Here is a 65,000-nt window from a genome sequence, read left to right as displayed (position 1 = left end):
GCCATTACTTAATTACACACACACACACGTCTGTAGCTGTCGCCTTCATTGACTTCACTAAGGCATTCGACCTAGTTGACCACAATTTAATCATCAACAAAGCTATCGACCTCGGATTTCAAAAAAGTCTTATACCATGGCTTGCAGACTTCCTCAGTAACCGACGCCAAGCTGTACACTTCCGAGGGGCTGTCTCCACCTTTCAGTCACTCACCTGTGGCGTGCCCCAGGGCACCAAGATGGGACCACGATGCTTCTTTATGCTTATCAATGATGCCATAAGAGAAACCCCTGCTCGCTGGATATATGTCGACGACTCCACCATTGGGATCAGCGTCAACAATTCTGCTCCTGACTATACCGCCCTTCAGGATATATTAAACAGTCTCCAAAATTGGGCCACCAACAACCACGTCACCATCAACCATACCAAGACCATGGTTATGCACATCAACCTCTCCTCCGACGTTGTCCCACCCCCTTCCATTACTTTAGGTCCCAACACACTCGAGGTTTTAGATTTCACTGAGCTCCTGAGCGTCACCATAGACAACAAACTAAATTAGAAACCACACGTCAGTGAAGTTGTCAAATCCTCTAGTTTCCGTCTCCACCTCCTCCACCGAGTCAAGTCCCTCGGAGTTCCTGCACCTGAGATCCTCAGTGTTTACTCAACATTCATACTTCCCAAGCTCACCTATGCCTCCCCTACCTGGTCTTCCTCCCTAAATGCCACACAACGTAAACACCCAGAAAAAGTGCAAAAGAGGGCACGCAAGATTATTCTCTCCCCTTCCTACTCCACATATCAAGAAGCGCTCAACACACTGACCCTCTCGGCTCTCACTGACCATCACCACGACCTCATCTGCAAATTTGGTGAGAAGCTTCTGCACCATCCTCGACACCGACTCCTACTACCACCTGAGATCCCTCGCCCGAGAATTCCTGTTTGACATCACAACCGCATCCAGCCCATACGAGCACGAACTGATCGCTATAAGAACAGCCCAGTCCCAACCATTGTAAAAATTATCAATAATTTGTAATTAATCAGTGTATTCACTACCAGTCAATCTTACGTTTTGCACCGTCACTATATTGAAATGCCCTGTAGTTTGAGATTCTCCCCACCTAGTTATTATATAACATATTTGTATCACTTCTGTTACTTGTATATTATTTGCAAATCAAGAGACCCATTCCCAATGATGTACTGTAACTGTATATTTTCAGCCTTCCGGCTGCCATGCTCTGTCAATAAACAGTTAATTATTATTATTATAATTTATTTACTACTACTGCTGTCACTAGGAATCGAGTACGACGATCATCCAGCTATTATACAATGGTAAGAGCTATTGAAGATGTGACATATGTTGGTGAGTTCTGAGGTGACTAAAGAGGCCGATACGGGACCGGCAGGGTTATTCACAGATGTTGCACATGTTGGGGGCTAAATCTAGTGCGGGAGAGGCGGCAGCATCTTTCCGGCGTTGGCGCTTTTGTGCCTCGTTTTGCAGTCGGGTTAACACGAAAGTATTGACACCTTCATGTATGGCACTTTTTCTTGTCTGTTTTAAGACTATCCTAAGACCATTTCAGTTGCCCCCCAGCGTAACATTTACTATTCGTTAGGTGACTGTAAAGTAGCTGCTTTGGCAGTCTACTGTCGTCCATGCGGGTAACATGGCCTGCCCAGTGTAGTTATTCATGGATAATGGTAGCCTCGATGCTCCTATAGTTGGTGTCAGCAAGAATACTGGCATTTGTTCTCTTGTACATTATGAGATGTACTTATTACTACCATGCTATTGTACTATTCCAGATGATACTAAATGTTACATAATACTTCCTTGAGATAAATGTATAGTATATATCAGATGCTTCAAAGAGAGCTCGGGTTCTCAACTGGCTCAGCCATGTTAATAATGTTATTATCATCCACTCTGTATCTGTATTTTTCTGGCTAAATAAAATGTTTCAATCAATCAATCAATCAATCAATCAATGTATTCCCAGTGAACTCGGAGGATGGCACGCAGACCACGTTGATGAAAGCTTTCAAGTGCCTTGATGTGCCTCCTGAATGTGACCCATGTCTCGCTGCCATATAGCAGGGTAGGGAGGACCACTGCTCGATATATGTGTAACTTTGTAGATAATTTCAGCTCCCTACAGCTGAAGACACGGTTTCGGAGTCTGCCAAAGGCTTGAGATGCACATCTGATCTGATGCTGAATCTCTTCATCGATTTCCGCCGAGATACCGAAAGTGGGTAACATTAGAGAGGGTAGTACCGTTAAGCTGGATTGGTGGTGGAGGTGTGTCTGAACCAGGGGCTGGTTGAAAGAGAATCTGAGAGTTACATACATGCACCTCAAGGCTGAAGTGTGCATACGCATCTGCATAGTTGTTCAGGATCTCCTGTACGTCGCGTTCAGTGTGAATAACAAGGGTGAGGTCGTCTGCATACTGAAGTTCAGTAATGGAAGCTGCCGACACCTTTGATCCTGCCTGGAGTCGTTTTATGTTGAAAAGACTGTTCATCCTGTACTCGATGTTCACCCCGCCGGCTAAATTGGCACTGGCACGAGTGAGGAAGACAGCCAGGAAAATGGAAAAGAGAGTTGATGCGAGCACACATTCTTGTTTAACCCCTTTTTGGATGGGGGAGAACTCAGACTGGGTGCCATTGTGCAGGACACTGCCGTTCATGCCATCATTGAGTTGCCTCACAATTTGCTGTGAATTTTGGTGGGCAGCCTAAACGGCTGAAGGTTCACTCGAGGGCTTCCCTGTTGACCGAGTCGAAGGCCTTGGTTATGTCGATGAAAGCCATTTACAGGTCACCACGTTGTTCTCTGCTCTTTTCCTGTACCTGGCGGGCAGCAAAATTCATGTCAGTGGTGCTACATAATGGTATAGAGCCACATTGAGATTCTGGGAGGATGCTATCCGCCTCAGGAAGAAGTCTGTTGAGAAGGACTCGGGCGATAATCTTGCCGGCTATGGGACAGCAGCGAGATCCTGCTATAGTTGCCACAGTCTGACCGGTCTACCTTGTTCTTTTAATACACTTTGTCACATAACAGTTCGAACAGTTCATCGAAATAAAGGACAGTTCACCTATGGCTTTGACGTTATATCTCATCCTTTGACATTCCCTTGTAATGAATTGACGCTGTAACAAAATAGTTTGACAGAGGAGATACTCACAAAATTATTGACGAAGCACTATGGATATTGACAATGAAAATAAAAGATTGGATAGTTTTACACATATATTTGACAATTAGCATAAGCTTTGAATGGCATATACAGTAGTGCATGTATATAAACGATATATACAGAAGCTCAATAATTAATTAATTCAGCAAAACCAAGGTCCCTTTACTTTACAAAGTTGCAGACGGGTCATTAGCAATGATGATTTCAATCCCAGATGTCCTCTCGTGCACTACACCTCCGTAAGTATGTCTAGGAGTGCTGGTAGTTTGCTGAACAAAGGGTAGCATCAATACTGGGGATTGCTGTCCTCATTACCTGTTGGAGAAGTCTCTCTCGATACATCCTATAGGTGACCCCATGTCGACGTGCAGCACGTGCATCGCAACGATCAGCTATGTTGTTCAGTTGTCGTTTCACAGTGGCCTTCAGTACTGAGAAGCAATTCTCAATAGGATTTAGGAAAGGTGAGTGTGGTGGAAGCTTCTTGATGACACTATCCTCAAATTCCTGTTCAATTCCTGCATAACATGGTGCATTATCCATTAAAACCACAGCAGCCTCAGGACCTATCACAGAATCCAGCGAGGTCATGAAGTTTTTGAATACTTCCTTGGTCACAGATGTTACATGAATTTCGTAATAGAATAGGCCTACCAGATTGGAGATAGCTGCTATCAATGTCATGTTACTGCCACGCTGTCCTGCAACGATCCTGTTGACGCGTTGTCCCCGTGGAGCCCGGCCGTAGGTCCTACACGTATACAGGTTGTAGCCGGTTTCATCTACGTACACACGAGGTTGATGAATGCCATCCTAATACATGTACTGAGCAAACGCTACACGAGCGGCTTTCACGTCCTCTGAATTGCGGTTAGCCAATACATTGTGTACCTGTTTCAGGGTTATAAGCTCGCCATCCAAAGCCCTAGAACCAGTCATGTTGCATACATGTGGCTTGCCTGGAAATGTTTGCCGGAGTGTATGGTTAAGTACTCTGATGGTGATCGTTGGTGTAGCCTCAACAAGCATCACCAAAAAGTCCTTCGACCTCGTCATCCAGCACAGGTGGTCGTCCTCCTCCATGTCGACCCCGTCTTTCTCCTGTCTCCACAAACTTGCGAATTATTTCATAAGCTGTGGTTTTTGGAATTCGTAGCTCGGCAGCAGTGTCCAGAAAATCCTCTCCAGCTTCATATCGAGTAATTATTCTATCACGATCTTCGTCTGACACCCGGCGATATCGTCTGCGAGGCATAGCAGGGTGCTTCCGAAGTGTGCCAGACCGACTATGTACTTTTCTCCTCAAGTGGGTGTCTCGGGACTGATATTGACCTACAGATAGCACACCAAGTCACCTCGTATTCTTTGTTTCACTAAATCTCCGGTACATACCACCGTTTCGATTGATGTTTCATGGTTTCGGGTGGTCAACCCCTCTGTGTAAAATGACCGTCCCCTGTGTAAAATGCACCAAGAGGTATGATAGTTGTTATGTTGTTTGTCAATTTATTATCTGTTTGTCAAAATCTTATGGTCTTATGGTCTGTTCACGTCTGTCAATTTCATAACCTTTGTCAATCATTTCTGTTAGCATGAACGAACAGTTATTTTAGAATGTCATTCGATATGTGTTCTGTCATTCGGTTATGAAATATGTCATATAGGTATATAACAATGTCTCAACGTATATAGGTGTATTAACGATAGGGGCGTTATTAAGAGATTGGGGGATTTCCTTCTTTCCCAAATATTCTCCAGGATAGAGTGGAGATGACTGGCAAGCAGAGGTCCTCCTGCTTTATACACCTCGGCTGGTATTCCATCAGGCCCTGAGGCTTTGTTAGTTTCATCTGTTTAATGGCAGTCGCTACCTCATCCAGGGATGGAGTATAGCTGATGTGGGTACCGCTCTGGATGCCGAGGGACCTGCAGGGTAGTCAGGACATCCACATCGGTGTTTCGGTTAAGCAGTGAATGGTAGTGCTTTTTCCAGCACTGAAGGATGGCGTCATCATCTTTAATTAGGGAGTTACGCATCTTGTACTAATCTTCAAATTTTGGTGTTTCACATGATTTTTTTTTAACCCAGTCGTTCTTTAGATTGCAAAGTTCACTCTGGGCTGCCGCTTTCTTCTTGCGGAAGTTATCAGCTTTTGTGCATTGATTGCCTGGTCATTTTCATCAAATTAGTCTTGGTGCATTCTTTCGAGCTGGCCAAGGGTCTCTGCAGGTTTTTGTCATGCAGTGCCGAGAATATCCCATTCGGCACTGGGATTTGGTTTGTTTGTTGTCGGGTTGCTTATGAGCCCATGTTCGAGCTGCTCTTTGAAAGCATGTGCTACCGCTGGATCTTCCAGAGGCTAACGGCCGTATTATGAAATAACATCTTCCTTTGAAGAGGATCCTCATGTAGAAAAACGTATTTCTAAACGCGAAGGACCTTTGTTAGTTTTATTGAACATTTATAGCCAATACGATTAATGTACAAAGAAACACGTATTGGTAATTTTTTAAATCTATTTTTTTTTTACATTATTGGTTTTACGGTCCATATTGTGACATTGCAAAAGCTGTGCTGCCTGTCAATTTGTCAATGCCAAACGCAAGCTGCTGGAGCCATCTCATCTTACTAACGCTGGTGCTAATCAGGTAAGCACATTTACGGTAATTTATTAAACTTTTTATCAGTTTTATAAGTGAGTTTCTGGCAAGCAAGCTGGTAAGGCACCACTGCCAGCAGAGACCAAGTCGTGTCATAGGTGCCACAGAGACTTTAAATTTTATTTTGTTTGTGTGCTTTCTCAAGGACTGAAACTGTGTCTATAATACACCATTCACAGAGACATAGTGTACACAGTGATAGTGCATAGTGTCATCAGTGCCCGCGGAAGAGGTTGTAAATAACTTAAAGTGAATACAAACTGACAAGCAAGCTGGAAAGGCACCACTGCCAGCTGAAACCAAGTCGTGTTACAAGTGCCACAGAGACTTTAAATTTTATTTTGTTTGTGTGCTTTCTCATGGACTGAAACTGTGCCTACAGTACACCATTCACAGGGAGATACAGTGTACACAGTGATAGCACAAAGGGATATAGTCGTCGATGAGAACAGTAAAAGAAAGTATAAATATAAAGTTTAAATATAAATATAAAGAAAGTTTAAATATAAAAAATAAATAAATAAAATCAACAAGCTTGGCTATCCTTAATGGAATTCTATTACCGTGTGGGGTTATGAGATATTGGTTCACACTCAGGATGGGATGGAGAAAGGAAACTCACAATGTGCTCACTGTATACATATTGTATTGGATGTACAATGCAGCTTGTTGCTGGGTAGGCAGCATGGCAACAAACATTGAGTAGAGAGAGCTGGTTGGTGAGGGTGCCCAGAGGAGGACACGCAGCTTGAGGGACGCCAAGGTCGCCGGCGGGAGCAGGAGTCGCCAGGCTGGCGAGGAGGAGGAAGGTGTTGCTTGCTGGTAGTGGTGAAAGGCTGGTCTGAGAAAAGAGGGGGAAGGAGGTTGTGGAGGCGATAAATGAGCTTCCTCGCAGCAGGTAGAGTCTCAGATGCGCCTTCAAGGGTGTGTCGTTATGGTTCGGAGCAGGGGCTGCATCAGCAGGAAGAGGTCATGATAGCAGCAGGGTGCATGATGGCGGTGTGGGTTCACGACAGCAGCAGGGTGCAGGACAGTAGCAGGGGGTACCTGAGAGATAAGAGGTGTGTGTGGTTCTGCAGGGAGCAGGGGCTGCATCAGGGCAGGAGGTGCTGGGCGGCGTCTGAGGGCCAGGACGGGGTTGTTGGGGTCGGTAGGACGTGGTGCTTGGGGTGCAGGAGAGAGGGCTGGCTGTCTGCCTTAGAGTAGCAGAGCTGTTCTAGGGTGTCTCCTTGGTGTTGATTGATGATTGTTGGAGCCGATGAGAGCTACCTCTGCATGGATAAGCCAATCTTCCATGTTGCTTGAAGACTGGGAGAGTGATCGGTTTCTCCTCCATCCTGTGTGAGTGCGAATCTCTGGGGGTCACCATTTGTGGGGTTATGAGATATTGGTTCACACTCAGGATGGGATGGAGAAAGGAAACTCCCAATGTGCTCACCTTATATGTTTGAACCACGCCATCTATTGTCATGGATCTACCTACCCAGCACCACGAGCAACATAACCCAGTGTAGACTAGTCTTAGTCACCACTCCAGGTTCCCTTCTCCATATCCTGGTTGTTGCGTCACCTCCTCCAACTCTTCCTCATCACCGGATGAGTGTGAGTGTGATTCACTCTGAGGTAACCACACTAGGATCAGCCTGTCTGGAAACCGGCACAGTGAAGCTACTTACCATCTTCTTCAATACTCAGCCTTACTTTCGTGAGCACCTCAGCACGCGTCACTTGAGTATTTTATTACCTCCACCTCACTTGCTTCAGATTGTTGTATGTTGTATAAATATGTATATATACTGTTAACAATGTTTGCGTATGTTTAGGTTAAAGTATGGTTAAAGATGAATTGCAGATGGTGAATATTTTGTTGTGAATTTATGATACTTTATTATACACAACAAAAACTCGCATCCTTGTCTACTACTTATAGTCCGATTGTCTGTTTATTTAAGTTTTTTTTTATTTGTTTTGCCTGTTGGGATCTTGTTGATCTTTAACTTATTCTAAATCCTCAACTCGCAATACATATTGTATTGATGTACAATGCAGCTTGTTGCTGGGTGAGCATGGTAACAAATGTTGAGTAGAGAGAGCTGGTTGGTGGGGGTGCCCAGAGAAGACACGCAGCTTGAGGGGGCAAAGGTCCCGGCTTGGGGAGCAGGAGTCGCCAGGCTGGCGGAGGAGGAAGGTTGTTGCTGCTGGTGGCGGTGAGTGGAAAGAGGCTGGTCACAGCGGTGTCAGGTTTTATAAGGCGGGGCTAGGCGTGGGTGAATGAGTTGACCCCTGCTCCGGACAGGCGGCACTTAAGGCGTAGGCTGGGGAATTCGAGGAAGGTTCGGCTACTTAGCGTAAACTGGGCTTGTAGGGGAGAATCCACTACAATCGCCCCAAAGAAAGTTTTTATTTTATTTTTCTGTTTCTAAGGACTTGGTGGGTGTATAAAATCAGTGTTATATAGGAAAATGCAGTGTACACAGAGATAGCACATAAATGAACAAACACCAGTGAACTGAAAGGAAAACAGAAGAGCAACTTAAAGGCAACAGGGCGGGTTTAAGCCAGAGCAGAAGGCATCTGTTATTCTTTATTTTTCCTCTTTATTTTTTAAATAGGTGAATACACGTTCTACAACAACAACAACGCAACAACCGCAAGTATGATAAATTATATTCTGCAGGGACGTCGGATATGGGAGGATACAGCCTGACCTTACAGCGTTTAGTATGTTGCAAACTGCCTGTAAAGCATGAAGGCTGTTTGTGGTATTGCTCTGACTGTGTAGTCAAGGTGAATGAGGCGATTGCAAGCCATAGGGAACGAGTTTCTAGGGACGAAAATAGATGAAGGAGCCTTGCTGGTTGCCAAATTAGGAACAAGTTGGGAAGACCTGCTAAAACTGAGGAAGTAGGCCACAGAATGGAGGTGTATAAGAGGAGTTATGCTGACGTAGCTAGCAGGGCCACGGGAGGAGGCGGAGAGTAATGCAGGATCATAACAGGCTCTACAGCAGCTAGGGACTCTAAAGAAGTGTGTCGGGCAAAATTAAAATTAACCGATCAATGTTAGGGGAGAGGAGGAACAACGTGAACATCAACAGCGCAGGAACAATGTAATAGTTTTTGGAGTCCCTGAGAGCCAGGCGGAGGAAACCGAGAGTAAGATAACACACGATAAGATGCAGTTTAAGAATATTTGTACAGAAGTTTTGAAGATGCCATCATCCCCTCAGGATGTGAGGAGGCTGGCAGGCAAGCCTCTCAGGATCACACTAGTGAGTGAGGAGAGTGAAGAGAGGTTATGCAAAAAATCTTAGCAAGGAGCAAAGCATTTGGAGTGTACTCATTCACCAGATCGCACGGTAATGCAGAGGAAACAGCACAGAAGCCTTGAGGGTTCTGGCCAGAAGAGGGAGGAGTCGAGGAGGAGCGGGGATGGGTGTGCTATGGGTTGTGTTCAGGGAGAGAGTGGGAAGTGGGGTGTGCTGACACAGGGCCGGGGACAGCAGCTCCGCCTATCAGCCGGGAGGATGCCCCCACCTCCTGGGAGGTGGCACCAGCTCCGCCAAGGCCGGGAGGAGGCGGTAGTGCCGGGTGTAAACAATGACATTTCTTAACCACACCCTGCAAATACAGTGTACTAGCAAATGCTGCAGCTTCTTGAGAATGGGGGAGGGGTTTACTACTAGGGCAGACATGTTATCGAGAACAATTTCGGCGTGAATCATGTACACGGCTAATACTGATGCCTTTGATAAGAGAGAGGAGTTTGAAACACAACTGAAGGAAAGCACTAACCAGATATTAGAGTTAGAGAACTGTTATTCATGAACAGGAGAATCAACCCAGAGGAATGAGTTCAGTGTTGCTGGATATGACTCATTTACAAACCTTTCAAGAAACCTGCAGAGGGGTGTGGTATTCATGCTAGGCAAGACCTAGAGCCAGCCAGGCGGTAGGGTACAGGAGAGGATGTTTTTGAAGAGTCTAAGTGGTGTAAAATTAAATTAAAGGGGAGGGATTCTTGATTTATCATTGTAGTGGTGTATCTACAGATCTCCAAACTGTGGCCCACTAAATCAAAGGAATTTAAGAGCCTTAATAGACACGCGCGCTGCTCAACTTAGCCACCTCCTTATCATGGGAGACTTAACTATGGCAACATCGACTGGAGAAATGAGTTCACACCAAATGACTTGAATAACCCTGTTACTCTTTTTTTTGTGGAAACTGAAAGATACTTTGTTTCAACATACAGAGACCCAACACATTACAGAGGGAAGCAGACTCAGCCACTAGACCTCATCATAACAAACGAGGAGTGTGGTAATAAACTAAACACCTTGCCCCAGTTGGCACCCAGTTACCATATTACAGGAAGCCATTCAGATTTAACTGTTACCTAGTTCAAGATAAGGCCAGGCCAAGGTGCAAATATCACAAGGAAATACAACGGGCTGGAGAAAAAGATGAGGGTATCCACTGGCCTGACCTTATTAAGGCACAAGAACGCAGACACTACGCTGACTATCATAACTAGTAAAGTGACCCATTTGGACGATAAATATATACCCAAGACCAAACCCAGTGCTCTAGGAACACGAGGGGGATCCCTACACCTGAACCATGGGCGTGTTGACAAAGATAAGAAGAAACTCAGAAATTCAAGACATGGGTTATCAAACTATGAGCAGGACAGGAGGATGTATAAAGAGCCAGAAACCGCTAAAGGTAGAGTGTAGAAGGGCTGGGAAAGGAGTTCCAGGAGGCGGCTGGAAGGCAAGCTGAGTCGTCAAACCCAGCAAGATGCATCGGCTATGCAAAGTCAAATTAAAAAAAGCGAGTAGGGAGCATGACCTGAGGCTTGGAAGACGGTAGTTATGCAGATTCTGACCAGATAAAAGCCGAGGCATAATTGCAGCTTTTCCTCGGTGTTCACAAGAGAGAATGCCATTAACTCCTTTCCCATGCTTGAGGACAGATCGTTCGACATGTTAATTGACCCACATTGGGTTCACAGAAGAGTATAGAAATAAACTGTCAAAGCTAAAGGTCCATTAGAATCCCAGTGCTAAGAGAGAGTTGTGCAACGAGCTTGTCGGTAGCCCCCTGAAGATCCTGTTTTGTAAATCTTTCTGGATGCTGTCCTCAGTGAATGGAGTGGCTGGTGAGTCCCATTCTTCAAGAAGGGCGATCGTCACCCATGAACAACTGTAGACCTGTGAGTTGACCACATATAATAACGGTTTTGCTGTGCCGGGCTTCCTGCTTAACACACCATTGCTCAAGGTATTGGATATTTGGACCCATATTCTGGGAACGGGTGGTAATATCGACAATATTTACCCAGATTTTGCCGGAGGCTTTTCGACATTAAATTCACGAAAGGCCAGTAAATCAAAATCCGGAAGGGCACGGAATTCAGGAAAATGTCCTAGCTGCGGAAGACTTTTACATGACCGAAGCAGTGTGCGGGTGATGATGGGCACAAAAATCATCATCTGTGGCCCGTCACAAGCGGGCAAATTCACAGGGCAGTGTATTGGCCCGCTGTTGTTTGGTTGTTTAAATGACATGCCTGGACATTGTAGGCCAATTCCTCCATACAATTATTTGTCGATGACGCCAAGTTATTTTGGGAAATCAAGAACCAGCGCGGACGAAGAGCGGCAATAATCAGGCTCCAGGAATATCGAGAAATGGCTGCTGAGATTCAATGTCACGAAGTGTAAGAGGAGCACCTGGGGCGATCAACGGTAAGGAGGCGTATCATATGTCCCAACGGATGAAGAAAACTGCACCCACTGAGACTGAATGTGCAGTTGACCCAGGTGTGTATGCTGACACGAGTTGAAGTTCTCGGCCATTAAGTAGAAGAAGGCAAATCAGGCAAATAGATTATTGGATACTACAGTCTTATAAGAAGGTCATTGAGATACCTAGGACTGGTCCAACTGTGAACGATCTTTCAAGAGGAAGTGCCTCATCTGGAGTACTCGTCACCTGGGCCTGGTCCCCCGGAGATGCTAGGACCGTCAGTTGGTTGAAAATGTTCAAAGGAGGGCCACCAGACTGGTGCCTGCACTTCAAGCCACCTCAACTACCCTGAGAGATTGAGCGCCTGAACTTACCTTAGCTTATACATACTACAGACGGGCAAGGGCTAATTTAATTGAGGTGTGTATACATCTCAGGGGCACTACTCAGTCGAAAGGTCTTACTTGGAGTTGGAAAGGGCTCACCCCACAAGGGGTCACAGCTCAAGATTGAAGAAGCCAGAGGTCCAGAAAAACTGTGAGGGCAAACTTTTTTGGAGTGAGAGTTGTGAATTTCTGGAACAATCGATCTCAGAAAGTGTTGGTGACGGCATCGAGTGTGAGCTCTTGAAGACTGTAGACTTGACCAACACTGAGCAGTTCAGGGCATTCAGGAGCCGGTGCATGCCCAGTACTTGCCAACAGTGTGTAACAGAGACGGACTGACCGCCTGCTGGCTAACGAGTTTATCAGAAGAGGATAAAAGTAAAAAGTAAAAATATTTTTTTAATGCAGCATTGCACTTCAGGCATTTATGTAGGGTCGTCATTCTCCCATTAAAGAACGCAAGATACCACAACGCTCTGTACGAAAATTGGGTTGATATTATTTCTGATAAAGGACGCCCATTGACCTTCACGGATGGACCAGTTTGGATTCACCTGACATTGGTTACCCGGTATATTTGGACTTATTAAAATATGAAATTTATGCTACAAAGTATTTATACTAAGGAAATAATGGTAAATTTTTCTTGTCACAACGTTCACTTTAAGCATGTTAAAAATATACTTTTCTAGTGTATTTGTGTGTGTTGAGACCGAATATGACCTTCCTTTTTGGCGGAAATTGGCCGGGTTTTTTTTTGCAATTTTTTTTCGTTTGACGTTTTCCGAGAAAAAAAAGTGGCTAAGCGACTAAAAAATACACAAAAAAAACACAAGAAAAACAATAGCCAAACCTAACCTAACCTAACTTAACTGACTCACCATATGATGGAATCACCTATTTCTTACCTTATTGGCCTGGTTTTTGTTCGTCATTGCATTCTGGGATTCTTACACAACGCCACACATGTTGGCCTTTGCGAGATATTTACATTCAGTCTTGCTCTTAGTACACTTTACTGAGGTTGGAAGAACACCATGCGATCGAAAAAATGCTATAGTTTCTACGTTTTTTTTTTCCAAAAACTCGCAACCAGCTCCATATATTTTAAGTGACATCCATCGCAGACTTCCATGGTCGGAACTGAACTTAAATTTCAAAATATGAGAGACCCAAAATAAAACTCGATTTTGATTGGGCCAAATATACTCTGAATTAAACCCAAAACCATTTTAATTAGTTCCAAAAGCAAAAAGGCTTTTGATTGGCAGCGTGACGTGTACAGCAACGCATGCATGCGCAGGATGATATATGAAGGAGACGCAGACAATAATGGCGGATGTTAATGGAAGAAAATAGAAAATATTTTGGAAAAGCTATCTCCGTTATTATACATTTCCGCCGGTAATGTAATAGATGAAAATTATCTTATAATTAGACGTCTTATTCGAATATGATAATAGATTAGTGGTAGGAATGAACGGTGTGTAAAGAAAATAATACCAAAATAATTATTTTGGTAGTGCTGCACTGTTATTAATTGCCCTCATTACGAAAATTGGGTTGATATTAATTCTGATAAAGGACGTCATTCACCATCCCTGAGGAAGCTGTTCTCACCACTCTTCAAATAAACCATTTACGACTTTTTTAGTTTAATTTGATTTCAATACATTTCTACACATAAATTAGTTGAATTAGTTATCTTAAAGGCTTACCTTTTATGATGGTTAGGCGAATTTGGAGGATATAAATGGCGATGAGACAAGGTGTGTTCTGACCTCACTAGGGGAAAGGTCACGGCAGCTTAGCTCCGCTCCCGGGGATAATTACCAGATATGGCTAGTGCTACTTATAAACGGGGTTATGTCCATCTGTGGACCGAGTTACAGAATACCAAGGAAAAAACCCTGAAATTAGAGCAAGAAATCTTGAAATTAAAGGAAGAGATATCAAAGATGAAGGAAGAAACGAGACAGGGAAAGCCGGTGAATGACGAATGGAAGGTTGTGAGGAGAGGGACTACCAAGCTGGTGGTCAAGAAATACACCAAAGATACAAAAACGACAACAACAGCTAAGTGTACCAACTCGTTCAGTCCCTTGATAGACGAAATGGACGTTAGTACAGTCAGGGACAGGGCTGACAAGGAAGGTATAAAAACTTTAATTGTTGGTGACTCACAGGTAAGGTATTTGGACAGAGCCTTTTGTGGTAAAAATAAAAATAGGATGAGGGTGTGTTTGCCAGGGGCTGGGGTGGGGGATATAGTTGACAGGATGGACAATATCTTGTCTGGTAATGGGAACAAACCCATTATCTGCCTCAGTGCAGGAGGCAATGATATTGGCCGGTGTAGGAGTGAAGAGCTTCTTGATAAGTTCAAGACAGCGATAGATCGTATTAGAACTAAGGGAGGGATCCCTATCATATGTGGTGTCCTGCCTAGAAGGAGAGTTAGCAATGAAAGGTTGTCAAGGGCAATTGGTGTCAACGGCCGTCTTGACGGATATTGCAAGTCAATATCAGTCCCATTCATTGACCACTGGGACAACTTCTACGGCAGAAGGGACCTTTATGCTAGGGATGGGGTGCACCTGTCTCGGGAGGGGGTGGCAACCCTGGCTGGGTCTCTAGAGGGGGCAGTTCAAAAGATATCGAAGTCTTTAAACTGCTAGGGGAACATGAGGGCATGGGGGTGGAGGAGACTGCAGTGGGAGCGGGTAAACAAAGTGAAAGATTACAGGGAAATAGTGTTAGGAATGACGACAAAACTAAAGCAGACAGGGAGTTTAAACCTAAACGAGGTAAAGGGAGGACTCAGAACACAACTAACTTAAATGTCTACTACGGGAACAGTAGAAGTATGAGAAACAAAATGGATGATATTAGGGCCTTAGTATGTACTGAAAAAATCGACATAATAGCATTCACTGAAACATGGATCAACCTAGACACACGTGAGTTACCGGTCGAATACCAAATTGAGGGTTACAAATTGTTCCATACCGATAGGCAGACCAGGAAAGGAGGCGGAGCAGAATCTATGTCAGGGATAATCTGAAGTGTGAAATCAATAAGGAAATAAAAACTGAGCGGAATACAGAAACAATTTGGATAGAGTTATTCGACGGTAGGGAAAAATTAATCACAGGAGTAATATATAGACCCCCCAATCTTGATAGAGTCAATGAGAGACTTATCTGGGATGAAATGCGCAGGGCTTCCATACTCACCGAAGTCTGTATAGTAGGCGACTTTAACCTTGGCCAAATAGATTGGACTGACCTTACGGGTAACTCAGAATCAGAGGATTTTCTCGAAACGATCCAGGACTGTTTCCTAAGTCAACATATAACCGAACCTACCCGGAGTAGTAATATACTCGATTTAGTTCTGTCGAACAGAGAAAACCTCATTAGCAATGTCGAGGTAGGGAACAAACTTGCAAACAGCGATCACAAAGAAATTAGATTCCAGTTAGATTTTCATGGCAGACGTAAGGAAAATTCCACTAAAGTACCAGATTTCAGAAAGGCAAACTTTGGCAGTTTAAAGAGGCAGCTGAGAGAAGGGGTGTCGCGCTTGGGCATGAACCTGACAGATGACATCGACCTGATAACGAGATCTGAGATAGCCGAGTTCCACAACAATTTAAATAATGAGCTACTTAATGCACAAAGGCAGAACATACCATACAAAATACTCAGATCAGACAACAATGACCCTAATTGGATAAATAATTATTTAAAGAACATTATTGGCCAAAGGAAGGCTATAGGTAGAAGGATAAATCATGGCGAAATTTACCTCCAGGATTATTATAAGGTATTGGTGAGTAGGGTTAAAACCGAGATAAGGAAAGCCAAGAGGAATAATGAGGTAAGGATAGCAAGGGAGGCGAAGACAAACCCCAAAGGATTCTATCAAATGTATCAAACTAAAACACGAGAAAAGATTGGACCAATTCGGTCAGATACCGGCGAGCTCACTGACAACGACGGAGAAATGAGCAATAATTTGAATAAATATTTTTCAACGGTTTTCATCACCGAAAATGTAAACATGATACCCGAGGCACCGACTCTATTCAGAGATAGTGAAGAAAACAAATTAAGCGAGATAGTAGTGACTAGTAGGGATGTTAGTAAGCAAATAGACAAACTAAAGCCTAATAAGTCACCTGGTCCCGATGAGATATTTGCCAGAGTATTAAAGGAATGTAAGGAAGAGCTTAGTATGCCCTTAGCAAAGTTGTTTAACATGTCCTTAAATACAGGTGTAGTACCAGAATCCTGGAAGATAGCGAATGTAATACCGATTTTCAAGAAGGGGGATAGATCACTATCCTCTAACTACCGCCCAATCAGCCAAACATCAATAGTAGGCAAATTACTTGAATCAATCATTTCAAACTCTATTTGAAACCACCTGGAGAAGCACAAGTTGATCAATGATTCCCAACATGGCTTCACAAGTGGGCATTCATGTCTAACTAATCTATTAACATTCTTTTCATCATTTTTCGAATCGGTGGACGAAGGGCACAATTATGATGTGGTATATTTCGACTTAAGCAAAGCCTTCGGCAGAGTCCCCCACATGGCATCAAAGGTAATATCCTTAAATGGATTAGGGTGTGGTTACAGGACAGGAAACAGCGAGTGAGCATTAACGGCACTAAGTCCCATTGGAGCAACGTCACTAGTGGAGTTCCCCAGGGCTCAGTACTTGGACCATTATTATTTATTATATACATAAACGACATAGATATCGGCATCGACAGCAACATAAGTAAATTTGCTGATGACACTAAAATAGGACGTGTTATTAAATCTGACGAGGACTCGCAAAACTGCAGGAAGATCTAAACAAATTTTTCGAATGGTCTGAAAAATGGCAGATGAAATTGAACGTGGACAAATGTAAAGTACTCAGTATAGGAGATGTAAACAGGGAAACCAGATACCAGATGAACAACGATGCCATAGAGAAATCCGACTGCGAGAGAGATTTAGGAGTAATGATAAGTAGGAACCTTAAGCCAAGTAAACAATGAGTTTTTGCTCGTAACAAGGCTAATAAAGTACTTGGGTTCATACAAAGGAGTGTTAGTTACAAGACTAGTGAGGTCATCCTAAAACTGTATCTTGCGCTTGTGAGACCACACCTGGATTACGCAGTTCAGTTCTGGCCTCCGTATTACAGAATGGATATAGAATCCTTGGAAAGAATTCAGAGGAGAATGACAAGACTAATCCCGGGCATTAGGAACCTTGAGTATAGAGACAGGTTAAAGCATCTTAATTTGCACTCCCTCGAGAGACGTAGAGCGAGGGGCGACCTGATAGAGGTGTATAAATGGAAGTCAGGGCTAAACAAAGGGGACATTACAAAAGTACTCAAACTATCCAACCAGGAGCGAACTCGTAACAATGGTTTTAAATTAGACAAATTTAGATTTAGGCGCGAAATAGGTAAACACTGGTTTGGAAACAGAGTAGTGGATGAATGGAACACGTTACCAAATATCATCATTAACTCGAATACGCTGAATAGCTTCAAACATTGGTTGGATGCTTATATGAGCGTTAGGGGTTGGGTGTAAACGGGACTGCCCAGTATGGGCCAATAGGCCCGCTGCAGTTTCCTCCATTCTTATGTTCTCATGTTAAGTAGAGGCTGGCGGCATTTTTCGTACACAAACATGGACCGCTTTTAAAAAGAACAATACAATTCTGCATGTGCTGCTCTATATGAAGTATATCGTATAAAAAATATTATTCCTTTGCAGATTTATACATTTTATGTACATCCAAATCAATTTTCTTTCTTTTGGTTTCAAAAATAGTTCCCTCGTATCGTACATATTTTTTTTTAGCCAAAAACGCTTCTTGCATAACAACCATGGGAGTACTACAGGATAGTATACACCACGGCTGATCTTCCAATTGGTCCGTAGACTAACACACGCCAAAGGAGCTGGCGCCTGATTTGCAGGAAACGGACTTCCCAGTTTAATCTTGTCGAATTAACGTCATCGTCCAACCCGGCTACCGACCCACGGTAGCCGATGAGTATTCAGCTCAACACACTGGAGATACGATGAGGGAGATGTAGTATCTTGCGTTATTTAATGGGAGAACGACGAGTCACATGGTCAGTCTAGCTGGGGCATTTATTGTCTGCTGTTGGTTACAACGTGCCTAACACATTTCGTGTTTACACAAGCCTAAACACTTTCTGACTTTGGTAAGAAGTAACATAATATATAATGTATATATAATCAATAACGGTAGCATATAAACATACATATATATAACAGGAGAGTCATGAGTACGTGAATATTTAACTTCAACTATACAAACATACGTCTGGCAACGGTCTAGGCGACACTTACGTTATATTAATCCTTTCACTGGGTAAATGACAATTTCACTGTTACAACATGAACACTGATATTCACAAAATTGACTAAGTTAAACTGAATTAATATGGCGGCGTGGAACACTGGTTAACATACCTGGAGATACGATCAGGGAGAGTTACGAATGCGTGATTCTCCCTCGTGTAGGGGTATATACGTGCGTCCGCGGGGCAACTCGGGCCCCCACATTCATACCAAAACGGTTGATCTCACTTACAACAGACCTTCCCTACCATTTTGGATTGCTGTATACTTAATTATGAACTTCAGTGTTCCTGATCAGGGTAATTTCCTATGTCTATTCATATAATCTAATCAGAGACTGAGCTTGCCAGGAAAAAGTGGAAATACACACGTTGATAACATTAGTTCTCCCAACATCAGCGAATTTCTAGACAAGGACCCTCTATGGGTATAGGTTGAGATCTTGGAGATAAGAAGTTTGACATGTTCCTTCAGGAGATTGATGGCTTTCTTGAATAGACAACTGACACTAACTAAACTACAAACATCAGATTCTCTGATGTTTGGGCATCAAAATGATCTAAATTCAGTAGTACTCAGAAATGCCTGGCTCTAACCAGGGACAATATCCTTGGACGCTATTCGTACTGGCAGATTCGACACTCACTCACTTAACAAGTGTTACGAACACCAAAGACAGTTAAAGCTTTCAACACCACTCACAAAGGATCTTGTATGCTTTAACTGTAATCAGACATATCTAAGTTGACTCAAATCAATGGTGTTCTCTCTCACCTTCAGATTTACTTTATAGAGAAGTTGGTTTCAGGAAGTCAGAGAAAGTGGGATAACGGAGGAGTGAGGCGTCTTGAAGCGATGAGAAAACGGACTCCTCAGATGGAGGACTCAAACGAAAGCAGAGTTACATGTTTTGTGGGCTATTGAGAGTAATATGAATCGTCTGATTTTGGCGTTAACTGACGTGTATGACCGTGGTCATTACAGTGGGTGTCCCGGAGCATTATCCAAAATCAGCAAAATCTTGAATGGAATCCGTTGTTGCAGACGATACTCCTTGGCTCGTGGAATGAAACAAGTCATGAACCAATCCTCAAACAGTGCTAAGGTCATCCAGGCTTTCTTATTACTGCGATAAAACACTGGCAGTGTGTGCTTGCTGACATGTTTAAAAGCCCTAGGGTTCTCTGAATGATAGATCATGAAGGGCTTTAGCTTGAAACCAGCAACATTTCCCCCCAACAGAAGTGTAATTCTGTCCTTGAATGCCTTGAATCCTGGCATTGTTTTCGCCTCTTTGTGGATGTATGTCCGCTCAGGCATGCGCTTCCACAATAATCCAGTCTCATCCACATTGAATATTTGCTCAGGCAAATAATTCCCTTCCACAATCACTTCATCTAACTCCTCCTTAAAAGCTTCGGCAGCACCAACATCGGCACTAGCTACCTGTCCACTCACCTTAACATTGTGTAGACTGTAGCGTTTTTTAAATCTATTAAACCACCCATGACTTCCTGTAAAGGTTTGATCACAGTTATCTCCCGCCTGCTCCTTCAGGCTTTGGAACAGGCTTCTTGCTTTAGCCTGTATGGTTAGAAGGCTTTAGGGTACACGCTTCTGTATCTGGTCTTCTATCCATATCACCAATAATTTTTCCATATCGTGAATAGGACCTTGTCTTTTCTCTGAAATTATAGTTCCCTTTATAGGTGTGTTACGCCGTCTCTTAATTTACTTTAATATCCAGTGTCTAGGCGTAACCAAACAAAAAAAAGTGAAGTAAATCAAAAGGGAATAAAAGTAAATAAAGTAAACCTTTAAGAATTTAATTAAATTAAATACTGACACAACCTCGTAGGCTGTCACAACTAATTGATTCACTATCGAAACTTTTAAGACACAAATGATACTAAACATCGAAACATCAAAAGAACTGCTTAAATATATAGAATAAAAATAAAGCACTGGATTACGTTAACACTGCATAAACAAATAAAATAACTAACACTGAAATTAACTATCGTGAAACAACACTGAATTACTTAAATGTAACTAAGCAAACACTGATGGACACATAAGAGACATGAATTGGTACTCACATAGATATACCACATTGGTGGCGACAGGAACAACACAGAAATAAAATAAAGTATAAGTAACAGGTGACGGGTGTCACTCAAAAGAACAGGAACTGAATGACAAGAGGACTGGACTGAACTCCGTCTGCTGGTGGGGTACTATATATAGGGTCGGCTCCCGCCAGTGCGACACGCTGGTGAAACATGGGTCGTTTAACGATGCAGATGGTCGTTATCAAAACAAAGAATGCTTGTTACAATACTAACTGAAGAAATAAGATGGGCTTGAACAAATAATAACAGTTAAACCCTTAACATCACAGGGTAAGGTGACTAGATTATATAATAGTAAATATAACACATCATTACAGGAATAATATGGAACAACATGGAAGCATGTTATAAAAAATAATAGAAAAATACAACACGGTTGTAACACTTCTCCCCATAAAATAAAATTTTTGCTTGCACAAATTTTGATATGACATAAGTGTTCATTCTGTGGGCTTAGATAACAGATCAGCCAGCACATTGTCTGAACCTTTAACATGTGTAACATGTAAATTATAGTTCTGAAGGAACAAACTCCAACGAATTAATCTCTGGTTTTTTAACTTGAATGTTTTGAGAAACTGCAATAGTTTGTGATCTGTATAAATTACAATAGGCCTACTTGGTAATAAATAATAACTGAAATGTTGCAAAGCTAGGATAATTGACAGCAATTCTTTTTCCACTGTTGCATAGCGGGTTTGAGCTGGATTGAATTTTTTACTATAAAATGCCACTGGGTGGTCTACACTGTCATCATCCTCTTGCAACAGGGCAGAACCTGCAGCAAGATCACTAGCATCACAGGCTAGCTTGAAAGGCTTAGAAAAATTAGGGGCTCTCAAAATAGGGTATGAGCATAATACATTTTTCAAGTTTTGAAAAGAATCCTGACACCTTGAAGTCCAACAAAAAGTATTACCCTTCTTCAACAAATCAGTAAGGGGTTGTGCCAACTCGGCAAAATTACAAATATATCTCCGGTAATAACCCACACAACCCAAAAATCTGCGGACTTGTCGTTTGTTACATGGAACAGGCATCTGAGAAATAGTGTCACACCTTGCTGTGGGAGGAGCAAGTTTCCCCAACCCAATTACATGTCCCAGATACAAAAATTGAGCACAAACAAATTCTGACTTAGCAAAGTTTATAACAAGTCCTACATTTTCTAACTCAGTGAAGAGAGCGTCTAGCTGACATAAATCGTCTGACCAAGTGTCAGAAAAAATTACAACATCATCTAAATATACTAAACAACCAGGCAAATTGGCCGTGACTTGTGACATCAGCCTTTGTAAGGTAGCAGGGGCATTGCAAAGCCTGAAAGGCATAACATTAAATTTATAGGTCTTACCTAATGTCACAAAACTGGAGATGTCTTTAGCACGACGGGTCAATGGTACTTGCCAAAACCCTCGAAGGCAATCAATCTTAGAGAGGAACTTGGCGTTAGCGATTGCTTCGATGCAGTCGTTGACTCTTGGTAGAGGGAAGCTGTCCTTGCTGGTGACGGCATAGACCTTGCGCAAATCGATGCAGAATCGAAGGGTGCCGTCCTTCTTCGGTACTAGAGTGACTGGTGAGCACCACTCGCTGGTCGCTGGTTCAATGATGCCCATGGACTCCATGTTGGCCAACTCGTGCTTCACTTCCTCCACCTGGCTCGGATGGATACAGTAGGGAGCCTGCTTGATAGGCTTAGCAGAACCAACATCAATATCATGCACCACGGCAGTGGTACAGCCAGGCCTGTCTTGGAAGACAAGAGGATGTTGTTGGATGGCGGCCAGCACGTCAGCTCTCTGGTGTCCCGGTAGATGCTGTAGCTTCTCCCGCAACTCCATGGAGTTGGACTGCCAAACCCTGACTGATGACAAGGCGAGTGGACTTGCCTCTTCTTTTTCCTCTTCTTTCTCACCGTCTACCAAGAAAGTGTCAACGGCACACACGGGAACTGGATCATCAGCAACAGATGGGGATGCTGGGCGTGTGTGGTACAGCTTAATGGTGTTGACGTGACATAAGCGCTGTAGTCGGCGCCTGTCAGGGGTAGAGATAATATAATTTGTGGGGCTTACCTTCTTCACCACTCTATATGGCCCACTGAACTTCGCAGAAAGAGAATGAGAGCTTGATCTCCTATCTGGAACTCTCTGTGTCTGGCACGCTTGTCATACCATGTGTTGGTCTTGGACTGCGACTGCTGTAAGTGGTCTGCAGCAAGGCTCCAACATCTTAGAAGCTTCTCTCTAATATCTCCTACTAAACTTAATACGCTAATGCTCTCTTCACTACTACCTAACAATCTATCTCTAACTATGTGCAAAGGACCTCTTACTTGATGAGCGAAAACAAGCTCTTAAGGGGTGAAACCTGTAGTTTCATTCGGGGCATCCCGAAGAACAAACAAAATATAAAGTAAATCTATATCCCAAGAAGACTCATACTGCAAAGCATTCTTGCGCAAAATAGTTTTTAAGGTTTGGTGTGAACGTTCTACTGCACCCTGAGTCTGGGGGTGGTATGGAGAAGATACACAATGAACTATTCCCAACTCTGTTAGGGCTTCCTTGAAAACTTTTCCTACAAAATATGAAGCACCGTCCGTTTGAACAAGGTACGGCAACCCAAAGTGACTAAACAGGTCAAGCAAACATTTAACAAGGGCCTTAGCAGTAACTTTCCTAAGAGGTAAAGCATGCAAGTACCTAGTGGAGGTATCAATGACTGTAAATAAATATTCAAACCCACTAGAAGTTTTAGGCAGAGGGCCTACAATGTCACACTGTACTGTTGTAAAGGGCTCAGGTACGTGAGGTACTCTTACAAGTGGAAAAGGTGGAATTGCCTGTTTGGCTTTGCCTACCTTTTGACAAAAATGACAGTACTTACAATATTTAGTGACATCTCTCCTCATACCTGGCCAATAGAACTTTCTGGCCAGCCTGTTGAACGTCTTTCGGACACCTTGATGTCCAGAAAAGCGACCGTCATGGGCCAGAGCTAGAACATGTTGTCTGTAAGTGTGTGGGAGAACTATTTGAGTGACAGACGCCCAGTCCGCGTCTTCCTCTGACATAGTCGGTGGGAGCCAGCGGCGGCACAAAACACCGTCTTGACTGAAATATCTCGTGGTAAGGCCTGAATCATTGGCAGAATCGGACACCTGGTCAAACAAGAGCCGTAATGAATCGTCTTGCTCTTGCGCAGCTATTAAAGCAACTCTCACGGTTACAGCACTAACTGCGAAAGAAATGTCTTGGGAAGCAATTGGGTTCGCAAAACGTCCTTCTAAGGAAAGTGAATCATCTACATCAGTAGTTACATTATGATCATTAGTCATTGACATAGAACGAGTCACAGCACACAAAGGGAAAACACCGGGCATATCATCTTCAAGTTGTTGCAGCTCTGCGGTAGACTCTGGTCTTTCCTGCAGCACAGGAGGTGGGGTTACGTTCCCCAATTAACCTCCCGCCAAATCGTTACAGAGTATGAGGTCCACTCCAGCAAGAGGCAGATCGTGCATGCAGGTTACATTAGCTATCCCTGAAAAACAAGAAGACTTGACACGTAATAAAACCAAAGGAGCTACACCTTGACCCCAAAGAGATCCCAAAACGACGTATTTGTCAGTCTTCCTCGCCGCAACAACACCCTCTTTGATGAGAGTTTGGAGACAACCCGAGTCTCTCAAAATAGTGACTGGTGTTTCGACACCATCAACTTCTACCGTGCCTTGTGACAAAAAGGGACGAAAGGTACCAACGTCTGGGTCCTTCGCAAAACTCTTCTGGAAAAGATCAAAGTCTCGTGAGGCGAGAACCGAAACTGCACTCTCTCGTGCTTCACCTTTTGTGGAAAGCAACCCTATTGGCATGCTGTCAGCCTTACTCAAAGCAGCCATCACTACGACCGGTGACGTATTAGTCTCTTCAGTAACAATCATAGCTGGTATGCCCGTATTTGGCTGCAGCCTTGTCCAACAAAACTCTGCCTTATGACCTGGCTTTCCACAGAAACTACAAGTGTATGTAGAAAATTTGGACGCCCCTTTAGGTGGCGAACGCATCCAGCTCCTCCTGTCACGCACAAAATTACCATTGTTAGGACTGTATTCCCTTGTCTCGCTCTGTGGAGAGAGGAATTAAAAGTCATTTGAACCTGTGGGGGCATAACATCATTGTTAGTCCTACCATGCCTCAAAACATATCCATCAGCATGCTTAGCAACCTCTTCGATAGTACTAAATTCCCTATCTAACAAGTATAAGGTAACCTCTTCGTCAATGGTTCTCAAAAATTCCTCTGTGAGCATTAACTCAATGAGGGAGTCAAACTCACTCACTTCCTTGGAGTGTAACCACTTTGAGAATACCTCTCTTTTACTCCTAGCCTTACCTGCAAACGCTTGTTAAAGCAAAATGGGCCAAAACTCTATAGGCCACTTTAAAGTGGTAGCAAGTCTCTCGAAAGCAATGAAAAACTCATCAACTGTTTCCTCTGAAAACGTGGGCATTAGCCTAGCAGCATGTGCTGGATCAAAATGAGAAAAACTAGATTTGGGGGTGAGGCCATCGGTGTTAGAAGGGTTACTCTGACCGAGCTGTATACGCAGTCGCAAGTTTTCTGAATCTGCTTCTTTCGCTTTAGCTCAGCTTCTTTCGCTTTAGCTTCAGCTTCTTTTGCTTTAGCTTCAGCTTCTTTCGCTTCAGCTTCCGCCTGATGTATTCCAACTTCTTTCAATTTTATTTGGGACTCGAGAAGGCGTAATTTATCATTTACTGAACGTGACTCAGCTACGTTAACTTGACTAGCTTCACTTAGGTCTTCTCTTAAGCCAACATCAACACTATATCCAAACAGCTGACTTCTTACCGCGTTAAACAACTTTACTTTACTAGCGCTGCTAGAAATTACCACACCATAATACTCGCAAATTAATCTTAACTCATGTGCATTTAACATTGAAACTTCCTCAATGGAGGGATTACTTGATGCAAATTCAGCCACATCATCTTGGTTAATGATAACCATGATGGCTAGTTAAGAAAATATAACAAAATAAACACAAAAAGAATATCACAAGTGTCAAAAGGTCGTTAGTGAATCCTGGCAAGGTCGCCAAAACTGTTAAGCCGTCTCTTAATTTACTTTAATATCCAGGTTCTAGGCGTAACCAAAAAAAAAAGTGAAGTAAATAAAAAGGGAATAAAAATAAATGAAGTAAACCCTTAAGAATTTAATTAAATTAAATACTGACACAATAAAAAGCCTCGTAGGCTGTCACAACTAATTGATTCACTATCGAAACTTTTAAGACACAAATGATACTAAACTTCGAAACATCAAAAGAACTGCCTAAATATATAGAATAAAAATAAAGCACTGGATTATGTTAACACTGCATAAACAAATAAAATAACTAACACTGAAATTAACTATCGTGAAACAACACTGAATTACTCAAGTGTAACTAAACAAACACTGATGGACACAAGAGACATGAATAGGTACTCACATAGATATACCACATTGGTGACGACAGGAACAACACAGAAATAAAATAAAGTATAAGTAACAGGTGACGGGTGTCATTCAAAAGAACGTGAACTGAATGACAAGAGGACTGGACTGAACTCCGGCTGCTGGTGGGGTACTATATATAGGGTCGGCTCCCGCCAGTGAGACACGCGGGTGAAACATGGGTCATTTAACGATGCAGATGGTCGTTAGAGAAACAAAGAATGCCCGTTACAATACTAAATGAAGAAATAAGATGGCTTGAACAAATAATAACAGTTAAAACCTTAACAGCACAGGGTAAGGTGACTAGATTATATAATAGTAAATATAACACATCATTACAGGAATAATATGGAACAACATGGAAACATGTTATAAAAAATAATAGAAAAATACGACACAATAATCCAGTCTCATCCACATTAAATATTTGCTCAGGTAAATAATTCCCTTCCACAATCACTTCATCTAACTCCTCCTTAAAAGCTTCGGCAGCACCAACATCGGCTCTAGCTGCCTCTCCACTCACCTTAACATTGTGTAGACTGTAGCATTTTTTAAATCTATCAAACCACCCATGACTTCCTGTAAAGGTTTGATCACATTCATCTCCCGCCTGCTCCTTCAGGCTTTGGAACAGGCTTCTTGCTTTAGCCTATATGGTTAGAAGGCTTAAGGGTACACGCTTCTGTATCTGGTCTTCTATCCATATCACCAATAATTTTTCCATATCGTGAATAGGACCTTGTCTTTTCTTTGAAATTATAGTTCCCTTTATAGGTGTTGTTCCTTTCACTTCATCACGAATACGTTCCTTGTCCTTCAGAATAGTGGATATGGTCGGGTGTGAGAAACCTAGGTCACTTGAGATTGTTGTTACAGTTTTCCATTCTCATGCTGAGTTATTACTGCATCTTCATTTTCATCTCAACAGTAATTGCCTGTCTCCTTTTCTTTGGAGCACCACCAGCACTCTCACTTTTATGCTTTCTAGTCATTATAAAGTCAATTAAATACAATAATAACGAAAGTTCACAGCGCGATTAGTATAGGATACGATAGCCAAACACCAACTAAGCTCTCCACTGAGTGAGTGTACCCACGCGGCGACGAGAGCCTGCCACGCTCTCGCCCGGGACAGAAACGTTTCGGTATAGAAAATGCGCGTGTCATTTGAAAATATTTTTGGACACATCTGCAGTGGTCGTATGTCCCGACGGTCATAAGGTCAGAGCAGGTCGTAAGTACCAATGGATGTAAGTCCAAGCAGTCGTAAGTCGGGGACTACCTGTACATAATTTGTAATAAAAGTTTAAAGTCCTTTTATAATAGCCGAGATAAGTATATTTCTCTAGAAACAGGACTGCCATTTGCAATGACATCACTAGTTTCAAACTCATCGCAGCAGTTGGAGGTGATAGAAACCATGGCCTCTTCAGACCCCCAAATTCAACGTTCAGATAAGTTTTAAGGGTGTTTTTTTTATGGTTTAAGTCATGGATATTTTGTAAGTGAAGAAATGTGCTGTGAAGAGCAGCTTCAAACATAGATTGGATGGCTATATGAGCGATTGGGGTTGGTGTAAATGGGACTGACCAGTATGGGCCAATAGGCCCACTGCAGTTACCTCCATTCTTATGTTCTTTTGGACATAAAAAACTCCCATGTTCACATCAGCTTAGCTGTCATGTACTCTTACCTGGTAGACTCTTTTTTTTCCAGTGCATATACAGGGTATATCAGTACTAGATGGAGATACGAGTAAATTTAGAAGTAGTGACATTGTCTGGACTTTGTTTTGAGAATGTCTGACTAATAAACCACTGGGATATATCATCATTTTTATTAATTAATGGGTAAAATTTTACGATAACTACTATAAGTATTTTGATGTTTAGATTCGAGATAGGCTATATTAGGTAAATTTTAAGTTTGGTCATCCCTGTACTTAGACATGCAGACTATGTTTTTTTCTGATGGCTTGCGATGTGTTGTGGATGATTTAGACCTTCATTTCTATCGGAAATCACTAGTTTTGAGTTACTACCCCCCCCCTTACCGAAGTATGTTAAGCTAACCTTATAACTCATCATACCCTAAACTAACCTAACATATGATCTGTATTTTCTTATGCGATCGAAAAATGTTTTGTGACAGGAATCCTGTAGAGATAATGTGTCTTATTGTTTAAAGTACTTAATCCCATAGTTAGAATCTTAAGGTTCCCCAGATGACCAAAACCAAAATAATATCAATGTTGTTTGGAATGTTTATACTATGAAATTTGTAGTAGGGGCAGCTAATATCTATTGAATTAGTTTATGTGTATAGTGACATTTAATTATTCAAACGAGTACTGTATTACTGTGTTAAACAATAAAGCACTAATTATCTAATGATATTTATTTACAGAGCCGATCAGCCGAGAAGGTTGGACAACTACAGCTGGCTGCTTGCCGCTGGGAAGCTTGTAGTGGATTACTCCCCTACAAACGCTGTTTGTCGCTGGCTAGCCAACCCCGCGAATTCCCCAGTGTATGCCTCGTGGTCTAGGTCAGCAACCAGCGCTGCATTACATGACTGAGGTCAACTATTAAGCCACGCCTACCCCCGCTATGTAAGACCTGACCTAATGGTGACCTACCTCATTCTACTGACCGCCACCAGCAAGCAACATCAATCAACACCTCCTCCTCCACTCCTACCTGGCGGCCCTCGCTCCAGCCGGCGACCATGGGGACCCACACCTCGTGGTGACCACTCTTTCTACTCACAGCCCCCAGCAAGCAACACCTTATCCTCCACTCCTGCCTGGCGGCCCTCGCTCCAGCCGGCGACCATGGCGACCCACACCTCGTGGTGACCACTCTTTCTACCTACAGCCAGTCTTCAAGCAACACCTCCTCCTCCACTCCTGCCTGGTGGCCCTCGCTCCAGCCGGTGACCATGGCGACCCACACCTCGTGGTGACCACTCTTTCTACCTACAGCCAGTCTTCAAGCAACACCTCCTCCTTCACTCCTGCCTGGCGGCCCTCGCTCCAGCCGGTGACCATGGCGACCCACACCTCGTGGTGACCGGTGACCACTCTTACTATCCACAGCCACCAGCAAGCAACACCTCCTCCTCTTCCTGCCTGGCGGTCCTCGCTCCCGCCGGCGACCATGGCGACCCACAAGCTGGTTCTCCTCTGAGCACCCTCACCAACCAGCTCTCTCTACTCAACGTTTGTAACCATGCTGCCACTTCCAACACACCCGTCCTGCCTCAGACGCCGCCCCTGGCCCAGCAGTACCCCCTGCCACTGTCCTGGACCTTCCTCCTGACACGGACCCTCGTCTGCTCCTGTCTGGCAGCCCCTGCTCCCGACGCGGCCCATGCGCCTGAGTGCGGCCCCACACACCCTTTTTTTTCCCTCAGGTACTCCCTGCTACTGTCCTGCACCCTGATGCTGTCATAGACCCTCCTCCTGACGCAGCCCCTGCTCCTGACCCAGACCCAGACACCCGAGCAGGCGCATCTGAGGACTCTGTACCTGCCACGAGGGAAGCACAACATTCATCACCTCCACAACCCTCCTTCTCCCTCTCTCCTCCCACAGATCTCGTGTATCTAGACAAAGTTGTCTCCACTAGCGGCCGGCTCATCCACGCTCTCGCCGTTATGTCTCACATGTGGCATACAACCCAGCCGACAACAAGTCTCCTGCACCGCCCGTTCTGCCTCAGAAGTGGGATGCAACCCTGCAGACAACAAGTCTCCTACACCGCTTGGAGGGAAGGGGGGAGTATTGTAGTGGATTCCTCCCCTACAAACGCTGTTTGTCGCTGGCTAGCCAACCCTGCGAATTCCCCAGTGTATGACTCGTGGTCTAGGTCAGCAACCAGCGCCGCATTACATGACTGAGGTCAACTATTAAGCCACGCCTACCTCCGCTATATAAGACCTGACCTCGTGGTGACCTACCTCATTCTACTTACCGCCACCAGCAAGCAACATCAATCAACACCTCCACCTCCACTCCTGCCTGGCGGCCCTCGCTCCAGCCGGCGACCATGGCGACCCACACCTCGTGGTGACCACTCTTTCTACTCACAGCCACCAGCAACACCTCCTCCTCCACTCCTGCCTGGCGGCCCTCGCTCCAGCCGGCGACCATGGCGACCTACACCTCGTGGTCACCACTCTTTCTACTCCACAGCCACCAGCAAGCAACACCTCCTCCTCCTCCTGCCTGGCGGCCCTCGCTCCAGCCAGCGACCATGGCGACCCACACCTCGTGGTGACCCTCTACCTACAGCCAGTCTTCCAAGCACCTCCTCCTCCCTCCTGCCTAGTGGCCCCTCCTCCAGCCGACGACCATGGCGACCCACACCTCGTGGTGACCACTCTTACTACCCACAGCCACCAGCAACCACCTCCTCCTCTTCCTGCCTGGCGGCCCTCGCTCCAGCCGCGACCATGGCGACCCACACCTCGTGGTGACCACTCTTTCTACCTACAGCCAGTCTTCAAGCAACACCTCCTCCTCCACTCCTGCCTAGTGGCCCTCGCTCCCGCCGGCGACCATGGCGACCCACACCTCGTGGTGACCACTCTTACTACCCACAGCCACCAGCAAGCAACACCTCCTCCTCCTGCCTGGCAGTCCTCGCTCCAGCCGGCGACCATAGCGACCCACAAGCTGGTCCTCCTCTGAGCACCCTCACCAACCAGCTCTCTCTATACAACGCTTGTAACCATGCTGCCTTCCCAGCACCAAGCTGCATTGTACATCCAATACAACATGTATACAGAGAGCACATTGTGAGTTTCCTTTCTCCATCCCATCCTGAGTGTGAACCAAATATCACATAACTCCACAAATGGTGACCCCCAGGAGATTCGCACTCACACAGGATGGAGGAGAAACATCTGATGTAAATCTACAATTGGTGACCCCTGGAGCCGTTAACACCACACTCCTTTCTGCTGCTTTACTCCTGGAGCTGAGAAGATCGTCCTGACTGCTGCCAGCCTAGGCCAACTGCTTTACCTGCACCACGTGCTACCCCATTCCTCCACGACGACACCACCCGCACCACGTGCTACCCCACTACGACACCATCTCACGACTGTGTAACACACTTCCACAAGAATGGACAGACGGATCTCTCTACCGACTTTCAACCACAACATTGAGGACTGGTTAGATCATGTGGAAGTAATCCTCATCGGCTCACAAGCTACTGACGAGCAAAAGTACGGCGCCCTGCTCTCTTCCTTGCCCACGGAAGTCGCCATGCATGTATCACGGACTATTTTCAACCCTCCAGAGAACAACAAATTCGCCACCCTGCGGGACGCCTTAAAAACGCATTACCGATGGACCCGCCCCAGTCTCCTGCAGAACCTATCTTCTATCTCCCTTGGAAACTCAACTCCGGGGCTTCTCTGGGAGGAGATGTGTAGGCTGAACTCCCGGCACACAGACAGACTTCCCGACCCTATCCTGCGCCAGCTTCACGCACAAAAGCTCCCCACACAAGTACGTATCATCCTGTCCGCAAAAGATTACTCAACGACACCTGAACTCTACGCAACCGCGGCAGACAGAATATTCAACGAGTGCGCGGCTACGTGCCTGGCTGCCGCGGACAACCCAACGACCACAACAGTACTTTCCTCCGAACTTGTAAACCGGATCAACACCCCTCAGCCGAGCAATACCTCACATCAGGGACCTGTTGCTAACTTTGAACCGCAGGATGGACACCATTGAACAGTTCTGCTCCTGCATGCCTGCTGCTGGACCTGTTCCTAACTCATGCACCACGTCCTACCGACCCCAACACACCCGTCCTGCCTCAGACGCCGCCCCCAGCACAGTGTATCTACCCCCTGTTGGTACCATCAACGTTTTGGTGCTAATGCTAGATGCTGTGAGGCCCCCTGCAACCACACGGCGAAGCGACATCGGCGGAGACGGGTAAGCGCCATAACTTCCGCCACTATCAAGCAGTACATCACACGCCTTACTTCTGACCTTGACCACCTTACTCCTGCTGCCCGTCATGACCTACTACAAACACTACGTCAGGCGGTTTCTGCATTCAAGGCTACTGCCCCACGCCAGCCTTCCCACCACCCTGAACACATTCATCCCGCACCTCCTCCACCAGCTCGCCCACAACATTTCTGGGCACCCTCTTTTCTTCCTCAGGTACCCACTGCGCCTGTCTTGCACCCTCCTGCTGTCATGGACCCTCTTCCCGACGTTTGAAGAGTTTGTCAGAGGAGATCGACGTCTGCAAGGCGCACAGCCGGGAATGTGAGGAAGCCTGGATCAAGCACGGGATCTTGACAGGTGTCAGGCACGAAGAGTTGATGCAGCGACTCATCCCCCTGGACGCTTCCTCCACAGTGGTAGTGACTGAATGTCGGTCATACGAGGCCACCAAGTCCGCCACCTCTGCCTTACGGGCCCCACCTGCTGTGAGAGCTATCTCACAATACAAGAAGGATAAGAAGGCGGCCAACAACGCGAAGGCTGCCGCACGTTCTTCCACGCCTCCGCCTAGTGCTTCCTGTGGCAGCTGTGGAAAGCAGCACGGCCACAAGACATGCCCGGCCGCCGACGCACTGTGTCGTGGATGTGACCGTAAGGGCCACTGGTCTAACACAGACAGGTGCCCTGCACGAGGCCACAAGTGTCAGGCCTGCGGTCGCTATGGACACTACGACAAGTGCTGCCGCCAACCCAAGCCCAAAAGCCCGAGACGAGGAGGAAAGCAGCGCACTTCCCTCGGGGTGGTTCGCACGCAGCCCCCTCCAGATGGCCCACGCAGCCCCAAGCAGCAGCGGAGTCACATCAGGAGGGTGGACTCGACCACACGCCCCAGGGCTACCCCTTCCCCCACCATCCGCGTCGCCGTCACACACGGTGATGTGTCAGGTCACATCGAGGTGATACCGGACACCGGCGCTGATACTACGGTGATTGGGTTGAAGCACCTCCAGAAACTGGGCCTCACCAAACGCGGGCTGGGACCACCGCCGCAGCTGCAGTACTACAATGCGGACGGTTCCCAGATGCCGGACGCTGTGGGCTCCTTTCAAGCCGAGATCACCTACGGCGACAGGTCGTGTCACGGATGGATCGACGTGCAGCCTACTCTCGCTACACCCTTGTTGTCGTGGGAGCACTGCAAGGAGTTAGGCGTGGTGCCTAGAGACTTTCCCGAGCAGATCCCAGCTGCTCGTTACACCGCCAGCAGGGTGCGTGAGTCGACGAGAGACACTCCTGGCGCTGCCGCACGGAGCTGCCCAGAACCCGCGTCCACTCCCACCCACACAGGAAGCTCCCCTGCCCAGATCCTGTATGGCCACCCTCTCCGCTCTTGCGTTCCTGTACACGCCAAGGCCTTTGCGAAGGACTGGCAGACCAGAGCCGAGAGCTGCGACCGCCGTGCCACTACACGTGCCCAGGACGCCAAGGCTCGGTATGATGACCGTGCCCGCCCTCTTCAGCCAGTGGAGATTGGTGCCCTTGTCCGCGTCCAGGACCCGACGACGACACGTTGGGACAAGGTGGGCATAGTGATTGGCGTCGGCCAGTCGCGGGACTACAAGGTCAGGATGCCGAGCGGCCGTGTCTGGTGGAGGAACCGCAGCTTCCTCCGGCCAGTCCCACCCCCTGCTGCTGGCCCCCTGACCGAGGACGAGTCACCTACACCTCACGAGGATCCGCCCCACAGTGCATATAAGCTACTGTGCCGAGTAGCAACCCTGTATATAAGCTACTGTGCCGAGTAGCATTTATATATATCATCACGTGGCAACACTGCACGTTAAGTGGCAACATTGCCCCGAGGCTGCCATATGGCAAGGCAGCCTCAGTCTGACTGTGTGAGCCGTGCATGGCACACGCGAGTCACCACTTGTATTTCTCTCATTCATAATAAACGGACTTCAGTGTTACACAGTGTTTCCCTACCCATCACTGCATTCTTCAGGGAACACTAGCAACCACCAATCATTATCTTATATTTTGATAGACTTACATGATTTACATAACTGACGTCACTAGACGAGAGTGACTTCTAGACAAGCCTCACAGCAAACTTGAATTTGGTTGGGAAAAAGTTCATATGATCTCTGCATATTTTGTCACAGCTCAATGGGAAGGCTGACATTGCTTCCTTTCAGTCAGGTGACTGATCCGAGGTTGTGTCACTGACAATGCACATCTCATGTCCGGGTCCACATCAAGCCGGTTCCAGCTTTTACCCTTTATATGTAGAAGGGTGGAGAAACCAGATTTGCATAAATAGGTAGTTGAAAAAGGCAAGAGGACTCGAAGTGCAATCTCGCTAACTTTTGGATATGACTGATACATTGAGCACCAGAATGCAGTCAGAGATCTTTGGCAGCAGAATCATTCTTGGGATCAAGAAATTCGTCCTGAACATCATTGGAAATGGAAGCAATATCAAGAGTGCCAGAAAAAGGATTCCTCACCAATTTCCCACCTTCCTCCTCGAATTCTGGGAAATATTTTTTGAGCTCACTTTCCAAGGATTTCAGGTGCTGAGTGATTTCAGTTTTGAGTGATGGGTCAAGCAGATGATCTTCATTTTCATCAAAAACAGTTGAAAGATTCTCAAACATGGCAACATTTCCTGCATTGACTTCCCTTTGCCAATTCTGGAGCTTGGCAAGAAATGCACGAAGACAATCCATGAGGTGAAACACATTTCTGTCCTTGCCCTGCAGCTTGAGATTCTGCTGTTTAGCTGCTCAAATATATCTGCTAAATATGCAAGACGTGGCTCCCACAACACCTCATTGAAGTGACTTAATAGATCATCTTTCCCTTGCACTTCCAGGAGCAACTTAAGCTCTCCCCGGAGTTCAAATACTCGATTCACAACATTGCCCTTGGAAAGCCAGCGCACTTTGGAGTAAAAGAGGAGGGCTTCATGCTCTGAATCCATCTCTCTACAAAGGTTCTGGAAAAAGCGAGAGTTCAGATCTAAAGCTTTCACAAAGTTGACACATTTGACCACTGCCTCCAGGATCTTACAAAGTTCATCAGGGAGGGTTTTCGACGCCAGTGCAAAACGATGGATCATACAGTGGATCCCCTTGGCATTCGGAGCTACTTCCTTGACATGCTTCTGGAACCCCGATTTCGATCCCAGCATCGCCAGAGCCCCACCCGTACAGACTCCACAACAATTTTCCCAGCTGATTCAGTTAGCTGCGAAGAAAGAAAACAGCTTTTCCATCACATCTACAGCTGTTGTGGTGGTCTCAAGCTGTGTACAGAACAGATATTCCTCCTTGATGTCACACAAGAAAACATACCTAACAAACACGAGTAGCTGTGCACAAGAACTCACGTCCGTTGACTCATCCAGCTGTATTGCAAACATACCAGTTGGAGATAATTTGATCCCCTGCATCACTTTTTCCTTTATGTCATCTGACATTTCATTAATTCTCCGTTTCACTGTATCGTTTGACAAGGAAATTTGTTGAATTTTACGTTCACTTGCCTCTCCAAGAACCCGTTTGACCATTTTTAAAGCACATGGCTTAATTAAAGTTTCACCATTTGTATGGGGCTTCTATTGCTTTGCTATTACGAGGGAAACCTCGTATGATGCCTCAACTACACTTACGGTCTGTTGCTGGAAAGCACCACTCTCGTCCAGTTTCTGTTTTCCCAAACTCCGTTCATGGCGCCTGAAGAAATCGGTGTCTCTCTCTGTATACTGTGGATGGATCGTCATCAGATGATGCTTCAGCTTACTAGGCCTCATAGAATCGTTCCCCAGCACTTTGAAGCACAGCACACACTGAGGTTTCTCAATGCCATCAGCGAGGATTGATGTAAATCCGTAGTTAATGTATCCATCGATGTACTTCCGCTTCTTCGCAACACTAGTAGCCATCACAAATCTAGAGAAAATAAAGAAGACAGAATGTCAGAACAGACAAACAGACAAGTGATAAAGACTAAAGAATGATAAAGAAGGACAGATAAATAGGACAAGAGTTAGTTTGGCAACACACATACACATTCACATACATACCACGCCCATGCACTCACACATAAAGCACACATAGAGTCATACACAAACATGCACACAGGTAAACATTCACACTCAAGCTAGCAAGCTGAAGTATACTGCCTATAAGCAAGAACACGCCTCCTTTGACATGCACTGCCCAACTTGGAAGAATGAGAAGAATAGGGAGTCATACCAATTTAGCACTAAAAATGGTAGGATTATATAAGTAAAGAATGAGTATGAACAACAATGGCACCAATAAATAAGAAAATAATTAATAAAGGAAGTGTACAAATATTTCACCCACGAAAAGCAGCGACCACATGAATTATGAAACAAAATAAGTATCACCAATTACGGAGTATATTATGCTTGAGTCAAGCTCAAACACAATATATGGTTCAGAGATAATACACTCCACTGTTTTCGTGATGGTATCCCAGGCCAGACTGAGATCATTCGGTCCTATCACCACTTGCAAAGGGATGACACACGGACACGTACTGAACAAGTCAGTTCAGCAGCTCGGTCCAGCACCTGTCACACAGACAGGGACTGGACCTGTGAAATCTTAAATAATCCGTAAAAAAAAAAAAAAATTAGCACCAGAGTATGTAAATATTAAAATTGTATTTTCGTTATGGTTAAACAAAATGACAGAAAAAAATAATGAAAATTCTCTTCTGCCAAGTCAAAATAAGTAATGCAAGTTTTGTTTAATTCAGATTCCCAACATTATTTGGAAACGTACAATTTATAACAGCGAGCTGTGGCTCCCCTAAATTCATGCCATGGCTCCCTTATTACAATTTATAACGGCAGGCAAGTGGCTCCCCTAAATTCATGCCATGGCTCCCTTGATGGCCATGGCCCCCAGGTTGAGAACCACTGTACTAAGCAGTTAAGGGATCATCGAAGCACACCTTTAAGAATTACAAGGAAACTAGAATCATCAAATATATACACAAGGATCACAGAACCTTGGCACACACAAAGTGTAGTGGCGCTGTGTTTAGTGATGAGTGGTATGTGTTGGCGCTATGTTTGGTGGTGTAGTAATAATGTGTGTGTTTGGTGATAGTGGTAATAATAGTGGCTATGTATGTTTGGTAGTGATGGTAGTGTAGTAATAATGGTGGCTGTGTTTGGTGGTGGTGAGTGTAATAATGGGGCTGTGTTTGGTGATGGTGGTAATAATGGTGGCTATGTTTGGTGGTGGTGGAATGGTGGCGTTTGGTTTGTGGCTGTGTTTTGGTGGTAGGTGCTATGTTTGGTGGTGGTGGTGGTAATAATGGTGGCTGTGTTTGGTGGTGGTGGTGGTTATAATGGCTGGCTGTGTTTGGTGGTGGTGGTGTGTATGGGTGGCTGTGTTTGGTGGTGGTGGTGGTAATATGGTGGCTGTGTGTTTGGTGGTGGTGGTGGTGATGGTGGCTGTGTTTGGTGGTGGTGGTGTGGTATGTGTGGCTGTGTTTGGTGGTGGTGGTGGTATGGTGGCTGTGTTGGGTGGTGTTGGTGGTGGTAATGGTGGCTGTGTTTTGGTGGTGGTGCAGGAGTGGTGGCTGTGTGTGGTGGTGGTGATGGTGTGGTGGATATGTTTGGTGGTGGTAATGGTGGCTGTTTGGTTGTGGTGGGTGGTGGCTGTGTGTGGTGGTGGTGTATGGTGGCTGTGTTTGGTGGTTTGGTGGTGGTAATGGTGGCTGTGTTTGGTGGTGGTGGTTTGTAATGGTGTGGCTGTGTGTTGGTGGTGGTGTATGGTGGCTGTGTTTGGTGAGTGGTGGTATGGTGGCTGTGTGTTTGGTGTGAGTGGTGGCTGTGTTGGTGTGGTGATTGTAATGGTGGCTGTGTGTTTGGTGGTGTGTGTGGCTGTGTTTGGTGGTGGTGGTGGCTGTGTTGGTGGTGGTGATTGTGGTGGCTGTGTTTGGTGGTGGTGATTATGTGTGGTGGCTGTGTTTGGTGGTGGTGGTAATGGTGGCTGTGTTGGTGGTGGTGTATGTGGTGGGGTTTAGTTGGTGGTGATTGTAATGGGTGGCTGTGTGTGTTTGGTGGTATGTGGTGGCTGTGTTTAGTGTGGTAGTAATGGTGGCTGTGTTGGTGGTAGTGGTAATGGTGGCTGTGTTTGGTGGTGGTGGTAATGGTGGCTGGTGGTGGTGGTGGTGTAATGGTGGCTGTGTTTGGTGGTGGGAGAATGGTGGCTGTGTTTGGTGGTGGTGGTGTGGTGTGGCTGTGTTTGGTGGTGGTGGTGGCTGTGTGTTTGGTGGTGGTGTGGTGGTAATGGTGGCTGTGTGTTTGGTGGTGGTGGTGTGTGGTGGCTGTGTTGTGGTGGTGGTAGTAATGGTGGCTGTGTTTGGTGGTGGTGGTAGTGTGGTGGCTGTGTTTGGTGGTGGTGGTGGTGGTGTGTGTGGGCTGTGTTTGGTGGTGGTGGTGGTAATGGTGGCTGTGTTTGTGGTGGTGGTGGTGAGGTAATGGTGTGTTTGTGGTGGTGGTGTGGTGGTGGTGGTGGTGGTGTGTGGTGGCGTGTGTTTGGTGGTGGTGTGGTGTAATGGTGGCTTTTTTTGGTGGTGGTGGTGGTGGTGGTGGTGTGTGGTGGCTGTGTTTGGTGGTGGTGGTAATGGTGGCTGTGTTTGTGGTGTGTGGTGTGGTGTGTGGTGGCTGTGTGTGTTTGGTGGTGGTGGTGGTAATGGTGGCTGTGTTTGGTGGTGGTGGTGGTGGTGGCTGTGTGTGTTTGGTGTGGTGGTGGTGGTAATGGTGGCTGTGTGTGTTTGGTGGTGGTGGTGTGTGGTGTGGCTGTGTTTGGTGGTGTGGTGGTGGTAATGGTGGCTGTGTTTGGTGGTGGTGAAGTGGCTGGAGTTTGGTGGTGGTGGTGAGTGGTGGCTGTGTTTGGTGGTGGTGTGATAATGGTGACTGTGTGTTTGGTGGTGGTGTGTGTGGTGGCTGTGTTTGGTGGTGGTGGTAGTAATGGGCTGTGTTTGGTGTGGTGGTGTGGTGGTGTGTGTGGTGGCTGTGTTTGGTGGTGGTGGTAGTAATGGTGTGGCTGTGTTTGGTGGGTGTGGGTGGTGGAGGTGGCTGTGTTTGTGGTGGTGGTGGTGGTGGTGTGTGGTGGCTGTGTGTTTGATGGTGGTGGTGGTAGTGGTGGCTGTGTTTGGTGGTGAGTGGTAGTAATGTGGCTGTGTTTGGTGGTGGTGGTGGTGGTGGTAGTGTGTGGTGGCTGTGTTTGGTGTGGCTGTGTTTGGTGGTGTGGTGGTGGTGGTGTGTGTGGTGGTGTGTGGTGGTGTGGTGGCTGTGTTTGGTGGTGGTGTGGTGGTGGTGGGGTGTGGTGGTGTGGTGACTGTGTTTGGTGGTGGTGGTGTGGTGGTGGTAATGGTGGCTGTGTTTGGTGGTGGTGATGGTGTGGTGGCTGTGTTTGTGGTGGTGGTGTGGTGGTGTGTGGTGGCTGTGTTTGGTGGGGTGGTGTGGTGTGTGGTGGCTGTGTTTGGTGGTGGTGGTGGTGGTGGTGGTAATGGTGGGTGGTGGTGTGGTGGCTGTGTTTGGTGGTGGTGTGGTAATGGTGATATGTTTGTGGTGGTGGTGGTGGTGTGGTGGGTGGTGTGGTGGCTGTGTTTGGTGGTGTGGTGTATGTGGTGTGGCTGTGTTTGGTGGTGGTGGTGGGTAGTGGTGGCTGTGTTTGGTGGTGGGTGGTAGTGTGGTGGCTGTGTTTTGGTGTGGTGGTGGTGGTGGTGTGGTGGTGGTGTGGGGTGGTGGTGTGGTGGCTGTGTTTGGTGGTGGTGGTAGTGGTGTGGCTGTGTGTTTGGTGGTGGTGGTGGTGGTGGTGGTGTGGTGGCTGTGTTTGGTGTTGGTGATAATGGTGGCTGTGTTTGGTGGGGTGGTGGTGGTGGTGTGTGGTGGCTGTGTTTGGTGGTGTGTGGTAGTAATGGTGGCTGTGTTTGGTGGTAGTGGTGGTGGTGGTGGTATGGTGGCTGTGTTTCGTGGTGTTGGTAGTAATGGTGGCTGTGTTTGGTGGGTGGTGGTGGTGTTGTGTAATGGTGGCTGTGTTTCATAGTGGTGGTGAGTAATGGTGGCTGTGTTTGGTGGTGGTGTGTAGTAATGGTGGCTGTGTTTGGTGGTGGTGGTGAGGTGGTAATGGTGGCTGTGTTTGGTGGTGGTGAGTAATGGTGGCTGTGTTTGGTGGTGAGTGTGAGTAGTAATGGTGGCTGTGTTTGAGTGTGGTGGTGTGGTGATAATGGTGGCTGTGTTTGGTGGTGGTGTGGTGGTAATGGTGGCTGTGTTTGGTGGTGGGTGATGGTAATGGGTGGCTGTGTTTGGTGGTGGTGGTGGTAAGGTGGCTGTGTTTGGTGGTGGTGGTGGTGGACGGGTGGCTGTGTTTGGTGGCGATGGTGGTAATGGTGCTGTGTTGTTGGGAGGTAGGGGTGTCTAAGATGGTGTGTTTGGGTAAGGGTGCCTAAGATGATGTGTGGGGAGGAGTGCTAGGTGGTGTGCGGGGATGTGCAGGTGCCTAAGATGTGTCGTCCTGGGAGGTGGGGGTGCCTAGATGGTGTGTGGGGGGAGGTGGGGGTGCTTAAGATGGGTGTGGGGAGGTGGGGTACCTGGATGGTGTGTGGGGAGGTGGGGGTTCCTAAGGTGTGTGGATGGGTGGGGTGGCTAAGATGGTGTGTGTGGTGGGTAGGTGCCTATTATGGTAGTATGGGGAGGTGGGGGTGCCTAAGATGTAGTACCAGGAGAGTGGGGTACCTAAGATGGTATTGTGGGAAGTGGGGTTGCCTAAGATGTGTGTGGGGAGGTGGGGGTGCCTATTACATGTAGTACAGGGAGGTGGGGGTGCCTAAGTTGTAGTACAGGGGAGGTGGGAGTGCCTAAGATGGTGTGTGTGAAGGGAGGTGGGTGTACCTAGATGGTGTGTGGGAGGTGGGGGTGCCTAAGATGGTGTGGGGGGAGGTGGGGTGCCTAAGATGTCGTACTTGGAGGTAGGGGTGTGAGAATTCGGGTTCCTCTCTGTCTCTACCACCCTCATCACACTACTTCTCTTAGTCTTATTCGTACTCAGTTCCGTCACCTATTCTGTTAGATAGAATGGACATTCTTTAGTAGCATGGACATTCTTTTTAATAACATAGTCCTTCTTTTGGTAGCATGGTCGAGGTTAGGCTCATGGGTATGGTAATTCTGGTATCACATCACTTGGATGGAAATAAGGTAAAAATACTGTGGGAGAAAGGAATGCACCTAAAGTACTCCTAAAAGCAGTTTATTAATATGCAATCAATGGGGAAAAGATATTTGTATTAATCCTTATAACTGCCAGGCTCACCTCACGGGAAACTGTGCAAACTCAGTTCCTTCTTTTTACTCTTACTCACAACACTACAATTGTTACATTACATGGCACTCATTGTAATTATTTTCACATATACGTTAATACTGACACTAGCACATACAGGGTCACTACCCAGCATGGGATAATTATTTCCATCTAATTATCCCTAACATACATATCACAACCCTCACCAACACATACACTTCCAGGAGTAACCCAGGGTGAAACACTGGGGCTCATGACTATTATTGTGTGGTGTAGCCAGACACACCTGGCAGGTCGAGGTCACAGCGCAAGCCGTGGGGCACATTAATCAGGCGCATCAGTGCCATCGGTGCTGGTATCACTACATCAAGGCCGTTGTTGAATGGTAGAGCGATTCAAGAATCACAATGAGATCTAGAGACAAACAGGAAGCGAACGTCAGGGACATGACAACACAAACAAACTCTCTTGTCTAGACGACAGACGTATTTACGTTATATTACTTCTACACTGGGTGAATGACAATTCAACTGTTAAATCATAATACTGGTGAACACTGATATTCACTACAATTGACTGAATCAAACTGAATGGCTGGGAACACAGAACATACCTGGAGACAAACAGGAGAGCAGACGTCAGGGGACGCTTTCTGGCTCGTCTTGAGGTTTATATACCCTGAGTTGCCAGTGATAGCTACTCACGCAATGACAATAATAACAAACAAACACTGTTACTCATTCCAAAGATGACCCTCAGTTGACAAAGGTCACAGCGAATTACTCAGTTGGTTACAGACTAATTCAAGATTAGGCTTCCCAGGAGAAAGTGGAATAACGCGCGTGACAACTGTCTTGACAAAGCGGGACTCTGGGAGGGAACCAAGTGTAGCGTGTATAGGGAAAAAACACGTCTTCTCAGGGTCTCTAACTCACTCATGTTTTGGGCGTGAGTAGTAAGAATCATTAGTTAAATAGATCAGCAGTCAACGTATGACAGCAGGGGTGCCTTAGCAGCAGGTTGAGGTGCCTAAGATGGTGTGTGTGGGAGGTGGGGTTCCTCAAGATGGGTGGCAGGAGGTGGGATTCCGTCATCCTGGGAGGTGCAGGTGCCTAAGATCTTCCTGGGGTAGGGTCTCTAGATGGTGTGTGGGTAGGTGGTTGCCTAAGATGGTGTGTGAGAGGTGGGGTGCCTAAGATGTAGTACCGGGGAGGTGGGGTGCTAGATGGTGTGGGGTTGCTAAGATGGTGTGGGGAGGTTGGGGTGCCTAAGATGTAGTACAGGGAGGTGGGGGTGCCTAAGATGGTGTGTGGCAGTGGGTGCCTGAGGTGTGTGGGGAGGTGGGGTGCCTAAGATGGTGTGCAGGGAGGTGGGTGCCTTATGGTGTGCGAGGAGGTGGGGGTGCCTAAGATGGTGTGTGGGGAGGTGGGGTGCCTAAGGTGGTGTGTTTTGGAGTGGTTCCCAAATAGGGTGTGTGGGGAGGTGGGGGTGCCTAAGTTGTAGTACGTGGAGGTGGGGGTGCCTAAGATGGTGTGTGGGGGAGGTGGGGGGTGCTAAGATGGTGTGCAGGGAGGTGGGGTGCCTAAGATGTCTTCCTGGGAGGTGGGGGTGCCTAAGATGGTGTGTGGGGAGGTGCGGTTGCCTAAGATGATGTGTGGGGGAGGTCAGGGGTGCTTACATGGAGTGTGGGGAGTACCTAAGATGGTGTGTTTGGGAGGTGGGGTGCCTAAGATGGTGTGTTTGGAGGTGGGGTTCCTAAGATGGCGTGTGGGGAGGTGGGGTTGCTTAGATGGTGTGTGGGGAAGTGTGGTGTGTGTGCAGGGTGGGGGTGCTAAGATGGTGTGTGTGGGGAGGTAGGGGTGCCTAGATGGTGTGTTTGGGTGAGGGTTCCTAAGAGGGTGTGTGGGGTGGGGTGCCTAAGATGATGTGTGGGGAGGTCAGGGTGCCACGATGGAGTGTGGGGGAGGAGGGTACCTAAGATGGTGTGTTGGGAGGTGGGGTGCCTAAGATGGTGTGGATGGGTGGGTCTAAGATGGTGTGTGGTGGGTGGAGGTGCCTGTTAAGTGGTACGGGGAGGTGGAGGTGCCTAAGATGGTGTGTGGGGAGGTGGGGTTGCTAACATGGTGTGTGGGGAGGTGGGGGTGCCTAAGATGAAGTACCGGGAGGTGGGGGTGTCCTAGATGGGTGTGTGGGGGGTGGGGTGTCTAAGATGGTGTGTGTGGGGAGGTGGGTTGCTTAAGATGGTGTGTGAGAAGTGTGGGTGCCTAAGATGGTGTGATGTCAAGGTAGAATGGGTGTTTATGGGGAGGTGCCTAAGATGGTGTGTGGGGGAGGTAGGGGTGCCTAAGATGGTGTGTGCAGATGTGGGGTGCCTAAGATGGTGTGTGTGGGGAGGTGGGGTCTAAGATGGTGTGTTTAGGTGAGGTTCTAAAGGGTGTGTGGGAGGTGGGGTGCCTAAGATGGTGTGCAGGGAGGTGGGGTGCCTAAGATGGTGTGCAGGAGGTGGGGTGCCTAAGATGGTGTGTTTGGAGGTGAGGGTTCCTAAAGAGGTGTGCAGGTGGGGTGCCTAAGATGGTGTGCAGAGGTAGGGGTGCCTAAGATTGGGTGTGTTTGGTGGAGTGTTCCTAAAGGGTGTGTGTGGAGGGTGGGGTGCCTAAGATGGTGTGCAGGGGTAGGGTTACTAGATGGTGTGTTTGGGTGAGGTTCCTAAGAGGGTGTGTGGGGAGGGGAGGGGCCCTAAGATGGTGTGCAGGAAGGGGAGTGCCCTACTGGAATGTGTGTTTGGAGGTGCAGGTTCCTAGAGGTGTGTGTGGGGAGGTGGGGTGCCCTAATTTATCGCCGGGGAGGTGAGGTACCTAAGATGTAGTACGGAAGGTGGGGTGCCTTTATGGTGTGTGGGGAGGTGGGGGTGCCCTAATATGGTGTGTGGGGAGGTGGGGGTGCGTAGATGGTGTTTGGAAGTGAGGGTTCCTAAGAGGGTGTGCAGAGGGTGGGTGCCTAATTTATCATGGGGAGGTGAGGGGTACCTAGATGTGAGTACAGGAAGGTGGGGGTGCCTTATGTGGTGTTTGGAGGTGGGGTGCCTAAGATGGTGTTGGGGAGGTGGGGGTGCCTAAGATGGTGTATCAGGACGTGGGGTGCCTAAGATGAGATGGTATGTGGAGGGGGGTGCCTAAGAATTGTGGGGGAGGTGGGGGTGCCTAAGTTGTAGTACAGGGGAGGTGGGGGTGCCTAAGATGGTGTGTGGCAGGTGGGGTGCCTAGATGGTGTGTTGGGAGGTGGGGTACCTAAGATGTGGTGTGTGGGGAGGTGGGGGTGCCTAAGATGGTGTGTCAGGACGTGAGCGTGCCTAAGATGGTGTATGGGGAGGTGGGGTGCCTAGATGGTGTGTGGGGAGGTGGGGGTGCCTAAGATGGTGTGAGAGGTGCCTAATGTATCGCCGGGTAGGTGAGGTACCTAAGACGTAGTACGGGAGGTAGGGGTGCCTTATATGGTGTTTGGGGAGGAGGGTGCCTTAGATGGTGTGTGGGGAGGAGGGTGCCTTAGATGGTGTGTGGGGAGGTGGGGGTGCCTAAGATGGTGTGTGGGGAGGGAGGGTGCCTAAGATGGTGTGGCGAGGTGGGGTGCCTTAGATGGTGTGTGGGGAGGTGGGGTGCCCATATGGTGTGTGGGGAGAGGGTGCCTAAGAGTGGTGTGTGGCAGGTGGGGTGCCTTAGATGGTGTGTGGGGAGGTGGGGGTGCCTAAGATGGTGTGTGGCGAGGTGAGGTGCCTTAGATGGTGTGTGTGGCGAGGTGGGGTCCCTAACATGTAGTATGGGAGGTGGGGTGCCAAAGATGGTGTGTGGGTGCCTAAGATGGGGAGCTGGGGAGGTGGGGGTGCTAAGATGGTGTGTGGCGAGGTGGGGGTGCCTTAGATGTGTGTGTGGGGAGGTGGGGGTGCCTAAGATGGAGACTGGGAGGTGGCGGTAGATATAAGCACGGAGGTGGGGTGCCTAAGATGTACAGGAGGTGGGGGTGCCTAAGTTGGTGTGTGGGAGAGTAGGGTTGCCTGAGGTGGGGGGTTTGTGTGGAGGTGGGGTGCTTAAGATGGTGTATGGGAAGTGGGGTTGCCTAAGATGGTGTGTGGACAGGTGGGGGTGCCTAAGATGATGTGTGGGTAAGTAGGGGCTGCTTAAGATGGTGTGTGGGAGATGGGGGTGCCTAAGATGGTGTGAGGCGAGGGGGGTGCCTTAGATGGTGTGTTGGGAGGTGGGGTACCTAGATGGTGTGTGGGAGGTGGGGGTGCCTAGATGGTGTGTCAGGACGTGAGGGGTGCCTAAGATGGGGTACAGGGGAGGTGGGGGTGCCTAAGATGGTGTGTGGGGAGGTGGGGGTGCCTAAGAGGTGTGTGAGGAGGTGGGGTGCTAATGTATCGCCGGGAGGTGAGGTACCTAAGATGTAGTACAGGGAGGTAGGGGTGCCTTATATGGTGTTGGGGAGGAGGGGTGCCTTAGATGGTGTGTGAGGGAGGAGGGTGCCTTAGATGGTGTGTGGGGGTGGGGTGCCCTAAGATGGTGTGTGGGAGGAGGGGTTGCCTTACGGTGTGTGGGGAGGAGGGGTGCCTAAGATGGTGTGTGTGGCAGGTGGGGTGCCTTGGAGTGGTGTGTGGGAAGTGGGGTGCCTTATATGGTGTGTGGGAAGGAGGGTGCCTAATATGGTGTGTGGCGAGGTGGGGGTGCCTTAGATGGTGTGTGGGAGGTGGGGTGCCTAAGATGGTGTGTGGCGAGGTTAGGGTGCCTTAGATGGTGTGTGGCGAGGTGGGGTCCCTAACATGTAGTATGGGAGGTGGGGGTGCCAAAAATGGTGTGTGGGTGCCTAAGATGGAGACTGGGAGGTGGGGGTGCCTAAGATGGTGTGTGGCGAGGTGGGGTGCCTTAGATGGTGTGTGTGTGGGGAGGTGGGGGTGCCTAAGATGGAGAATGGGGAGGTGGCGGTGCCTAAAGATATAGTACAGGGAGGTGGGGGTTCCTAAGATGTAGTACAGGGAGGTGGGGTGCCCTAAGTTGGTTTGTGGGAGGTAGGGTTGCCTGTGATGGTGTGTGGGAGAGGTGGGGTGCTTAAGATGGTGTATGGGAAGTGGGGTTGCCTAAGATGGTGTGTGGACAGGTGGGGGTGCCTAAGATGATGTGTGGGTAAGTAGGGGCTGCTTAGATGATGGTGTGTGGGGAGATGGGGTCCCTAAGATATAGTATGGGAGGTGGGGGTGCCTAAGATGTAGTACGGGGAGGTGGGGTGCCTAAGTTGTAGTACAGGGGAGGTGGGGGTGCTTAAGATGGTGTGTGTGGGGAGGTGGGGTTCCTAAGATGGTGTGTGGGGAGGTGGGGGAGCCTAATATGGTTGTGGGAGGTGTGGGTGCCTAAGATGTAATACGGGGAGTTGGGGAGCCAAAAGATGGTGTGTGGGGAAGTATGGTGCTTAAGATGGTGTGTGGGAGGTTGGGGTCCGTAAGATGTAGTACGGGAGGTGGGGTTGCCGGATGCAGTTCAGGGAGATGGGGTGCCTTATATGGTGTGTGGGGAGGTGGGGTTGCTAAGATGGTGGGTTTGAAGGTGAGGGTTCCTAAGGGTGTGTGGGAGGTGGGGTGCCTAAGATGGTGTGTGGGGATGTGGGGGTGCCTAAGATGGTATGTTTGGAGGTGAGGTTCCTAAGAGGTGTGAGGGAGGTGGGGTGCCCAACATGGTGTGTGAGGGATGTGGGGTGCCTAAGATGATATGTTTGGAGGTGGGGTGCCTAAGATGGTGTGCAGGAGGTGGGGTGCCCTTTTATCGTCGGGGAGGTGAGGTTCCTAAGGCGTAGTACGAGGTGGGGTGCCATATATGGTGTGGGGAGGTGGGGGTGCATAAGATGATGTGGGAGGTGGGGGTGCCTAAGAGTGTCGTACAGGGGAGGTGGGGGTGCCTAAGATGGTGTGTGGGGAGGTGGGGGTGCCTACGATAGTGTGTGCAGAGGTGGGGATGCTTTGGATGGTGTGTGGGGTGGTGGGGTGCCTAAGATGGTGTGTGGGGAGGTGGGGATGCCTAAGATGTTGTATGGGGAGATGGGGTGCCGAAGATGTAGTACAGGGAGGTGGGGTGCCAAAGATGGAGTGGGCGAGGGGGTGCAGCCGTGGTGTGTGTGGGGGTGGGGTTGCCCTGTATGTAGTATGGGGGAGGTGGGGGTACCTGCACAGCAGTATGGGAGGTGGGGATGCCTTAGATGGTGTGTGGGGAGGTGGGGGTGCACCAACATGTAGTATGGGGAGGTAGGGGTGCCTAAGATGGTGTGTGGGGAGGTGGGGATGCCTAAGATGGTGTGTTTGGAGGTGAGGTGCCTAAGAGGGTGTGTGGGAGGTGGGGTTCCTAAGATGTAGTCTGGGAAGTGGGGTGCCCTAAGATGTTGTGTGGCGAGGGGTGCATGAGATGGTGTGTGGGAGGTGGGTTGCCTAAGATGTAGCATGGGGAAGTGGGGTGCCTAAGATGTTGTGTCAGGAGGTGAGGGGGTGCCTAAGTATGGTGTGTGGGGAGGTGGGGATGCCTAAGATGGTGTGTTTGGGTAGGGTTCCTAAGAGGTGTGTGTGGGGAGAGGTGGGGTGCCTAAGATGGTGTGCAGGGAGGTGGGGTGCAACATGTAGTATGGGAGGTGCAGGGGTGCCTAAGATGGTGTGTGGGGAGGTAGGATGCTAAGATGTAGCATGGGGAGAGGTGGGGTGCCTAAGATGTTGTGTCGGAGGTGGGGGTGCCTAAGATGGTGTGTGGAAGGTGGGGTGCCTAAGATGTGGTGAGGAGGAGGGTGCCTAAGATGGTGTGTGTGGGGAGGAGGGTGCACAAGATGGTGTGTGAGGGAGAGGGTGCCTAGAAGGTGTGGCTAGGGAGGAGGGTGCCTAAGATGGTGTGTGGGGAGGTGGGGTGACTATATGGTTGTGGGGTGTGGTGTGCCTAAGATGTAGTACGGGGAGGTGAGGTGCCTAGTATGCTGTGAGGGAGGTGGGGGTGCCTAAGATGTAGTACGGGAGGTGGGAGTGCCAGGATGCTGTCAGGAGGTGGGGTGCCTAAAGATGGTGTGTGGGGAGAAAGGGTGCCTAAGATGGTGTGTGGAAGGTGGGGTGACTAATATAGTTTGTGGGGAGGTGTGGTGTGCCTAAGATGTAGTACACAGGGAGGTGGGGGTGCCTAGTATGCTGTGAGGGAGGTGGGGTGCCTAGATGTAGTACGGGAGGTGGTTACCAGGATGCTGTGAGGGAGGTGGGGGTGCCTAAGATGTAGTACAGGGAGGTAGGGGGTGCCAGGATGCTGTGAGGAGGTGGGGGTGCCTAAGATGGTGTGTGGGAGGAGGCGTGCCTAAGATGGTGTGTGGAAGGTGGGGGTGACTATATGGTTGTGGGAGGTGTGGTGTGCCTAAGATGAAGTACAGGGAGGTGAGGGTGCTTAGTATGCTGTGAGGGAGGTGGGGTGCCTAAGATGCTTAGTACGGGGAGGTGGGGTGCCTAGTATGCTGTGAGGGAGGTGGGGTGCCTAAGATGTAGTACGAGGGAGGTAGGGGTGCAAGGATGCTGTGAGGGAGGTGGGGTGCCTAAGATGGTGTGTAGGAGGTGCCTAAGATGGTGTGTGGGGAGGAGGGGTGCCTAGATGGTGTGATTGGAGGTGAGGTTCCTAAGAGGTGTGTGGGAGGTGGGGTGCCTAAGATGGTGTGCAGGGGAGGTGGGGGTGCACAACATGTAGTATGGGGAGGTGCGGGTCTAAGATGGTGTGTGGGAGGTGGGGATGCCTAAGATGTAGCATGGGAAGTGGGGGTGCCCTAGATGTTGTGTCAGAGGAGGGTGCCTAAGATGGTGTGTGGGGAGGTGGGGGTGACTAATATGGTTGTGGGGAGGTGTGGTGTGCCTAGATGTGAGTACCGGGGAGGTGAGGTGCCTAGTATGCTGTGAGGGAGGTGGGGTGCCTAAGATGTAGTACAGGGAGGTGGGGTGCAAAAGGATGCTGTGAGGGAGGTGGGGTGCCTAAGATGGTGTGCAGGGAGGTGGGGTTGCCTAAGATGTCTTCCTGGGAGGTGAGTGCCTTTGATGGTGTGTGGGGAGGTGGGGTTGCCTAAGATAGTGTGTGGGAAGTGGGGGTGCCTAAGATGTAGTACCGGGAGGTGGTGGCTGCCTAAGATGGTGTGTGGGGAGGTGGGGGTGCCTAAGATGGTGTGTGGGGAGGTGGGGGTGCCTAAGATGTAGTACCGGAGGTGGGGTTGCCTTAGATGGTGTGTGGGAGGTGGGGGTGCCTAAGATGTAGTACCGGGAGGTGGAGTTGCCTAGAAGATGTTGTGTGGGAGGTGGGGTGCCCAAGATGTAGTACCGGGAGGTGGGGTTGCCCTAAGATGGTGTATGGGGAGGTGGGGGTGCCTAAGATGTAGTACCGGGAGGTGCGGGTGCCTAAGATGTGTGGGAGGATGCCTAAGATGGTGTGTAGGGAGGAGGGGTGCCTAAGATGGTGTGTGTGGGAAGTGGGGATTCTAAGATGTAGTACGGGAGGTGGGGTGCACAGATGTGAGTACGAGGTGGGGGTGCCTAATATGTAGTACAGGAGGAGGGTGCCTAATGTGTAGTACAGGGGAGGAGGGTGCCTAATATATGAAGTACAGGGAGGTGGGGTGCCCTATATGTGGTACAGGGAGGAGGGGTGCACTAATATGCAGTACGGGGTGGTGGGGGTGCCTAGATGTAGTACGGGAGGTGGGGTGCCCTGCAGTACAGGGAAGTGGGGGTGCCTACCTTAGGTACGGGAAGTGGGGTGCCTGGTGAGGAGGGTGCCTATATGGCAGTACGAGGTGGGGGTGCCTAATATGTAGTACAGAGGTGGTGCCTAATATGTAGTACGGGGAGGTAGGGGTTCCCTAATATGTAGTACAGGGAAGTGGGGGTGCCTAATATGTGAGTACGGAAGGAGGTGGGGTTGCATGTAGCAGTACAGGGAGGTGGGGTGCCTGTATGTAGTACAAGGGAGGTGGGGAGTGCCTATATGTGTAGTAAGGAGGAGGGTGCCTACCATTGCAGTACAGGAGGTGGGGGTGCCTATATAGCATGCAGGGAGGAGGGTGCCCCTATATGCAGTACGGGAGGTGGGGGGTGCCTAAGATGCAGTACGAGGAGGTGGGGTGCCTAATATGTAGTACAGGAGGTGAGGTGCCCTGTATGTAGTACAGGGGAGGAGGGTGCCTAATATGTAGTACAGGAGGTGGGTTGCCAATATGTAGTACGGGGAGGTGAGAGTGCCTAATATATGTAGTAGGAAGTGGGGGTGCCTAATTGTAGTACAGGGAGGTGGGGGTGCCTAATATGTAGTACTGGGGAGGTGGGGGTGCCCTATGTAGTACAGGGAGGGGTGCCTATGTAGTACAGGAGGAGGGGTGCCTATTGTAGTACAGGGAGGTGGGGTGCCCTGTATGTAGTACAGGGAGGAGGGGGTGCCTAATAGCAGTACGGGGAGGGGGGTGCCTAAGATGAAATGCAGGAGGTGGGGGTACCCTATATGAGAGTACAGGAAAGAGTAGAATGTGACCCCTAATATGTAGTACAGGGGAGGTGAGGGGTGCCTAATATTAGTACGTGGGAGGTGTGGGTTACTATATGTAGTACAGGAAAGTAGAGTGCCCTAATATGTAGTACGGGAGGTGGGGTGCCTAGATGTAGTACAGGGGAGGTGGGGTGCCTACTATGTAGTACAGGAAAGTGGGGGTGCCTAATATAGCAGTACAGGGAGGTGGGGGGTGCTAATATGTACAGAAGTGCCTATATATGCAGGAGTGGGGGTGCCTACTATGTAGTACAGGAGGTAGAGGGTGCCTAATATGTAGTACAGGGAGGAGGGTGCCCCTGTATGTAGTGCAGGGAGGTGGGGTGCCTAGATGTAGTACAGGGGGAGGTGGGGTGCCTATATGTAGTACACGGGAGGTAGGGGTGTCTATATGTAGTACAGGGGAGGAGGGTGCCTAATATGCTAGTACAGGAGGTGGAGTGCCTAATATGTATGCCTAGGGAGGAGAGGGTGCCTAATATGTAGTACAGGGGAGGAGAGTGCCTAAGATGTAGTACGGGGAGGTAGGGGTGCCTAATATTAGTACAGGAAAGTGAGGGTGCCTAATATGTAGTACAGGGGTGGGGGTGCCCTATATGTAGTACGGGGAGGTAGGGGTGCCTAATATGTGGCCACGAAGGGAGGTAGGGGTACCTATGTAATACGTAGGAGAGTGGGGGTGCCTAATATGTAGTACGGAAGGTAGAGGTGCCTAATATGCGAAGTACAGGAGAGTGAGGTGCCCTATATGTAGTACGGGGAGGTGGGGTGCCTAGCAGTTCAGGGAGGTGGGGGTGCCTAATATGTACGTGGGAGGTAGAGGTGCCTATATGCTAGTACAGGGAGAGGAGGTGCCTAAGATGCAGTACGGGGAGGTGGGGTGCCCTAATAGCAGTACGGGGAGGTGGGGGTGCCTGTATGCTTAGTGAGGGAGGTGGGAGTGCCTAATATGTAGTACGTGGGAGGTAGGGGTGCCTAATATGTAGTACAGGGAGGTAGGGGTGCCTATATGGTAGTACGGGGAGGTGAGGTGCCTAATATGCAGTACAGGGAGGTGGGGGGTGCCTAATATACCCAGCAGGGAGGTGGGTGCACTGTATATAGTATGAGAGGTACGGGTGCCAAATATGTAGTACAGGGAGGTGGGGTGTCTATAGCAGTACAGGGAGGTGGGGGTGCCTAATATGCTAGCACAGGGAGGTGGGGAGTGCCTATGTAGTACAGGAAGGTGGGGGTGCCTAGATGTGAGTACGGGGAGGTGGGGGTGCCTAAGATGCTAGTACAGGGGAGGGGGTGCCACTAAGATGTAGTACTGGGAGGGAGGGTGCCTAACATGTAGTACAGGGAGGTGGGAGTGCCTAAATGTAGTACGGGGAGTGGGGGTGCCTAGAGATGTAGTACGGGGAGGTGGGGGTGCCTAATATGGCACAGGGAGGTGGGGGTGCCTAAGATGTAGTACGGGGAGGTGGGGGTGCCTAAGATGTAGTACTGGGAGGAGGGTGCCTAATATGTAGTACAGGGAGGTGGGGGTGCCCTATATGTAGTACAGAGGAGAGGAGGGGTGCCTAGCTTAGTACATACTGGGAGGTGGGGGTGCCTAATATGTAGTACAGAGAGGTGGGGTGCCCCTATATGTAGTACGAGGAGGTGAGGTGCCTAATATGTAGTACAGGGAGGTGGGGGTGCCCCTATATATGAGTACGAGGGAGGTGGGGTGCCCTATATGTAGTACGGGGAAGGTGCGGGTGCCATATGTAGTACAGGGAGGTGAGGGGTGCCTAATATGTAGTACAGGGAGGTGGGGTGCCTAATATAGCACACAGAGGAGGAGGGTGCCTAATATGTAGTAAAAAGGGAGGTGGGAGTGCCTAATATATAGTACACAGGGAGGTGGGGTGCCTAATATGTGTACAGGGGTGGGGTGCCGAATGAGTACAGGGAGGTGGGTGCCTAGCCTGTAGTACAGGGAGGAGGGGTCCTGTATGTAGTACAGGAGGAGGGTGCCTATATGTAGAACAGGGGAGGTGGGGGTGCCTGATAGCAGTACAGGGAGGTGGGGTGCCTAGATGGCAGTGACACAGGAGGTGGGGTGCCCTGTATGTAGTACAGGGAGGTTGGGGTGCCTAATATGTAGTACAGGAGGTGGGGTACCTATATGTAGTACAGGGGAGAGGGTGCCTAATATGTAGTACAGGGAGGTGAGGGGTGCCTAATATGTAGTACAGGGAGGAGGGAGTGCCTAATATATTTATTACGGAGGTGGGGGTGCCTAATATATGTAGTACAGGGAGGAGGGGTGCCTATGCAGTACAGAGAAGTAAGAGGTGCCTAATATAGTACAGGGAAGTAGGGGTGCCCTATATGTAGTACAGGGAGGTGGGGTGCCTAATATGCAGTTTAAGGGAGGTGGGGATTGCCTAATATGTAGTACAGGGAGGTAGAGGTGCCTAATATGAAGTACAGGGAGAAGGGTGCCTAATATGTAGTACGGAGGTAGGGGGTGCCTATATGCTTAGTAGGAGGTAGGGGGTGCCTAATATGTAGTACAGGGAGGTAGAGATTCCTAATATGTAGAGTACAGTGAGGGGTCCTATATGTAGTACAGGGAGGAGGGGTTCCCTAATATGTAGTACAGGGAGGTAGGGGGTGCCTTATGTAGTACGAGGGAGGAGGAGGTGCCTAATATGTAGTACAGGGAGGTAGGGAGTGCCTAATATGTAGTACAGGGAGGAGGGGTGCCTAGATATGTAGTACTGGGAGGTGGGGTGCCTAATATGTAGTACTGGGAGGAGGGTTCCTAATATGTAGTACTGGGAGGTGGGGGTGCCTATATGAGTACTGGGAGGAGGGGTGCCTATATGTAGTACTGGGAGGTAAAGGGGTGCCTATTGTAGTACAGGAGGAGGGTGCCTAATATGTAGTACTGGGAGGTGAGGTGCCTATATGTAGTACAGGGAGAGGGGTGCCTAATATGTAGTACAGGGAGGTGGGGGTGCCTAATATGTAGTACAGGGAGGTTGGGGTGCCTATGTAGTACAGGAGGAGGTGCCTAATATGTAGTACAGGGAGGAGGGTGCCCACAATATGTAGTACAGGGAGGTGGGGTGCCTAGCCATGTAGTACAGGGAGGAGAGGTGCCTGTATGTAGTACAGGAGGAGGGTGCCTAATAGCAGTACAGGGAGGTGGGGTGCCTATATGTAGTACAGGGAGGTGAGGGTGCCTAATATGCAGTACAGGGAGGTGGGGTGCCTAATATGTAGTACAGGAGGTGGGGAGTACCCTAATATGCCAGTACAGGGAGGTGGAGGTGCCTAATATGTAGTACAGGAGGAGGGTGCCCTATGTAGTACAGGGAGGTGGGGGTGCCCCTTATGTGTACAGGGAGGAGGGGTGCCCAGTATGGCCAGTACAGGGAGGAGGGTGCCCCTGTATGCAGTACAGGAGGAGGGGGTGCCTGTGTAGTACGGGGAGGTGGGGTGCCTGTATGGTACAGGAAGGTGGGGGTGCCTAATATAGCAGTACAGGGAGGAGGGGTGCCTAGTATGGTACAGGGAGGGAGGGTGCCTACCATGTAGTACAGGGAGGGAGGGTGCCCTATATGTAGTACAGGGAAGTGAGGTGCCTAATATGGTAGTACAGGAGGTGGGGTGCCTATTGTAGTAGTACAGGGAGGAGGGTGCCCCTAATATAGTACAGGGGGTGGGAGTGCTGGCCTTAACGGTACAGGGAGGGAGGGTGCCTAATATGTAGTACAGGGAAGTGGGATGCCTATATGTAGTACAGGAGGAGGGGTGCCTGTATGCAGTACAGGGAGGAGGGGTGCCCTAATATGTAGTACAGGGAGGTGGGGTCCTGTATGTCAGTACAGGGAGGAGGGTGCCCTGTATGTAGTACAGGGGAAGTGGGGGGTGCCTAATATGCAGTACAAGGAGGAGGGAGTGCCTAATATGTAGTACAGGGAAGTGGGGAATTGTCTAAGATGTAGTACGAGGGAGGAGGGTGCCTAATATGTAGTACAGGGAGGGAGTTACTATATGGCTACAGGAGGAGGGGTGCCTAATATGTAGTACAGGGAGGTGGGGGGCCTAATATGTAGTACAGGGAGGAGGGGTGCCTAACATGTAGTACAGAGAGGTGAGGTGCCTAATATGTAGTACACGGGGAGGTGGGGGTGCCTATATGTAGTACAGGGAGGTAGGGGTGCCTAATATGTGAGGACACAGGAGGTAGGAGGTGCTTATATATACTTAGTACAGGAGGTAGAGGTTCACCTAATATAAGTACAGGGAGGAGGGTGCCTAATATGCAGTACTAGGAGAGTAGAGGTACCTAATATATGTAATGTAAAAAGGAGGTAGGGAATTAATATGTAGTACAGGGAGGTGGGGGTGCCTATTATGCAGTACAGGGAGGAGAGGTGCCTATATGTGAGGGAGGAGGGCCCTGTATGTACAGGGAGGTGGGGGTGCCTATTATGTAGTAGCAGAGAGGTGGGGTGCCAAATATGTAGTACAGAGGAGGGGTGCCTAATATGTAGTACAGGGAGGAGGGTGCCTAAGATGATGTGTGGGAGGTGGGGGTGCCTAAGATGGTGTGTGAAGTAGGGGTGCCTAAGATGTAGTACAGGGAGGTGGGGGTGCCTAGATGATGTGTGGGGAGGTAGGGGGCCTAAAGATGATGTGTGGGAGGTGGGGATGCCCTAAGATGATTAGTGGCAGGGGAGTGGGGTGCCTAAGATGTAGTACGGGGAGGTGGGGTGCCTAAAATATGATGTGTGGGAGGAAGGGGTGCCTAAGATGGTGTGTGAAGTAGAGGGATGCCTAAGATGTAGTACAGGGGAAGTGGGGGTGCCCTAATATGTAGTACAGGGAGGTAGGGGTGCCTAGATGTAGTACAGAGAGGTAGGGGTGCCCTAGATTTGAAGTACAGGGAGGTAGAGGTGCCTAATATGTAGTACAAGGGAGGTAGGGTGCCTATATGTAGTACTGGGAGGAGGGTGCCTAATATGTAGTACTGGGAGGTAGGAGTGCCCTAATATAGTACACAGGGAGGTGGGGGTGCCTTATAGCAGTACAGGAGGAGGGGTGCCTATATGTAGTACTGGGAGGTGGGGGTGCCTAATATGTAGTAGGGAGGAGGGTGCCCTAATATGTAGTACAGGGAGGTAGGGGTGCACCTAATATGCTAGTACAGGGAGGAGAGGGGTGCCTAATACTTAGTACGAGGAGGTGGAGGTGCCTAATATGTAGTAGGGAGGAGGGTGCCTAATATGTAGTACAGGGAGGTGGGGTGCCTATATAGCAAGTACAGGGAGGTGGGTGTTCCTAATATGCTAGTACGAAGAGGTGAGGGTGCCTAATATATAGTAGTACAGGGAGGTGGGGGTGCCTAATATGTAGTACAGGGAGGAGGGGTGCCCTAATGGCAGTACAGGAGAGGGAGGGTGCCTATATGCAGTACGGGGAGGTGGTGCCTAATATGTAGTACAGGGAGGAGGGTGCTATTATGTAGTACAGGGAGGAGGGTGCCTATATGTAGTACAGGGAGGAGGGTGTCTAATATGTAGGGAGGAGGGTGCCTGACCATGGCAGTACAGGGAGGAGGGTGCCCCTGTATATGTAGTACTGGGAGGAGGGTGCCCCTATATGTAGTACAGGGAGGAGGGTGCCTAATATGTAGTACTGGGAGGTGGGGGTGCCTATATGTAGTACAGGGGAGGAGGGTGCCCCTATGTAGTACGAGAGGTGGAGGTGCCTAATATGTAGTACAGGGAGAGGGTGCTAATATGTAGTACAGGGAGGAGGGTGCCTATATGTAGTACAGGAAGGTGGGGTTGCCTAATATGTGAGCACAGGGAGGAGGGTGCCTAATATGTAGTACACAGGGAGGAGGGTGCCTAATATGTAGTACAGGAGGAGGGTGCCTAATATGTAGTACAGGGTGGTGGGGGGTGCCTAATATATGTAGTACAGGGAGGAGAGGTGCCTAATATGTAGTACAGGGAGGTGGGAGCTAATATACTAGTACAGGAGGAGGGGTGCCTAATATGTAGTACAGGGAGGTGAGAGGTGCACCCCTAATATGTGGCCACAGGGAGGTAGGGTGTGCTTATAATATGGTACAGGGAGGTGGGGTGCCCTATATATGTACAGGGAGGAGGGTGCCTATAGCAGTACAGGGAGGTAGGGTGCCTGTATGCAGCAGGGAGGGTACTATATGCAGTACAGGGAGGAGGGTGCCCTATATGTAGTACAGGGAGGTGGGGTTGCCCTTATGTAGTACAGGAGGAGGGTGCCCCTATGTAGTACACAGGGAGGAGGGGTGCCTGTATGTAGTACAGGGAGGAGGGTGCCCTGTATGGCAGTACGGGGAGGTGGGGGTGCCCTGTATGTAGTACAGGGAGGAGGGCACTATATGTAGTACAGGGAGGTGGGGTACCCTAATATAGCCAGTACAGGGAGGAGGTGCCTGTATGTAGTACGGGAGGTGGGGTGCCATAGCATAGTACAGGGAGGTGGGTGTACTGTGCTGGTACGGGGAGGTGGGGGTGCCCTGTATGGCAGTACAGGGAGTTGCCCTGTATGTAGTAGGGAGAGGGTGCCCTGTATAGCAGTACACGGGAGGAGGGGGTGCCTAATATGTAGCAGTACAGGGAGGAGGGTGCCTATATGCTAGTACAGAGGAGGAGTGTGCCTATAAACAACACCACAAAATATAGCAGTACAGGAGGAGGGTACCTATATGTAGTACGGGGAGGTGAGGGTCCCCTATATATGAAGTACAGGGAGGAGGGTGCCTAATATGTAGTACAGGGAGGAGGGTGCCTATGTAGTACAGGGAGGAGGGTGCCTATATGTAGTACAGGGAGGAGGGTGCCTGTATAGCAGTACAGGGGAGGAGGGTGCCTAGCCTAGCTAGTACAGGAGGTGGCCATGTAAGTACAGGGAGGAGGGTGCCTAGCCCTTAGTACTGCAGGAGGTGGGTAGTGCCTAGCCTGCTAGTACAGAGAGGTAGGGGTGCCTGTATGCAGTACAGGAGGTGGGGGTGCACCTAGCCAGTACAGGGAGGGAGGGTACCTATATGGCAGTACAGGGGAGGAGAGGTGCCTATATGATACAGGGGAGGAGGGAGTTACCTAATATAGTACAGGGAGGGAGGTGCCCCTATGCCTTAGTACAGGGAGGAGGGTGCCTAATAGCAGTACAGGGGAGGAGGGGTGCCTATTATGTAGTACAGGGAGGAGGGGTGCCTAATATGTGGTACAGGGAGGAGGGTGCCCATTATGTAGTACAGGGAGAGAGGTGCCTAATATGTGTGCAGGGAAGTGAGGGGATGCCTAATATGTAGTACAGGAGGTGGGAGTGCCTAATATGTAGTACAGGGAGGAGGGGTGCCTAATATGTAGTACTGAAGTACGAATTACCCTATATATGCTAGTACAGGGAGGAGGAGGTGCCTAATATATGAGTACAGGAGGTAGAGGTGCCTAATATGTAGCAGGGAGGAGAGTTACCTGTATAGCAGTACAGGGAGGTGGGGGTGCCTAATATGTAGTACAGGGAGGGCACCTATATGTAGTACAGGGGTGAGGTGCCTGTATGTCAAGTACAGGGAGGAGGGGTGCCTAGCATTGTAGTACAGGGAGGTGGGGTGCCTATATGTAGTACAGGTTGGGGAGTATATATGAGCACAGGAGGAGGGGTGCCTAATATGTAGTACAGGGAGGAGGGTGCCTAATATGCCAGTACAGAGGTAGGGGTGCCTAATATATGGCACAAGGAGGGAGGGTACCCCTATATGTAGTACAGGAGGAGGTGCCTAATATGTAGGAACAGGAGGTGGGAGTGCCTATATATGAAGACCAGGAGGAGGGAGTTGCCTAATATGTAGTACAGGGGAGGTGGGGGTGCCTAGACATGTAGTACAGGGAGGAGGGGTGCCTATCATGTAGTACAGGGAGGGGGGTGCACTATATGAAGTACAGGAAGGAGGGGTGCCTAATATATAGTACAGGGAGGTAGGGGTGCCTAGCCATGTAGTACAGGGAGGTAGAGGTGCCTAATATGTAGTACAGGGAGAGAGGGTGCCTAGCCTATGTAGTACAGGGAGGAGAGGGTGCCTAGCATAGCAGTACAGGGAAGTGAGAATCCCTATATGTAGTACAGGGAGAGGAGGTGCCTAACCATAGCAAGTACAGGGAGAGGGGTGCCTATATGTAGTACAGGGAGGAGAGTGCCCCAGCATGTAGTACAGGAGGAGGGTGCCTAATATGAGTACAGGGAAGTGGGGGTGCCTAATATGGTACAGGGAGGAGGGTGCCTATTATGTAAGTACAGGGAGGGAGGGTGCCTATGTAGTACAGGGAGGAGGGTTCCTGCAGTACAGGGGAGGAGGGGTGCCTGTGAGTACAGGAAGTGGGGGTGCCTGTATGTAGTACAGGAGGAGGGGTGCCTATGTAGTACAGGGAGGAGGGTTGCCTACCTGTAGTACAGGGAGGTGAGGGGTGCCCTGTATGTGGTACAGGGAGGAGGTGCCTAATATGGCAGTACAGGGAGGAGAGAGTTACCCCTAATATGTAGTACAGGGAGGGTGCCTAATATATGTAGTACAGGGAGTGGGGGTGACTAAGATGTAGTACAGGGAGGAGGGAGTGCCTAATATGTAGTACAGGGAGAGGGTGCCTAATATGTAGTACAGGGAGGAGGGGTACCTAATATGTAGTACAGGGAAATGGGTGCCTGTAGCAGTACAGGGAGGAGGGTGCCTAGCTATGTGAGTACAGGGAGGTAGGGGTGCCCAATATGTAGTACAGGGAGGAGGGTGCCCTAATAGCAGTACAGGGAGGTGAGGTGCCTAATATGTAGTACGGGGAGGAGGGGTGCCTAATATGTAGTACAGGGAGGTGGGGGTGCCTAATATGGCTGAGTACAGGGAGGTAGGGGTGCTTGTATGTAGTACAGGGGGTGGGGGTGCCTAATATGAGTACAGGGAGGAGGTGCCTAATATGATTAGTACAGGGAGGAGGTGCCAGGAGGTGAGAATTGCCTATATGTAGTACAGGAGGTAGGGGTGCCTGTATGAAGTACAAGGAGGTGAGGGTGCCTAGCTATGTAGTACAACAGGGAGGAGGGGTACCTATTATGTACGTAGCACAGGGAGTGGGGGTGCCTATGTAGTACAGAGAGTGGGGTGCCTAATATGTAGTACAGGGAGGTGAGGTGCACAATATGTAGTACAGGGGAGGAGGGTGCCTATGTAGTACGGGAGGTGAGGTGCCTATATGCGAAGTACAAGGAGGAGGGGAGTGCCTAATAATACTGTACTGGGAGGAGGAAGTGCCTAATATAGAGTACAGGAGGAGGGGGTGCCTAATATGTAGTACTGGGAGGAGGGTGCCTATATGCAGTACAGAGTGCTATATGTAGCACAGGAGGAGGGTGCCCTAACATGTAGTACAGGGAGGAGGGTGCCTAATATGTAGTACAGGGAGGTGGGGTACTAATATGTAGTACAGGGAGGTAGGGGTGCCTAGCATGAGTACAGGAGGAGGGTGCCTAATATGTAGTACAGGGAGGAGAGGTGCCTGTATGTAGTACAGGGAGGTGGGGGTGCCTAATATGCCGTAGTACAGGGAGGAGGGTACTATATGTAGTACAGGAGGAGGGTGCCTATGTAGTACAGGGAGGAGGGAGGGCCTAATATGTAGTACAGGGAGGTGGGAGTCCCCTAATATGTGGCCACGGGGAGGTGGGAGTGCCACCATATGTAGTACGAGGGAGGTGGGGGTGCCTAATATGTAGCAGTACAGGGAGGTGGGGTGCCTAATATGTAGTACAGGGAGGAGGTGCCTGTACGGGGAGGTGGGAGTGCCCTGTATGTAGTACAGGAGGAGGGAGTGCCCTGTATGTAGTACAGGGAGGAGGGTGCCCTGTATGTAGTACAGGGAGGAGGGGTGCCTACATTAGTACAGGGAGGAGGGTGCCTGTATGAAGTACAGGGAGGTGGGGAGTGCCTAATATGTAGGCCACAGGGAGGAGAGGGCACCTAATATGTAGTACAGGGAGGTGGGGGTGCCTGTATGGCAGTACAGGAGGTGGGGTCCCCTGTATGTAGTACAGGGAGGTGGGGGTGCCTATGTAGTACAAGGGAGGAGGGGTGCCTATATAGTAGTACAGGAAGGGGTGCCCCTGTATGTAGTACAGGAGGGTGCTGTATGTAGTACAGGGAGGTAGGGTGCACATGGCACAGGGAGGAGGGTGCCCTGTATGAAGTACACAGGGAGGAGGGTGCCTATAGCAGTACAGGGAGGTGGGAGTGCCTATATGGTAAAGGAGGAGGGTCCCTGTATGTAGTACAGGAGGAGGGGTACTATATGTAGTAAAGGAGGAGGGTTACTATATGTAGTACAGGGAGGTGAGGATGCCCTATATGTAGTACGGGGAGGTGGGGTGCCTAGCCAGTACAGGGAGGAGGGGTGCCTAGGTCATGTGTGGGGAGGTGGGGTGCCTAATATGAAGTGAGGGGAGTGGGGGTGCCTAATATGTAGTACGGGGAGGTGGGGGTGCTAAGATGACAGGGGAGGTAGGGGTGCCACAAGATGATGTGTAGAGAGGTAGGGATGCCTAAAAGTGTGGCCAGGAAGTGGGGTGCCCTAGATAGCAGTACAGGGAGGGGGGGTGCCTAAATGATGTGTGCAGGGAGGTGGGGGTGCACTGGAGTGGTGTGTGGGAGGAGGGGATGCCTAAGATGGAAGTACGGGGAGGGGGGTTATGTATAGCAGTACAGGGAGGTGGGGTGCCTAATATGTAGTACAGGAAGGGGGGTGCCTAATATGTAGTACGGGGAGGAGGGGGTGCCTATGTAGTACAGGGAGGTGGGGGTGCCCTATATGTAGTACTGGGAGGAGGGTGCCCAATATGCTTAGTACAGGGAGGAGGGTGCCCCTAATATGGCTGCCAGGGAGGAGAGGTGCCCTAATATGTAGTACAGGGAGGGGGGTGCCTATGTAGTACTACAGGAGGAGAGGTGCCTAATATGTAGTACAGGGAGGAGGGTGCCCCTATATGTAGTACGAGAGGTGCCTAATATATAGTACAGGGAGGAGGGTGCCTATATGTACAGTACGAGGTGGGGGTTGCCTATATAGTACAGGGAGGAGGGTGCCCATTATGTGGTACGGGAGGTGGGGTGCCTATATGTAGTACAGGAGGTGGGTTTGCTATGTAGTACGGGGAGGGGGGGTGCCCCTATATGAGTACAGGGAGGAGGGTGCCTACATATGCAGTACAGGGAGGAGGGTGCCCTATGTAGTACAGGAGGAGGGTGCCTGTATGTAGTACAGGGAGGAGGGTGCCTAATAGCAGTACAGGGAGGATGGGGTGCCTGTATGTAGTACAGGGAGGAGGGTGCCCTGTATAGCAGTACAGGGAGGAGGGTGCCCCTATATGGCAGTACAGGGAGGGAGGGTGCCTATGTAGTACAGGGAGGGAGGGTGCCTATGTAGTACAGGGAGGGAGGGGTGCCTATATGTAGTACAGGGAGGGAGGGGTGCCTATGCCAGTACAGGGAGGTGGGGGTTACCTAATATATGAGTACAGGGAGGGGTGCCTATATGCTTGAATACTAGGGGAGGTGGGGTGCCTAATATGCTCAGTACAGGGAGGAGGGTGCCTGTAGCCTTGACGGGAGGTGGGGGTACTATATGTAGTACAGGAGAGGGTGCCTGTATATGTAGTACGAGGGAGGTGGGGGTCCCCTAATATGTAGTACAGGGAAGAGGGGTGCCTAATATAAGTACAGGGGAGGTGGTGCCCTGTATGTAGTACAGGGAGGAGGGGTGCCCCTATGTGTAGTACAGGGAGGAGGGTGCCTATTATGTAGTACTGGGAGGAGAGGAGGTACTGTGTAGTACAGGGAGGAGGGGCCCTAATATGCAGTACAGGGGGAGGAGGGTGCCTATATGTAGTGCAGGGGAGGAGGGTGCCTAATATGTAGTACAGGGAGGTGGGGTGCCTAGACATGTACAGGGAGGAGGGTGCCTATATGTACTACAGGGAGGTGAGGTGCCTAGCCTTAGCAGTACAGGAGGAGGAGGTGCCTAATTAGCAGTACAGGAGGAGAGTTATATGTAGTACAGGGAGGAGAGTGCACCTAATAAGCACAGGGAAGGAGGGTGCCTATATGTAGTACAGGGAGGAGGAGTACCCCTATGTAGTACAGGGAGGTGGGGGTGCCTATGTGAGTACAGGGAGGAGGGATGCCTAATATGTAGTACAGGGAGGAGGGTGCCTAATATGTAGTACAGGGAGGTAGGGTGCCTAAAAAGCAGTACAGGAGGTGAGGGGCCTACTATGTGCAGTACAGGAGTGGGGTCCCTAATATGCTGGTACAGGGAGGAGGAGTGCCTACTTGTAGTACAGGAGGAGAGGTGCCATATATGTAGTACAGGGAGGAGGGGGTGCCTGTATAGCAGTACAGGAGGAGTGCCTATATATGTAGTACAGGGAGGTGGGGTACCCCTAATATAGCAGTACAGGGAGGAGGGTGCCCCTAGTATGAAGTACAGGGAGGAGGGTGCCTATGTAGTACAGGGAGGTGGGGGTGCCTAGCCATGTAGTACAGGGAGGAGGGTGCTATGTAGTACAGGGAGGAGGGTGCCTAATATGTAGTACAGGGAGGAGGGGGTGCCTATTATGAAGTACAGGAGGTGGAGGGTGCCTAATATGTAGTACAGGGAGGTGGGAGGTGCCTAATATGTAGTACAGGAGGAGGGTGCCTAAGATATGTGTCAGGGAGGTGGGGTGCCTAATGTGGTGTGTGGGGAGGTGGGGGTGCCTAAGATGTAGTACAGGGAGGTGGGTGCCCTGATGAAGTACGGGGAGGGGTGCCTAAGATGATGTGGGGGCAGGGATGCCTAATATGCAGTACGGGGAAGTGGGGGTGCCTAAGATGTAGTACAGGGAGGTAGGGGTGCCCTGGGCGTGGCCGGGAGGGCACTACAACATGGAAAGTAAGGAAGAGGGGTTGCCTATATGTAGTACGAGGGAAGAGGAGGGTGCCTAGTAGGGAGGTGGGGGTGCCCCAAATGTAGTACGGGAAGTAGAGGGTACCTGTACTTGAGACGGGAGGCAGGGGTGCCTATGTGCAGTACAGGGAGGTGAGGGAGTGCCTAACATATGAAACACAGGGGAGGAGGGGTCCCTAACTTAGCAGTACAGGGAGGTAGAGGTGCCTATATACCAGGCCACAGGGAGGTGGGGAATTACCCTAATATGTAGTACAGGGAGGAGGGGTACCAATAATAGTACGGGAGGAGGGTGCCTATGTAGTACAGGGAGGGAGGGTTGCTAATATGTAGCAGTACGGGGAGGGGGGTGCACTATGTAGTACAGAGGGAGGAGGGGTGCCTGTATGTAGTACAGGGAAGGTGGGGGTGCCTAATATGCTTAGTAGGAGGAGGAGGGTGCCCCTGTATGGCAGTACAGGGAGGTGAGGGTGCCTAGCCATGCAGTACAGGGAGGTAGGGTGCCTAATATGTAGTACAAGGAGAGGGTGACTAGCCATAGTACAGGGAGGTAGAGGTGCCTAATATGTAGTACAGGAGGAGAGGTGCCCAATATAAGTAGTACAGGGAGGAGGGTACCTAATATTGAAATGCAGGGGAGGTGAAGTACCTATATGTAGTACAGGGAGGAGGGTGCCTAATATGTAGTACAGGGAGGAAGGGTGCCCAATATGTAGTACAGAGAGGGTGCCCATGTACTTAGTACAGGGAGGAGGGTGCCTACATTGTAGTACAGGGAGGAGGGTGCCTAAAAACGGGAGGAGGGGGTGCCCTGCATGTAGTACAGGAGGAGGGTGCCTATGTAGTACAGAGGTAGAGTAATATACTTAGTACAGGAGGAGGGTGCCTAATATGTAGTACAGGGAGGAGAGGTACCCTATATACTTAGTACAAGAGCATACATGGCACCCAA

The 65,000-nt window shown here is 49.0% G+C and overlaps 2 protein-coding genes across 2 annotated transcripts; both read right to left on the bottom strand.

Moving 5' to 3' along the window:
* Positions 1–34,494: 34,494 nt before the first annotated feature.
* On the bottom strand, positions 34,495–35,285 carry LOC121853257 (SCAN domain-containing protein 3-like). The gene is made up of 2 exons (XM_042347274.1): positions 35,084–35,285; positions 34,495–34,874 (listed from the first exon to the last, which is right to left on the bottom strand). Exons 1-2 carry the CDS (start codon positions 35,283–35,285, stop codon positions 34,495–34,497), a joined length of 582 nt encoding a protein of 193 aa, XP_042203208.1.
* Positions 35,286–35,711: 426 nt separating this feature from the next.
* LOC121853258 (zinc finger BED domain-containing protein 5-like) lies at positions 35,712–36,038 on the bottom strand. The gene has a single exon (XM_042347275.1). It carries the CDS (start codon positions 36,036–36,038, stop codon positions 35,712–35,714), a length of 327 nt encoding a protein of 108 aa, XP_042203209.1.
* Positions 36,039–65,000: the final 28,962 nt, after the last annotated feature.

This window comes from Homarus americanus, unplaced genomic scaffold (genome assembly GCF_018991925.1).
Source record: "Homarus americanus isolate GMGI-L3 unplaced genomic scaffold, GMGI_Hamer_2.0 scaffold23011, whole genome shotgun sequence".
NCBI lineage: Eukaryota > Metazoa > Arthropoda > Malacostraca > Decapoda > Nephropidae > Homarus > Homarus americanus.
The sequence above is the reverse complement of the archived record's forward strand: the minus strand, read 5'-3'. Positions and strand labels throughout refer to the sequence as shown.

What these genes read in the sequence shown, in the direction of transcription:
- LOC121853258 (XM_042347275.1), bottom strand. Translation starts at nt 36,038, where the DNA reads ATGGCTACTAGTGTTGCGAAGAAGCGGAAGTACATCGATGGATACATT.
- LOC121853257 (XM_042347274.1), bottom strand. Translation starts at nt 35,285, where the DNA reads ATGCTGGGATCGAAATCGGGGTTCCAGAAGCATGTCAAGGAAGTAGCT. An exon ending in TCGCTTTTTCCAGAACCTTT is followed by an intron (nt 34,875 to 35,083) that starts GTAGAGAGATGG and finishes ATATTTGAGCAG; the next exon opens with CTAAACAGCAGAATCTCAAG.